We start from the raw sequence: 72,089 nt of genomic DNA on the forward strand, positions 1-72,089 counted from the left end.
GTACACTACTAAACGGTACTCGAGCCCAAGAAACTCGAGTACTAAGTGGTAATTTCAAATACCCAAATGCCATGTCAGCCGTGCCATGGTGGAATAGAAAATAGGGAACTTGAATTTAGTGAACTCGAATATTATAAAAAGTGATAGATCCCCATTTAGTTCTGAAACAGTATTTTTTTGCTAAATGCCTTTGTTTAGCTCCTTACTATGGCCCAGCGAAAGTAATAATTTTTTTATTTTATTTATTTTTTTTTTTTTGTAGGGCTTTACCCAATTGGGAGCCTTCCAGAAATTCTCAAAGGCCTAGGTCAAGAGGGGGTTTGGAAATAGTTTTCAACCAGCAATAGACGCGCCTTGGTTAGAACCTCACTAGCTGCGTCATTGCCCCAAGCGCAAAGATAAAAAGTAATAAAATATAAGAATAGAAAATAAGGAAGTAAACGTCAACTTGCCAGAGATTCCTCAAAGGCCTGGGTGGGGTTTGGAAATAGTTTTCAACCAGCAATAGACGCGCCTCGGTTAGAACCTCACTAGCTGCGTCATTGCCCCAAGCGCAAAGATAAAAAGTAATAAAATATGAGAATAGAAAATAAGGAAGTAAACGTCAACTTGCCAGAGATTCCGGAGGACAGCTCGTTCAAGTATTTTTTATACAGAATAAGTTAATCAATTATTGTTATTCATAAAATAAAATCTCTATGCATCTTCCTAGACCTTATAGGTTGCTTCTCAATAAAACTGTGGCAAATACATGCCGATCTGGACGTTTTTATAGTAAAAAATAAAGGAAAATGCTAATGAATGCCTTTAGGGCACTCATTAATAATTTATTTAAAAAAAATTTTTACAGGAAAAAAAAAATTAATATTTTGACAGCTTTTTTCATTTCTCATAAAAGTGGTATTAAAACTTTCTTAAAATAGATTATTAACAAGTGTCCTAAGGGCACTCATTAACATGACCCAAAAATGAATATGACATTAAATAAATAAAAAACTTTTCTATAAAAATATCACTTAGATAGAGTGGTCGGTGCCAACCTTTCACATTAAATATGAAGAGAATTAGTTGGCAAATCTCCACCAATGAAATAAAAAAAGCCAAGGATCACCTTATCCAATTTTCAAATAGATACACTACACTTTAAGCCAAGAAAAAAAGATACACCACTCAAGCCACCAACTCTAAACAAAAAGTATAATAATGTAATATCATGATTATTATTGACTTTTCAATCCATTATTTCTTAAGATTCAATCTTACCAATTTGCAGCCAAATTTATAGAGTTTAAGGAAATGTTTTATTTTCACTTGAAATTACATCAACTTCATTTTGGGACCTCTTACAAAAAAGGAACTATCTCATTTGGTTACTGTGGGGAAATTTAGATTCTAGTTGATAGAATTAATAAGTTTTAAACCCAAATTGTTAATTAGATATATTATGAATAAAACTTGCTAAAACAAACAAACATTAATATCATATCAAAATCATGCAACAGAAAAATAAATAAGAAAAGATATGATGACTTAAGAAAACCAACGAAACAAACTAGTTTTACAGCCAAAAAAAAAAAACCTAGGGGGAAACCTTCCCGAAAAACAATCCACTATAGTAAATCTAGTACAAAACCTTTATCCTTAGACTCTACAATCCCCGTAGATGAACTTACAGCAGAAAGCTTCTACCGCTTCAGAACCTCTAAACTCTTCAATATATGAACGCCATCCTTTTTGCACGGATCCCAGTACGTGACTAACCAATGATGCACAGCTCCCAGTACGTGACTAATACACCAACTTGAAGAAGATGTTGGCTACAAAGTTTTTCACTTCATCAACAATGAAGATCAAGAAGCACTTGGTTACAAAACCCTAAGGCACAAAGACGCAATAGCTTCTTTCAGAGAGAATAAGGCATCGGTCAGCTTTTGCATATGTTCTCCTTGTATTCTCTTATATGACGGTCTCTAAAATAAGCCTTATATATGTCTAAGGTTATGAGAAAAGAAACTGATACGCCCGACCAAAATGGTAATCGTCCACAGAAGGCAAGAAAGGGACGATCTTGATAAAATCGTCCCAAGAGAGAAGGTCGTCGCTCAAACATCCGGACACTCGTTCCTACCCTTCGCGGAGCGGTTACAAGACATTAATCAACCTTCAGACCGTTGGGAATGGCAGCTCATCATTAACACCCAGCAAAGACGTTACCAGGCTAGATTAAAGCCTCCATCAAGACTCCACCAACGGCTAGAAGAAAGGACCTACAAACACACATATAAAAGAGCTAAACCCCGAGAGGGGCAGGGTAAGACAACACTCTAGAAAATTACTCCCATTGTTCTCCTTTGTCAATCTTACTGACTTTGGCATCGGAGACCTTTTTGCAGGCACAACGCCGGCAAACTACCTTCTTTCGTTCGTTCACGGGTTGCAGAAGATTGGTCTGGCGAAGAACAGTTTCATCTGGACGATCATAAATCAACTGACGATCAAATCATCATCAGTTTGGCGCCGTCTGTGGGGACGACGATAAACGCAATCTGTCCCCAGTCCAAATGGAATCCAGTACAAACCCAGACCCTGCTGCGCTGGCCCTACAAGTTCAGTCGCTGTCAGCAACCGTGGAAGAACTCACAAGACAGAACCAAGAAATGAAACAACGACTACTACAAGAAAGCAATCGTGCGGATAGGGGAGACGATGAAGACAGCAACAGAAGGCGGACAAGTACTCCAGAAGAAGCAAGTTCGGACCTATTGAGAGAAATGAGGAAAGAGATGGACGAGCTAAGAAACGCCATAAAAGGAAAGACAGACCAAAGTTTGGAGAGAATCGTCCGGAAGACGGATTCGCCCTTTACCATAGCTGTCCAAGAGTGCCCTGTACCCTCCAAATTCCGTCTACCACAACTAGAACCTTTCGACGGACTGAAAGACCCCTTGGATCACCTGAATACCTTCAGGACGACCTTAGGCCTCCAACAGCCACCTGACGAGATCTTCTGTCGCTCATTCCCTACGACCCTCAAAGGAGCAGCCAGGGAATGGTTCAACAAGTTGCCAACATCGTCCATCGACAATTTCGAACAGTTGAGCAACTCCTTTGTCCGTCACTTCGTGGGGGGGCAGCGACCAAAGAGAACTGCCGACCACTTACTTACCATCAAACAAGGAGAGAAGGAACCACTGAGGTCCTACGTGACACGCTTCACCCGAGGAATGTTGGAAATAGATGAGACGGATGACAAGGTACATCTCACAACCTTCAAAGCAGGATTGAAGTCCAGGGATTTTGTAGCATCCTTGGCAAAAAATCCCCCTAAGACGATGGCTGAGACACTGTTAAAGGCTCAGAAGTACATGAACGCGGAGGAAGCTCTGGCAGCTATTGATGGAGCAGATAAGAGCAGGGAAAAGAAGAAGGAAAAGGAGGACGATCGAAGAGGGCTAAAACGAGAACGTCATGACAGGAGAAATGACGACCGAAGAAGGGACGATAAAAACCCTCGTCCGTCAAAATTCACCCCGCTGGCGATGTCCGTAGATCAAATTCTAACAGAAATAAGGGACGAACCATCCCTAAAGTGGCCAAAACCACTCCAGTCAGCACCTGGATTACGCGATAAAAGGAAATACTGCCGTTTCCATAAAGATCACGGGCACTACACGGAGGACTGCAGGGACCTGAAAGAGCAGATTGAAGAGCTCATCCGTAATGGGAAGCTACAACAGTACGTAAAGAGGGGGGATTTCAGCAGGTACGGACAGAAGAGCCAGCCAGTGAATGCACGAAGAGACGAAGATCGCCACCAACCTCGTCCACAGAATGCGCTAGGGGAAATAAAAACCATCGCCGGGGGACCAACCGCCGGAGGATCATTCAAGTCTCTCAGGAAGTCATACCAAAGACAGGTAAACAGCGTCCACAGTGTACCACCGTCAAAGCAAAGACGCACCAGTGAAGACTTGCATTTTTCTGAGGAGGAGGCCAGAAGTGTGAAGCAGCCCCATGATGATCCACTCGTCATTATGATCATGATCGAGGGGTTCAACACGCGAAGAGTCCTGGTCGACAGCGGAAGTTCTGCAGATATAATCTATCTTCCTGCTTTCCAACAACTAAAGCTGGACTCAAAAAGACTTCGTCCTTTTGAGTCTCCCCTAGTCAGCTTCAGCGGAGACAAAGTGTACCCCAGAGGAATCACGACGTTAACAGTTACAGCCGGGTCATATCCCCTTCAGGTAACCAACCAGCACAATTTTCTAATAGTAGACTCACCCTCGTCCTACAATGTGATCATTGGCAGACCAATGCTTAATCGTTGGAAAGCTGCTATCTCCACATACTGCCTAAAGGTGAAGTTCCCAACAGAGCATGGAATCGGGGAAATTAAGGGTGATCAAGTGCTGGCCAGGGAATGCTACCATGCCGTCCTGGCCTCAAAGGAAAACCATACGTGGACGATTGAGGAGAAGACGCCAGAGATTATGGAGAAACTTGAAACGATATCACTGGCTGAAGGGAACCCTCCAAGGACGACCCAAATAGGGACGAGCATGAGCCGAAAGACGAAAGACGAAATCGTCAGCTTTCTGAAGAGCAACCTGGACATTTTTCGCCTGGAGTCACAAGGATATGCCAGGAATCCCAGCAAGCCTCATCCAGCACCATCTGAATGTTGATCCCGAAAAGAAACCTGTCCAGCAGAAAAGGAGAGTATTTGCTCCCGAGCGAAATAAGGCAGTAATGGACGAGGTAAATAAGTTGCTTGCAGCAAAATTTATCCGAGAAGTTCGCTATCCAGAATGGTTGGCCAACGTAGTCATGGTCAAAAAGTCAAATGGGAAGTGGAGGATGTGTGTCGACTTTACAGACCTGAACCAAGCATGCCCAAAAGATAGCTTCCCGCTGCCCAGAATCGACCAGCTAGTAGACTCCACAGCAGGACACAAACTTCTCACATTTATGGACGCGTTTTCAGGGTATAACCAGATACAGATGGCCGAAGAAGACCAAGAGAAGACCGCTTTTATCACCAGCCAGGGACTCTACTGCTATCGAGTCATGCCTTTTGGGCTCAAAAATGCAGGGGCCACCTACCAAAGATTGGTGAATCAGATGTTCGAGAAGCAAATCGGGAGAAATGTGGAGGTTTACGTTGATGATATGCTCGTCAAGAGCAAGGAAGAAGAAAACCATCTGGACGACCTCAGAGAGACGTTCAACACTCTCAGACGATATAGCATGAAACTAAACCCGTCCAAATGTGCCTTTGGGGTTTCCTCGGGAAAGTTTCTCGGGTTTGTAGTATCGCAGAGAGGGATTGAAGCAAATCCCGAGAAGGTCAGGGCCATCCTGGAAATGTCCTCACCCAGGGCGGTCAAAGAAGTGCAGTCCCTGACAGGGAGAATTGCGGCCCTCAACCGGTTCGTCTCGAAGGCGACGGACAAATGCCTTCCGTTCTTCAAAACTTTGAAGAAAGCGTTTTCATGGACGGAGGAATGCGAAGCGGCCTTCCAAGAGCTAAAAAGTTATCTTAGCAACCCGCCCCTCCTGAGCCCGTCCAAAGAAGGTGAAGAGCTATTCCTGTACTTAGCCGTCTCAGCCACAGCTGTCAGCGCGGCGTTGATTAGAGAAGATGGTGGTTTACAACTTCCTGTGTATTACGTTAGCCAGGCCTTCCAGGGCGCCGAGGCACGGTACCCGCGTATGGAGAAGATCACCTTCGCCCTGATTATGGCCTCAAGGAAACTCCGTCCGTATTTCCAAGCCAATCCCATCGTCGTGATGACGGATCAGCCCATTAAAAAGGCAATGAACAAACCAGAAGCAGCAGGAAGAATGGTGCAGTGGGCAGTCGAGCTCAGCCAGTTCGACATAAAGTATCGTCCAAGGGTGGCAATAAAAGCACAGGCACTAGCAGATTTTATAGCAGAGTTCACCGTCCCTGAAAACGTAGAGAATATCTGGACGGTTAATACTGATGGATCGTCCACCCAACACGGAGGGGGAGCTGGCATCGTCCTCACTTCTCCCGAGAAGAATGTTATCAAGTATGGAGTCCAACTTAAGTTCCCGGTGACCAATAATGAAGCAGAATATGAGGCACTGCTGGCAGGGTTAAGAGTGGCTCGAGCACTAGGAGCTGAGAATGTTGTGCTCAGGAGCGATTCTCAACTCGTCATTGGACAAGTAAGAGGAGAGTACGAGGCAAAGGAAACAAGGATGCAGAAATACCTCAAGCTGACAAACCAATTGATCAGTGCCTTCAAATACGCAGAGTTCGTCCAAATCCCCAGAGAACAGAACACAGAAGCTGATGAGGTGGCCCGAAGTGCCTCAATGGACAGTGGAGGTAAGAAGTCCGATTGGAGGATGGAAGAACAGAACCATCCCAGCATACTGGAATTTCAGATCTCCACCGTCCACACAGACAGTGGATGGAAGAATCCGATAATCACCTTCCTTCAAGAAGGACGACTACCGGATGATCCAGAGGAAGCTAAAAAGATCAGAAAACGAGCAGCCAGATTCACGATACTTAATGACGAACTTTACAAAAGAGGCTACTCTCAGCCGTATTTGAGATGTGTGGAAAAGGAGGAAGCCAGGTACATCCTTGAAGAAGTGCATGGTGGGATCTGCGGAGATCACGCGGGGGCAAAGTCTCTCGCCAGAAACATCATGAGAGCTGGCTACTTTTGGCCAACAATGCAACAAGACGCAGCCGACTTTGTGAGGACGTGTGACAGTTGCCAGAGGTATGGGAATGTTCAAAGGCTCCCTGGAGAGAAGATGACCACAATATCATCGCCCTAGCCATTTGCGCAATGGGGGATCGACATCATGGGTCCCTTACCTCAGGCAAAGAGACAGGTGAAGTTCCTGCTCGTAGCCATCGACTACTTCACAAAATGGGTGGAGGCAGAAGCTCTGGCGACGATCACCGAAGCAAAGGTACAAAATTTTGTTTGGAAAAATATTGTTTGCAGGTTTGGAATACCAAGGACGATCATATCAGACAACGGCCGTCAGTTCGACAGCCAAAGCTTCAGGTCATTTTGCTCGAGCTTAGGTATCAAAAATAAGTATTCATCGCCAGGGCATCCCCAGGCCAATGGACAGACGGAAGTAACCAACCGGACCCTGCTGAAGATCATCAAGTCCCGATTGGTGGGGGCAAAAGGAATGTGGCCTGAGGAACTGCCAGGCGCCCTATGGGCATACAGGACGACAGCACGGACACCAACTGGAGAAACACCATTCAGTCTAACATATGGCACAGAAGCAGTCATACCAGTAGAGGTTGGTCTCACAAGCTTGAGGAGGGAATTTTTTGACGAACAAACCAATGAAGACCAATTGAAGGAAAACTTAGACAGCCTGGACGAGATCAGAGGTCAGGCAGCTGAGAAAATGGCGAAGTACCAGCAGAAGATAGCAGAATATTATAATTAAAGAGTGAAGCTAAGAAGATTCAACATTGGTGACCTCGTCCTTAGAAAAGTCACCCCTGCCACAAAGGACCCAGCACATGGTAAGTTGGGACCGTCCTGGGAAGGACCCTACAGAGTCGTCCATTATTCGCGTCAGGGCAGCTATCACCTGGAGGATTCAGAAGGGAAAAGACTACCTCGTCCATGGAACGTTGAGCATCTAAAGAGGTATTACGAAAAGGAACCATAAACTTCATTGTAAAACCAATTTGATACTTCTATCTTATGTAAGCAATTGTTCGAGTTATGAGTATTATCCAGCATCCTTTGAATATTATCGAGCAAGTCATTCATCACTGTTTCCAAAAATAAGCGCACGAGATCGTCCCTAAAAAAGCTTAATGACGATAAGATTCCTTAAATGGATGTACATCGTCCCTAAAAAGCTTAATGACGATAAAATTCCTTAAATGGATGTACATCGTCCCTAAAAAGCTTAATGACGATAAAATTCCTTAAATGGATGTATATCGTCCCTAAAAAGCTTAATGACGATAAAATTCCTTAAATGGATGTACATCGTCATTAAAAAGCTTAATGGCGATAAAATTCCTTAAATGGATGTACATCGTCCCTAAAAAGCTTAATGACGATAAAATTCCTTAAATGGATGTACATCGTCATTAAAAAGCTTAATGGCGATAAAATTCCTTAAATGGATGTACATCGTCCCTAAAAAGCTTAATGACGATAAGATTCCTTAAATGGATGTACATCGTCCCTAAAAAGCTTAGTGGCGATAAAATTCCTTGAATGGATGTACATCGTCCCTAAAAAGCTTAATGACGATAAAATTCCTTAAATGGATGTACATCGTTCCTAAAAAAGCTTAATGGCGACAAAATTCCTTAAATGATTGTACATCGTCCCTAAAAAAGCTTAATGACCATGAAACTCCTGAGATGGACGTACATGGCTTAGTAACGATAAATGTAAAGAATAATGACGGCAAAATTCTTTGGACGAAGTACATCGACGCACCACGACGACAAAAGTTCCTTAAAGAAATGGACGTCACCTCTAAGGCTAAATTCCCTCGATGTCCATGTACATCACACAACATGGTCTCATCTGTACAAGAGGGACAAACCCTTCAAAGTGATCAACACGATTTTATCCATACAGGACGACCAGAAAGTCAGGTAATGGGAAACATTTCCAAAAATCAAATGAGCAAGCACAAACATTTATAAATTCAAATATAAAGTTAAATTGTTCAAAAAAGGGCCCCAAAAACAGGAGGGGCATCCAAACAACTACTGTTCTTCACTTGGTGCATAAAAAAAAAAAAAAAAAAAAAAAAATGGGAATTTCCTTAAGGCAAACTAGGCTGAAGGGGGAATTTCATCGTCCTGAGTAGCCTGAGGTGGTTCAACGCCGGTGGACACTCCTGTTTGAGCCGCCTCGTCCTCCTCAATCTCCTTGTCAACAGCTTCAAAGTCCAGATCGTCAAGACTCACGACAGGACCATGCTTGACGAGATACCTTCGCAGCAGCTCGAACCCTTTAAAGTACCACTGGAAGAGAAGGGTGTTGTATTCTTCAGAGGATTGGAAGGCAGTGACGGCTTTGGCTACCGCAACCTTCATCTTCTGAGCAGCCGTCGCTAGAAGTTCGTCCTTTTGCTTCACGGTTTGTCTCTCAGAATCCAGCTGCTCCGTCAGCACGCGGACTTGCTCCTTAGAAGCGTTGAGAGAGTCCATAGTTGTGATCAAGTCCTTGCGCAAACCAGAAGCTTCAGCCTCCAAAGCGTCTACCTTCGAGTTGGCCACGACGGCCTTCTCCTCATTTGCCAGGTACTGAGTGGTGATGTGCATGGTCTCCCCCAACACCTATGGACGAATACAAAGTTAATAAAAGTTAGCTCAATACAAAAAAAAAAAAAAAAAAAAAAAAAAAAAAAAAAAAAATGTATGACGATTCACCTGCACGAGTTTGTGGACGTGGCGGCTCACCATCTCGTGTGAAGGAATGCTCGTAACTTCCCTCATCTCAGCAGGGGTAAAGAGCTCGGTAGCACGGTCCATGGCCGTCCCTGCATCTGACCAGACGCTGGCATCAGCTTTCCCTTTTCCCTTGCTAGCAGCTTTCTGCTTCTTCGAGGGACGAGCAACCTCCTCGATTGAAACTCCAGGAGATGCAAGCAGACCTTCGTCCAGATCAAGGGTAGGTGTGGACGACCCTCTCTCCACTACCTCTTTCTCCTTCTCCCTGTCCGTGATCCTCAGCCGCTTCTGGCCTATGCTGGAAAGGGGCTCATTCTTTTTGCCCTTGATTTTAGCATACATCTCCTTGTTGAATTTTGACGTCATTTCTACCAAGGACGAATAAAAAAAAAAAAAAAAAAAAAAGAGGCGTAAGGACGAGTAAAAAGAATGCCAGCAAACACAAAGAAAAAGCGTGAAGTGCAACTTACATTTTCTCTCTTCACGGTCAAGAGTACTGAGGACGTAAAGTGAAGGTTCTGGCCCCAGGCAGTGACGAGCCAAGGTTCGCGGATCAATCAGCTCTCCAAAATCTTCTATCGTCCTGGCGTATTCAAGAGCAGCCTGCACTCGCTTGGCAAACCTGGCCTCTAGCTCCGGACGGTCTTTCACTGCAAAAGGACGACGTCAAACAAAAAAAAAAAAAAAAAAAAAAAAAAAAAAAAAAAAAAAAAAAAAGAGTGCCCAACAACATTGGGAGACACGCACCAATCAACGGGGTCTCCCATCGTCGCAGCAACCTAGGAACATTCCCCCACAGATCGTCGGGCAGCGTCTCCCAACCGTCCCCAGATACAAAGAAGTATCTTGACTTCCAGTAGCGAAAGGACGACGGAAGGTCAGCTACCAGACGGGCCTTCCTAGACCAAGGGACGAACTCGTAGTACCCAAACTCCCTGGACTCTTTCAGACGATACAAGTAGACAAACTCATTAACTGAGATCATATCCCCGTCAGCAATGGTCGTCCAGATCACCATGCAGCTAATCACTATTCTCCAAGAGTTAGGCATAATTTGCCCCGGTGCAAGGTTAAAATGGTAAAGAAGCTCCATTATGAATGGATGGACGGGGAATCGGAGGCCACACGAAAAAGCTGCCTCGTAAAAGCAAACCTCTCCGTGGGCAAAGGCACAAGCTTTTTCGCCCTTCCTGGGTAGACGAGCCTTAGTTCCCTCTGGAAATTGAAATCTGTCCTTAAACTTACTAAAAACCTCAACTTTTAAGGAGCAATTTTCCTTCAAGGCATGAAATCGACGGGCCGTCGCCGGAACAGGGGAATGGGAGGACGAAGGAACACGGGAAGGAGTGGTGGTTATAGCGACGATCCCGGTCTCTTCCTCAACCACATTTGAGGACGAGCCCCCCTCTAGATCACCTAACCCTTCCTCTAAACCCATATTTTCCCCTCTTAGTTGCCCTCTGATAGACCGAAACCAAGCCTGAGACTCCAACAGAAGGGGGTATAAAACACCCAACGCCGAACCTAACCCAGAACCCCTATTAACAAATTCCTCCACCACAGGATACGAACCGGCGAGGGAAGGCGCACCCAATAGGTCACCAGACAGCTCTACCAAGGAACCTAGGCGGGCAAGGAGAAAGGCTACGGAAGGGAAGCTACGCCTAACTTCGAAGGTGTCCACCATTAAAGGAGAGAAAAAGAAAAAGAACTAACCCCACCACTCAGTGAGAGGAGAAACCAGTACAGAAAAGGAAAAAGAATTCAAGCGACACAAATACAAGGGAAAACTGAAAAGGAAAGAAAAGCGTAAAATGGGGTGGGCGTACCTGGAAGTTAGGAAGAAAACTGAGGAGTTGAGGAGCAAAATACGCGTAGGAGAGAACAACTGCACAGACAATGGAGAAATGGAAAAAGGAAAAACCAAAAGAGATCAAACGTTTCTGCCTTGGAAAGTGCGGGAAAACTGAAAAGACACTCACCGGAAACGAGGCACTCCTACCAGTAGAAACCAAACACGTGGCGCTAAGAGGATTCATAGCCGCCACTACGCAATCAATGCGGAGCAGAATTCCAAGCGCCATTACTGAAAAATAAATGAATAAAAAATGAATGGTCATAGCAAACTCTTCATATTCCTATAATCGTCCAAAGAATGGACGACCATGGAATAGGGGGCAACTGATACGCCCGACCAAAATGGTAATCGTCCACAGAAGGCAAGAAAGGGACGATCTTGATAAAATCGTCCCAAGAGAGAAGGTCGTCGCTCAAACATCCGGACACTCGTTCCTACCCTTCGCGGAGCGGTTACAAGACATTAATCAACCTTCAGACCGTTGGGAATGGCAGCTCATCATTAACACCCAGCAAAGACGTTACCAGGCTAGATTAAAGCCTCCATCAAGACTCCACCAACGGCTAGAAGAAAGGACCTACAAACACACATATAAAAGAGCTAAACCCCGAGAGGGGCAGGGTAAGACAACACTCTAGAAAATTACTCCCATTGTTCTCCTTTGTCAATCTTACTGACTTTGGCATCGGAGACCTTTTTGCAGGCACAACGCCGGCAAACTACCTTCTTTCGTTCGTTCACGGGTTGCAGAAGATTGGTCTGGCGAAGAACAGTTTCATCTGGACGATCATAAATCAACTGACGATCAAATCATCATCAGAAACCCTACACAAATACATAAGCATGGGCCAAAAATTAGATCTGAAAATATGAATTCCCGTAACCTCGATAGATACCTTGATAGATAGTATTTGTCGAGCCTCATTAAACCTCGATAGATAGCTATTTGTCGAGTAGCTGTCGAGCTATCTGTCCAACTTTAGTAAACAGTTTTTCTTCACTTGTTTCTTGGTCCAATTTTTGTGAAATTTTAAAATACTCGCAAGTGTACGAACCGTACCGAAGTATAGTTGGACAAGAACGAGGTCGAACCCACAGGGACTTGTATGAACGTAGGAAAATTAATTAAACCTTAGCCAAATTAATCCTAATCTAGTTTAAATAAAAATTGGTTGGTTACAATAAAATAAACTAAGCAAATAATAAAATTAAGCAAATAGTTAAACTAAGCAAAATATATAAAGCAATAAAAAGATGTAAACAATCAAGAGAAAGGAATTAAGGTTTTGGAATCCGCCTTATAAGTCATATCAGCATATATTTATGATCATTAATTTTTCCCAACTTACTACATGATAATCTAGAAATCAATCTTGCTATCATGGAAAATATCATCATTTAAACCCTTATTTTAAAAATCAAAAGCATGTTCTTCTTCGCTTCTTAAGTATAAAATCAAATCATCAATTGTATCCATAGCCAAACAAATCACAAGATATATCCAATTCTAAAAATCAAATCATAAATTGTATCCATTGACAGACAAATCACAAGCGATATCCAATTTTATAATCAAGAATTAATAAACCAAGCATTCAATTAATTTAGACAAATCCTAAATCATGAGAAAAACATGATTGAAATCATATCTAGAATCTCATCTTAGTCAATTGATATAAAGCAAGAACAATTTAAATCATTAAAGAATAATTATTGTGGGAAAAATCAAATCACATAAATATTACTAATAATCCTTAACAGGGTTTCATCCTCAACCTTAATTATAAATTTAGCTACTCATAGTAATTGAAAGAAAACATAAAAATAAAATACTAACCATTAAACTAAACAAATAAAATAGAGAAAGAAATAGTCACAGTGCTAGAGAAAATCCATAGACAAAAAGAACACGTTCTGCTCCTACGCACCAATCCTAGCCGTAGCCTCTATATGTTCAGTCCCCTCAGCCCTAGCACTCCTGAATTTTGCCCTAAAGAGCCCTTAAATAGGTCAAGGAATTCTATTACAAGTTGAATTCTCGTTTGGAGAAAATCCCAGATTTTTAGGCTTCACTTAACCGACTATTTTGGCCCATTTGTCGTCAGAATTTGGACTTTTGGTAAACTACAAAGTTGTATCCCTTTAAGTTATCGTTCCAGCCCAACTTGAATCATCTCGATTAGACATCTGAGCCAAAAGTTATGCCAAAAATACAAACTGATGTGCAGTCTGGAATCCTAATCCGAATTAGACTTGGATTTGGTGCAAATTTCCTTTGATTCCTTGCTCCAATTGGACTTTAATTTAATTGGATTGGCCTTTTCTTGAATTCATTCCTGGCTGGATGTAAGTTGGCTTGATTCAATTGGCCTAGCCCCACTTTGCATGTAAAGCCCTTGTTACCTACAACACAAAGATATTATATAATTAGTCACAAAATAACATAAAAGTAAGGCTAAATATGTAGATATGTGAGTACTTTATTGTATATATTTCATGCACATCACCAATCTTCATGACTTTAATACTAGACTTGAACAACATGTTTCTTGAAGTATTAAACACATCCTAAATCTACCCAAATACAAGTAAAGTGCGTTTTGTCAAAAGATTAGCCAATTACATAAAATAGTGACATATGTTCCTAACAAATGAATCACATATGTCTTAATAGTTACTTTACCTTTTTTTTTTCCTTACAACAAGTGGGGGTGAAGAGATCTAAAGATTATGAACCCAAATTCTTCCAAATTTTGCCGAACTTTACATAGAGAATAAAACACTAATAAACTATATTATGATCAATATTAAGCTAGAATGGTTGAGTTTCAATTCATTTGATTGTAACTAATAAACTATCTATTATTCCAAAAATTTAAGCTGCTAGAAAATAATAAATTTGATTATTTAACTAATATTATACCACTTCTCCTTCACATCTGAGCTCAAACTCACACTTAATAAGTGAGGGCCATATCATTACATGAATGCATTTGGATTAGGTTTTTGCTTAATGCTTATTTGCTTATTTTCTGGTAATTGATAAAAATACATTATACATGTGAAAAAAAAAAATGAGGCTTTTAAAAGTAATTCATATACAAATAAGCTAAAATGTTACCAAAAAAAAAGGAAAAAGAAGAAGATAATCCAAGCTCAAACAGTGGTGCATGTGTTATATTAGTGTCAAAATCGATATAAGAAAATGGATATAATTTCAACAATCCCATATTGTACAAGCCATACTAATGTACAGATTAATTGCTTTAGGTTTTGATTGATTTGCATAATCTTAGATTTTGTTGGAATGTTATATTCTTAGAATTTTTTATCCATTAGTCACTTCTCTAATATATAGGAGCTAGGTGACCATTTCAACTCGGCACTAGAAACCCACGCTCACCGTTAGAAGGGCTCAATAGAGGGTTTCATGACTCCGGTGAACAGCACAAGGGTCTAAAAATTTGGGACAAATGGAGTATTATTTAAAGAAAATACATTGAGTCAAGATTCTAATTGGGAGTTCAAATATGTAATTGAATTTAAATAAAAATATCTTAAAATATTAACGTATAAATTTGTAGGACCTCAAAATCTAACATGACAATGTATCATAAGATCAACCAAAAGTTAGATGCCTTCGATTTTATATAAATTATTATTATATTTATGTGTACTAAACATGGTAAGTAAGAAATGCTAATATTTCACATCTTTGACTGAAATAAAACTTAACTGCAGGTTTTCCCACCTAATTCAAGAATTTTTCCTTTAGTGACCCAAAATTGCGAGAAACTATGTTATATATATATATATATATGGCCATGTTATATATATATATATATATATATATATATATATATATATATATATTATAAATAACATTTATTGTTTTATTATTCTCTCAATATAAAATATATATATATATATATAAGTTTTATTATTCTCTCAATATAAAATATATATATATATATATATATATATATATATATATATATATCTCACCACATTTCACAGCCACACTATAAGTAAGGGCAAGTTAACCCTACTTTGCACCCTACCAGTTATACTTTACAGACAAACAATATCAGTGTTTCCAATAAAAAAGTATCACTATTAAAAAAGTAACACCCTTACCTTGATCTGTTTATTAATATATTTATTTTGAATTGACAATATAAATTCTTCAAATTTAAAGGTTTAAACTTCTGAGAGTTTAAAATAACCATTCAAATCCTCTCAAGTGGTTCCTCTCTTTTCTTAAGAACACCTCTAATCTAATGTATATATATGTTTAAATCACTAAATTAATAATTGAACTTTCGCTATTCTATGCAAATATTAAATGGTAATTGAACTTTCGCTATTCTATGAGCAGCCGACCAGGACAATTTGCACCTACCTTTCATTGTCTGCCATGTTCCACGGTCAGTACTAGCAAGATCAAGAATAGATAAACCATACAATTCAGTATTCACCAGAGAGAGAAAGAGGATCTAGCTTAGAATTGACAGTCTCAGTTAATCTAGTTTTGAGTGTTTTGACAGTACAGTCTCAATTTATCTATAAAGGCAGAATCATACAAATTAAGTTTGATACTCAAAACACAAAGCAATGGAGAGGCAGGTGGCTATAATTGGAGCAGGTATCAGTGGCCTTTTGGCTTGCAAGTACACTTTGTCAAAGGGTTTTCATCCAATCGTTTTTGAAGCCAAAAGCAGCATCGGAGGAGTGTGGACCAAAACCGTAGAGACCACTAAGCTCCAAACTCCAAAACCAGTATATCAGTTCTCAGATTTTCCATGGCCTTCTACAGTGGAAGAAGACTTTCCTAACCAACACCAAGTCTTTGATTATATTCAATCCTATGCTAACCATTTTGACTTGCTTAGGCACATCAAATTTAATTCCAAAGTTCTGAGCATCGAGTATGAAGGCCCATCTGAGGAAGAGATGCAATCTTGGAGTATGTGGGGTGGTATTGGTGACCCTTTTGGCTCTAAAGGGAAATGGAAGGTTATGGTAGAGGATGCTCAAAGCTTTTCAACTGAGGTATGTATGTTGTATAATATGCAAACACACATAACCTATTCGAATTGTTCTTTTTCTTGTCATGATTTTTTGTGCACTTGATATATAAGAAGTTTATTTGCTTTGGGTTAGGACCTAGGAAGCACCGACGCGGCTAGGAGGGTGCCGCACAGGAGTCTGACGTGGCCTGACGCGGGGGTGCAACCACCAACGCAACTACCCGTGCATCGGTGCCCCGTGTGTTGTTTTTTTTTTTTTTTTTTTTTTTTTTTTTTTTTTTTTTTATGGATTCGCGCTGACTCAGCTTCAATTTTCTCTGATTCGAGCCTAACAAGGCAAATTCAACCAAAATTGGGTCGTATTGGCTGGTGGCCAAAACTGACTGAAACGACCGAAACAGGCCGAAATTGAACTTGAATCATGCCGGAACAGCCAAAATCAGCTTTGAATGAGGCCCAAACATCCTAAATCTATCCTTCCTCAATTTTATTCTGAATATTTGTTGCTTCTTTTGTGCTTTCTTTTTTGTTTTGTGTTTCTTGCCTTTGAAAATATATTTGAAATGAAAAGGATAACATATAGAAAATATATAGAAAATGATGTTGTTTGCATGCTTTCCCAGCAGTGAAATATATTTGTGATCATTTGTTGTTTGCATTTGTTTTGCATGCTTTCAAAGGATGTTGTTTGCATGCTTTCCCAGAATAAAAATATATTTTTGCCTTCAAAATATATAGAAAATATAAATAAAAATATTTTTAATTGCCGCACCCGTACCTTATTTTTTCAAAAATTGTCAAGTCCCGCACCCGCATCCACACCCACACCCAAATCTGGAAACGCATCCGTATTTCATAGGTTAGGACTAGGTGGAATGGGGGATTGTGCCAATTCTTAAATTTTATCTGATTTTTAGCTAATTAAGTTTGGATTGCTTAACTAACTATATCAGATCAGTTAAAGAATTTATCTTTTACATTAGGATTTTCACGAAATCACTGTAAGGGAATCCTTGTACTGTAGAATAGTAGTGAAAATAATATTTTTTTAGAATCTTGATCTTATTCCTTCTTATGTGAATGGAAATGCAGGTACACTTAGTGGACTTTGTGATCCTCTGCATTGGGCGATTCAGTGACTTTCCAAATATTCCTGAATTCCCTCCAAACCAAGGCCCAGAAGTATTTCATGGAAAGGTGATGCACTCCATGGATTACGCTGCCATGGACTACAAAAATGCTGCTGACTTTGTTAAAGGGAAGCAAGTCACTGTTGTAGGATTCCAAAAATATGCCTTGGACATTGCTATGGAATGCTCAGTGGCCAATGGTAAGAAACACAAATTTCACTTACATTTTATATTTATATAAATAATATCTTGTAGACCAAAGTACACTTTTAACTTTTGATGTTTGAAATTGTTTTCATTTTGACATTTTACTTTTCAAAATTTTCACTTTGACTCTTCATGTATGATTCTTTTTTCATATTGGAGAAAACGAAAACTTAATCAAATATGAAAGACTAAAATGAAAATTTTAAAACATAAATGACCAAAATGAAAATGACTCCAAACTTTTAGGTCCAGAAGTGTATTTTAGTCAATAGAGTAGTTTTTGTAAATGATAAAATGCTCCTGAACAGAATTTATTTACTATGTATCCCTATGCTTAGATTTATTGTATTTGATAGGTTTTTTACCCATAAATTTGCAGGCACTGAACATCCATGTACTGTATTATACAAGATGGAACATTGGAACGTTCCTGATTACCTTCCATGGGGCGTGCCTCTTACTTATTTATACTTTAGTCGCTTCTCCGAGCTACTGGTTCACAAACCTGGTGAAGGCTTCCTACTAAGTCTCCTAGCAACACTTCTTTTCCCCGTGGTAAAATTTCTCCCTTTTTTTGAGTTTTTCTTTTTGGTGGCAGTCCTTAAGGTATGGGGTCACTATCAAACAAACTAGAAGGACATCAAACCCTTCAATTTGATTTGATTTTGGTCATTATGGTATGGATCATCATCAAACAAAGTACTTATGGTAAAACATCAAACCCTTCAATTTGATTTGATTTTGGTCATCATTTAGATTTCCTGTAATCTCTATTTGTTGGACCCTTTGCAGTTGGATTTAAAACAACACAAGTTGACCCTTAAGTAGATTTCCATCACTTTTATTTAACAGAAAATGATCATATTGATATCATGTGAAGCATAATGCATGCAAATATAATTGATTCCTATATAACACATTGCTTACTTGATCATTATCTGTCCAATAAAAATAAATTGTAGCACAGCGTTAGACAATGACTCATGAGGGGGTCTCTTTGCATTAACCCCCTCCCTCCACTATTTTCTTTTTCCTTTTTTTATTTTTTCTGTTTGGAATCCGCTTATTTTGTTGAAACTGAAAACTTTTTGCTGAAAATACTATAGATAAAAATAAATGTTAGTTAAAATAGTACAGTAAGACTCATGAATAGTACTAAAAAGTACAATAGAACTCATAAATAATAGCAAAAATAAACTGAATAGTAAAATAAGTTGGCAAAAATAATTTTTGCCGAACACACACTTAATCATAAGGTTGAAGCTTACAAAGTTTTGATCATGTAACAGAGATGGGCATTTTCTAAATTTGTTGAAAGCCATATAGAAAATAAGCTGAGGCTGGCAAAGTTTGGAATGGTACCAAAACATAGTTTCCATAAAGAAATCAATTCTTGTTTGATTGCCACGGTACCAGAAAAATTCTATGACAAAGTTGAAGAGGGAAGCATCAATTTGAAAAAGAGTAAGAGCTTCAGCTTTTGTAAAGAAGGTGTTTTGGTTAATGGTGAGGCACAACCCCTAAAGACAGATTTGGTCATATTGGCTACTGGGTTCCAGGGTGACAAAAAACTCAAAGGCATTTTTGTCTCCCCCACCTTCAAAGACTACATTGCTGGTTCGCTTGATGCGACAGTTCCCCTCTACAGGTTAGATTTTTTTTTTTTTTTGGGTTATAATTTTCTTTGAGAGGAGAAAATTAAGGAAAATTGTCCTTTTCATTAAAAAGGGAGAAAGGAGAATCATAACATTAGATTTTTTTTTTTTAAGAACATAACATTAGATTTAACAACTAGAAATGTATGAATTAACATATTATATGATAAGCAATATAAAGATAAAATTTAATTTTCTCCAACCCATTAAGCAACAATTCATAAGTCATCTACCTGAATTAAATTACATGACTCATTAAATTATTCAAACAACTCACATTACTCATGTGATTCAAATAAATAAATAGAAAGTCAAATGACTAAGATTATATGTGAATATTTATACCAATAGTTATGTAATTTGTTAAAGAAATTTTTTTTTCTAAACCAGATTAGAGGTAAATTTTGTCAAATAAGAAAGATGGAATTTTTATTTATCATTTCATCTAGGTTGACAAACAACTTCGGTTTATTTTTGGGGAATAAGTGTTAGGATAATAACTAAATTATTAAATTTATCATTCCATAATAACTTAAACTTTTAGAATGTGGACTAGTACTAGCTAGGACTAGTTTATTATAGTGCCAAGGCATGTGCACTCAAACCATGTTTGCACTTAACCTCTTATTTAAATTCACCATTTTAGAAAATATGATTAATTTATTAATAATATTACTTTGAATGACAAAATTAGATTTTGACTTCAACAGGGAATGTATTCATCCTAGAATTCCACAACTAGCAGTAATTGGATTTTCAGAAAGTATTTCAAACTTGTACACCTCAGAGATGAGATGCAGATGGCTAGCAGAGCTTCTGGACAGCACATTCAAATTGCCTAGCATCAAAGAGATGGAAAAAGATGTGGCAAAATGGGATGAGTACATGAAGAGATACTCAGGGCAATACTACAGGAGATCATGCATTGGGGCTCTTCATATATGGTACAATGATCAACTGTGCAAAGACATGGGGTGGAACCCCAAAAGAAAGAAGGGATACATTGCTGAATTGTTTGAACCTTATGGACCATTAGATTATGCTTCCCAATAAAAGAGGATATTGACAAAGTAAAAGTTGTCGCATATGACAACCAGTTGTGACTTACATGATTCATATTTAGAACCTTTGTGCATGAATGAATGACTACAGTTGTCATTCATGACCACATTTGTGTGACCTTATTATGTAAGAATAATGAACACGGAAATAATAAAAAAGCTGCTACAATATTTGCTAAATATGGAGCATCTTTGTTTTTTCTTCAAAGAATATGGAGCATACTTGTTCATGGCATACATTGCTGAATTGTCTGAACCTTATGGACCATTAGATTATGCTTCCCAATAAAAGAGGATATTGACAAAGTAAAAGTTGTCGCATATGACAACCAGTTGTGAAAGTTCAAATATGTGTATAAAACACCATTGAACGTTTAGACCCCCAATTACAAAACAACTAATTCAAGCTTTATAACAAACAACAAGTGTGCGGAAAATGAACACAAGTTATAAACAAAATTGATAAACAATCTAAGCCAATTAAAATCACATTCACAGCAGAAAATAAAATGCAAAGATTAAGGGAAGAGAGACGCAAACACAAGGACAACACACGATGTGTTATCGAAGAGGAAACCGAAGCTCTCGGCGTAAAACCTCTCCGCCACGCTCCAAGCGGTCAATAATCTACAAGAAAATGTAGTTGGGATACATGAACAGCAATAGACCCTCCAATCCTAATCTACCCGATGTACCTAAATCCTCCAAGCTTCTTGCTCCAACGAGGTTGCGCCGAACCTTTTTCTTTTCTAGCTTACCAGATTCCGCTATAATCCATAGCATCCGCCATCCTTGGCATCTTCCAATACTTCCCAAAACTCCAAAAACACTCAACACTCTAAATAGGTGTGGGTAGTGTTTGGATAGAAATATCCTCTCAATAGGTATAACAATGAAAGAGGGAATGAGAAGAGACTACAAAGATTTCTTTCTAAGAATGAGTAGCTCTCTCTAATTGGGTGGGTGTTTTGAAGAAACCCCTCTTAGGGTTTTTCTTTCTGAATGGCCACACATATTTTGTGGGAATGAGGGGTATTTATACTGGTGTGATAATGGAATGCGAAGAGTCAGTTTTTCCCAAAACAGGGTTGGCTAGCGACTTATCCTCGCGACTTGACTAAGTCGCGAGTTCAAGCCGCGAGCTAACTTAATGGTCAGTCTGGATTTTTGTCCTGTAGTGCTCCAGGTGGCATAAGTGTTCAGCTCCCCTGCATGCTCTGCGCGTGTGCAACTTTTGGCGGCTTGCAAGCCGTGAGCCTCCCGCGAGATCCAGCCGCGAGTCCCTGCTTCACTGCACAATCTTGAGCATTTCTTCACACTCTCTCACACACTACCCTTACATGATTCCCACCTAAATATAGGGTTTCTAAGTGCTATATTACAAGCAAATTTGTCACGGAATAAAGTCAACACATGGTTGATTAAATTCAACCTTACAAGTTGTGACTTACATGATTCATATTCAGAACCTTTGTGCATGAATGAATGACTACAGTTGTCATTCATGACCACATTTGTGTGACCTTATTATGTAAGAATAATGAACACGGAAATAATAAAAAAGCTGCTACAATATTTGCTAAATATGGAGCATCTTTGTTTTTTCTTCAAAGAATATGGAGCATACTTGTTCATGGCATACATTGCTGAATTGTTTGAGCCTTATGGACCATTAGATTATGCTTCCCAATAAAAGAGGATATTGACAAAGTAAAAGTTGTCGCATATGACAACCAGTTGTGACTTACATGATTCATATTCAGAACCTTTGTGCATGAATGAATGACTACAGTTGTCATTCATGACCACATTTGTGTGACCTTATTATGTAAGAATAATGAACACGGAAATAATAAAAAAGCTGCTACTATATTTGCTAAATATGGAGCATCTTTGTTTTTCTTCAAATAATATGGAGCATACTTGTTCATGGCATCGTTTGCCAAACGGCACGTAATTCCATGACATTATCTTTTTAAGGAGAATTAGCATTCGAATTCTCCCTCCTCTAGCCGACAAATTATCGAAAAATGAAATAAAATAAATCTTCCCTTCAATTATTACGTGTTTATTTTTTTTTTAATGGTGTTGGAGTCCAACTTTATCTTTATCAAAAAACAGAAAAGATATCTCTTGTATGACGTTTTGAATGTATATTCTTTCTAAGTCTTATAAAGTCATAGAACCTAAACATTATGAGAATGAGGTTGATACATAAGATAATTATTACTAAGAACAAGAATTTCCCGTACTGACTATTTAGTGGTGAAATTTGTTTCTTTCTTGATGTTTGCTGGTTATTCTTACAAATGAGACAAATAAGTTTAGCACTGTACCAATTTTCACAACTTTGCCACAACTTTATCACTTGTGGTGGAATCATAGACCCACCATTTTATTTCTACCACTTACGATTCGCTACGTGACAAAGTTGTGTAAATTGGTGTGGTGCCATGCTAAACTTACTCGAGACAAATCTTTTAACCTTTAGTCCCAAGCACTGTACAAGGGTAGTAACTAACCTCCCCAAGTCTTATGGAAAATGTTATTTAAATATCTTATCCTATCGACATCAAACTTAAGGAGCCTCAAGAGATAATAATTGAGTAGCGAAAGGAACCACGAGGGAGAATTATTGAATAAAATAAAGGGGAGAATTTTTTTTTTTTTTTTTTTTTTTTTTTTGAAAACAAATAAAGGGGAGATATTTTGATGATTTTGAATGCCTTTCAATCTGGCTTGCAGCTTTTCATGAACAAAGTTAAACTCCCACCTCACTCATTCTAGGTAATCATACGAGAATTTAAAAAGCCAAATTCCAATTTATATAAATATATATATATATATATATATATATATATATATTGTGTCAAATGAGATCTAATTAGATTAGATTTTATAATTGAATTTCAATTTTGTGTCATATGTCTTAAATTATTTATTTTTAAATAGTTTTATTTCTTAATTTTGGAGTCAAATGTAAAACCACATCATAAATATTCATTCAAGTGAGTTATTGAGTAATTTCTCAAAAAAAAAGTGAGTTATTGAATACAAAAATCAATGAGTCTAGAATTAATGAACTGTAAAAAAAAAAAAATATATATATATATATATATATATATATACATAATTAAGAATTAATAAAAAAATTAAAAATATATATAGAAAATTTACATTTTCTACCTAATAATATTCTTACAAGATTATTTTGAGTTAACAAAATATAATAATGACTATATATTAGTAGTATTTAAATTATATATGTAGAAATTATATTATGTCTTAATGTATATCTTTTAAGTATATTCATGCATATGCATAAGGTTACAAACTAATTGAAATAAATAAATGAGCTTCAATTCAAATCTTGGATTTCAAATTTAGAGAGGTGAGAGATCAAGAATTCTCAGCATTTCAATTCAATTCAATTCAGTTCAGTGGGATCATTTTTTTTTTTTTTTAATTTATCCAGAACATGTTATAGAACTCTTGGACTCCTGAATTTTGAGTAAATGGCCCAAGGTGCTGCCAAGCTAGGAGACTTGAACCCAAAGCCTCATGTGATATATGAGGCCTAGAAACAACCAGACCATACCCTTGGGTTGGTCTAATCTTCCTTCTTCCCTTTTCTTTTTTTTTTTTTTTTTTTTTTTTTTTTTTTTTTTTTCCTTTTCTTTGATAACTAATCTTCCTTCTTTTTTTCTTTTTTTTTTCTTTTTTTCTTTTTTCTTTTTAATTTATTTTTTTATCAACTGATAACAAGGAAGATTAGTGATAACTAATCTTCCTTGTTATATAGAGGTTGTTGTTTATTTTGATAAACTAGAGGTTGTTGTTATTTCATTAGCAAGATAGCTCCTTCATTTTTCGGACTTATAGTTAATATATCATATATATATATATATGTACTTTCATTGTGGTCAAATAAAACATCTCTTGCCAAGAGCCATGTAAATCAATGAATGATCTACTCATTTTCATAAGGAAAATCATGGTTCAAACCCCCTTCTCCCACTTTCCAATTATCAAAAAAATAATAATAAAGCATCTCTTTGTCTATTTTCTTTCTTGTTTTTTATTCAGAAGTAATTAAATGGAAGGCGTATAAACAAGAACTTCCTAGAAGAATAACCATCATAGTACCTACTCTCACCGAGGTTGTCCCAATTTAACACTTATTACGGACCACTATTGCTCTCCCGGGAAAGAAAAACCTAGACTTTGCCAGAGAATAACATCCATGATAACTAAAAAGTTGAATGATGATCTAACAAGCACAAACGACAATTTAGCAAGAACCATTTACAATAACAAAAATAACTGATTCATTAACAAAATTTCTAATTGATAACACATTGCTTTAATTTGTTTACTTTATACCAGATTATGCCAATTGAAAACCAAAAACTTTCTATCAACTTGAAAAGAACGTGTAACCAAAAGCCGCAAGTTACAACTGAAACACCTTTAAGAGTATTCGCATCCCATATCTTCAAACTATTCTATTTTACTTTCTCAAAAAGTCAATTAATCAATTATACAATACCATTTTACAATACACTCAGTATCCCAACTTTTATTTTACCATACTACATATTAAAATAATATAAAAATATTTCTCACTTCTCTCTCTGATCTCTATTTCTCTTACTCTCACCACCACCACCACCACCACCACCACCACCACCGTCCAGTTTCTTAGTCACACCACCCACCTCCGCTGAGCAAAATCCATAGCAAAATCAAAATCCAAATCCAAAATCAAAAATCAAAACCAGATTCCCACCACTGCTAGAAACCCACGCCGTCGCTGCCGCCATTGCACCACTTGACCCACGCCCACATCAGTCACAAACCCACTTGCCAATCCCACCTGACCCACGCCCACTTGCCAATCTCCACCACCAGAAACCACAAAAAATACGTTAAAGACTATCACGCCAATCTCGCGCCAAAATCCACCTAAATCACGCTGATCTTGCCACCAAAAAAAGAAACCCAAAAAACAATAAATTGAGAATGCCGATCACACCGATCTACCTAAAGATTATCACAGACCATGCTTTGGCCAACAGTGAGTCAGAGAGTGAGAGAGGGTAGATGAGAAAACGATGAAGAAAGAGAGAGTTGAGAAAGATAGAGAGTATCTTAGTCCAGAGAAAGAGAAGACAAAGGAGAGAGAGAATAAAATTGATTAAAAAAGAAATACAATAGTGCTACAATGCTGTCCTACATTTAGGATGATACTGTAGCAACATTGTAAATTTTTTTACAATTGGCATCATTTAGCAATCTGAATGAAGCATCATTTTAAGGGGTGTATGGTAAATCAAACCTACATTTCCCATTTCGCAGTCCCAATGGGAATGCCCTAAAAGAATGTATGTCATGTCTTTTAAACACCTCTAAAAGAAGACATGACTCTGAGAAGTCCGTTGATAGCAGGAGCTTGGAGGGCTCAAGTACATTGGGCAGACTAGGCTTGGAGGGTCTTTTGTTATTCGTGTACTCCAACTTTATTCTCTAGTAAATCGATTTCGACTTGGAGGATCGTAAAGAGATTTTTCGCCAAGTTCTTTGATTTCCTCTTCGATAACACGTCTTAGTGTTATCTTGTGGTTGCATCTCTCTTTCCTTTCTCTTGTGCTTTACTTTTATTGTTTGTTGTTCATGTTTATGCACAAGAGTAGTTATCAGTTCTTTGCGCACATTTACTCTTGTTCCGCACTTTGATTGAGTAAGAGTAAAAGCAATCTAGCCGTAATTTTAATTTGGAGGTCTATACAAGCTTTTTTGTTTTAGCACAAATCCAAGCCCCTTCAATTGGTATCAAAGCTGGTACACTTGTATCAAAGTGTGATCCTTGACCCTTTATGTATATTGTCATGGATAATGCTTTGTATGCTTCTATGGATGTTGTTGATTGTAACATGCAATGTGTTTGTGAAAATGTCACTATGAGTGTTTATCCTCATGATTGTAATGACATGTTTCATGAATCTATAGGTGTTGTTAATATTCCAAATGTCAAACTCTTGAAGAAAAAGGCTAGGAAGTTTCATGAGAATTTCAACAAGTTCATTTGTGAAAAGGATGATTTGACTGTTAAGCTCAACGAATCCAATAAATTGGTTAAAAAGTATAAGAAAATCGCTGAACATTCTCTTGAAAAACTAAAGGAGCTTGAATGTTTGAATACGGACTTGGATGCTAAACTTGTTTTGTCTAACAAACTTGTTGATGATCTTAAATGTGAAAATGAATATCTTAAAATGCATATCAAGTGTTTGATTGCTATACTTATTGCTAAAAAGGAAGTAAATCTTTGTTGCAATCATGTTGTGGTGCCTAATTTTGTGCCTACTCTGAGTTCTACCTCTAAAGACAAATCGGTGTACATTCCTCCACACAAAAGAAACCAAAAAGTGGAAAGAAAGGCTCTTAAGCCTAAGCCTTCATTTAGGTCTCATCCTAGGGATTTGAATGGATCTAAATTTGTTCCCACTTGTCACCATTGTGGTGTAATCAGTCACATAAGACGTCAATGCTCCATGTTGAAGAGAAAACAAAACCATGTTGCTAGAACCCTCCTTAAAAAGCCTAGTGGACCAAAATACATTGTTTGTCACTATTGTGGTGCTTTTGGTCATCTAAGACCTCATTGCTTTAAGTTTCAAGCTCTTAAAAGAATTAAAAGAAAATAGAAATTTGAGATTTTTGGAAGTTGCGCTTTGCAAGCTAAACCAGATTTGATTGAAAGTGGTAAGTTGTTGAAGCATGTGGTTAATGCTCTTACCTCCTTGTCTATGTGCACATCTGGTTTTCATTCTTCCAACCCTTATCTCACTTCTTATGAGATACTCATTCCAAAAAATCGTTCCATTTGGATGAGGAAGGGTTGCTATGATTGAGTTTATGCTCTTTTGATCCTTGATCTAATTCTTTCAATCTTTGTAGGATTCTTCATGCATTAAATGCTTCATACTCATGCATTTGTGCAACATGCAAATCTTTATATGCATTGTTTTGTTTTTGTTTTTTATCTTACTTTTATGTCTTTATTTTGTGTGTGAAAAATCCAAAACCACATAAAAAGTGAAAAATTCAAAAAGTTTGATCGTATATATTTAAGCACATTTCACATGTGAGTTTGGCCTAGTACCCCTGTACTAATGACATAGTACATTTACAAACTTAGCTTGTTATGTATTCACATTTTCTAAGTGCGAGCAACATCTATAAATCTATGTTTTGATTGTTGTAAATAGATTTTCAAGCTTGTCATGAATGATTGGTCAATAGATTTATTTGATCTTGATATATGCGTAGACTTGTGTCTATATATCTCCTCACTTTTTTTTTCTTTTTCAAAGAGCTCTATAAATTTGAAAGCTCGAATATGTGTTAAAAACACAAGAGCTATTTAGACCCCCAAATTAAATATTACGGCTCGATTGATTTTACTCTAACTTATACTAAGTGCGGAATAAAGCAAATGCAAGCAAATAAACAATATAACTACTCTAAACCATATTCAATAAAATACAGCAGTAATATGAAAGTTAAAAGAGTAGGGAAGAAGAATGCAAATACAAGATAACACGCCGATGTGTTATCGAAGAGAAAACCGAAGTACTCAGCGTAAAACCTCTCTGCCCCCCTTCAAGCGGTAAATCGATTTACTAGACAATCAGTTAGGATACATAAGTGGCAAGAGACCCTCCAAGCCTAATCTACCCAATGCACCTAAGTCCCCCAAGCTCCTACTCCAACAAGGCTTCTTGGAACCGTATATTGTCTAACTCTCCGAATCCCGTAATACGCCCGATTGCATCCGCCAAAGTTTGGCTTCTTCTAATGCTTCCCAGCAGCACCAAAACCTCACTTGAAACTCAAAATAGGTGTGGTAAGTGTTTGGGCTATCAACCTCTCAAGGATATATAAATGGAAATGTAGAAGTTGAGGAAAAACCATAATGGATTGTATAGAGAAATGTGGGTATAACAATCTCTAACTCTTAAGGATAGTGTCTAGGGTTTTCTCTCAGAAGCACTCCTCAACATTTGTGGGTAATGAGGGTATATATAGTGTGGGTACAGATAATGTGTATCAGATATGACAGTTCAGTAAAACAGAATGTTTTGCGGGTACCTCGCAAAAGGCCTTACCCGCAAGACATTCACGAAAACCAGTTGTCTCCATCCTGTCCTGACTCTTCGCATTTCAATTATGTGTAAGGCATATGCTTCACTTCATGGGAAGCGTACTCGTGAGCTACCCGCGAAAACTGTTTTAGTCTTCAATTGCCTTGAGTCTTCACAAATACTCTCTCTCTGACACACAACTTTTACAAATAAATCCCACATAAAATGCAGGGTACATAAGATTGAACAAAATACAATCAAATTTGGCATGAAATTAAAGCCAACATAAACTAGTTGTAAATTACAACTTTACAATCTCCCCCATTGACAATTCCGTGACAAAACCCCTAAAACAGACTCTAGACTTAAACGTGAGTTTGGAAACAGTGACAACACTCACTCACACCTAATCTAGAAGCTGTGAAGCACTTACATGTATATACTTGTAACCTGAAACACTTGCACACAAACAAAACTTTCATTAAACTTATGATAAGTTGAATACACGGTACGTATATAAACAAGTGAAATTTGATTAAGTTTGTAAACACTATATAAATAGTTAAGCATATCTTGATCATACAAGAACAGTCATTAAAGAATGACTACAATGATCATTTAACTAGTAAGTGATCATTCGAACATGCAATGCAATTAAGAACAATACGAGGGTCAATTGCATGTCCAACACACAATCAATGCAAAATACACGAAGTATTTGCATCATATGTTCATGCATTATTTAACTTACATGTGTAGTGTATGCACTCTAAGTATTTGATAAAAAGCTCAAATGGCATTTTCTCGCTATTTTGGGCTCCGATGAGTACTAATTTTTGGGTATTAATATGATTATGCATGTTTATCATGTATTGATTATTGGTTGTGTGTTTTACACACTTTGCCCCATGAGTGCTTGCTCATGCATTAGTCATGCATCTCACATGCACACTAGATACACCTTTGCTATACACACTCTAACACTTGACATGTTTTGCATTCACTCATGCTAAGTTTTTTTTATACCTTTTAGCACATATAACATGTTCTTGTGTCCTTGTCATGCTTTGGTCTACACTTTGTTCCATCATCCTTGGCATTTCATGTATACTTTATGCTTTATAGCATTGTGTCTTTAAGATGTTTTACCTTTCGTTTGAGCTTCATTTTCTCATTCATCTTACACCCCTCATGCATCATTACCCTTGTTCATATCTTCTTTTCTTTCTCTTCTTCCTCTTAATTCATTTGTCTATTTGTAACAAAAAGGGGGAGAGTATACTAGATAGTATACCGGAGTGTTTCGTTGTATCTATATGACTCATGTACACATTCTCAGAAGGAGAAATTCTATCTCGTGCACATTCATAGGGGGAGAAAGCCATAAGGGATATGCATATACAAAGAGGGAGAAGACATTTCTTTTATGAGAAAACTTTGTTTTGTCTTGTTTTACCTTATGCTTGTTTTCTCGTTACTTTTTGGTACTTTGAGTTACATTTAGGCTGTGTTTGGTTCGCGTAAAAGTATTTTCGGAAAATATTCCATTTTCCAGAAATGCTATTTTCCAGAAAGGAAAACGTTTTCATGTGTTTGGCTATCACAAAATTCGTTTTACGGAAAATTAATTCCGGTATTTGGTTCATTCAAACATTTTTACAGAAAATGCATCAAATCAGGCAAAAGAAACCAAAACCCAACAAAAGAAAATGAATCAACGACGAGCGACGAGCGGTGCGATCGTCGATCGACGAGCGGTGCAACGAGCGATGAGCGACGAGCGGTGCAACGAGCGGTGCAATGAGCGACGAGAGGTGCGATCGTCGATCGACGAGCGCGCTTGTCAAACGCACACCGCTCGTCAATCGCGCCACTCGTTGCACGAGCGCACCGCGCGATCGATGAGATCGCAATCGTCGATCGCGCCGCTCGTTGGCGCGGTGCGATCGTCCAACGAGCAGCGCGATTGACGATTGGGGCTCTCCGATCTGGGCTCTCTCTTCTCTCACTCTCTCTCTGATCTGGGCTCTCTCTTCTCTCTCTCTCTCTCTCTCTCTCTCTCTCTCTCTCTCTCTCTCTCTCCGAAAATGAATTGAAGTGAAAATGAGGGTGGAAAATCATTTCCGGGTCAAAGGTGAAAATTTCGGTCAACAGGAAGCTATTTTCCGGAAAATGAAATTTACCGTCGCTGCCAAACGCCTGGGTTTGGGGGAAAATGATTTCCTGAAATCATTTTCCCCCAAAACAAACACACCCTTAGTATCTATGCTTTGTTATTCTCATCGCAACGTGTTTATGTGTTGGACATGCATATATCCTTATATTGTTATGCTTTATTGGTTGTAAGTTTGAATGATCATTTGTTTTGTTATACAATCATTGTAGTCATTTCCATATGACTATCATGTGTTTGATCAAGTTGCTCATATGTTTCACATCTTGTTTACTTGATCGATCTTTAGTTGTTACATTATACTTGTCCTTTTATTACTTGCTTTACCTTGAGGGTCTAATGTGTTTTGTGCAAGTGTTTCAGGTTACAAGTATATATGTTCTAAATTTATCACAAGTTTTAGATTTAGGTTTGAGTGAGTTTTACCACTGTTCCCAAACTCAGGTTTAAGTCTAGAGTCTGTAATAGGGTGTTTTGTCACGGAATAGCCAAAAAGGGAGATTGTAAAGTTGTGATTTACAACTATGTTTTATGTTGGCTTTATTCCTTAACAAAAAGTGTTGTAATTGCATTAATTTATTTCCTTGTATTTTGTGGGATTTTATTGTATTGGGTTTAGTATTAAGTTAGTGAAGATTCGAGAATGAAATAAAGAATCTGTGCAATTTCGTGACTACCTCGCGAGAAGTTCACGAGAAGAGCAACCCGCAAAAAAGGCATGTGAGAAGCACATGACTGAAAGCTAAAAAGTCATGCCAGATTGTCAGTTTCGTGAGTGTCTCGCGGGTAAGGCCTTCTCGCTAAGTACTTACAAAACATTCTACCTAGAGGATTTTAAGTGTGACTTTCTTACCCTTCCCCTATACTATATATACCCTCATTACCCACAAAAGTATAAGAGGCCAATTCAAAGAGAAAACCCCTAAATAGGTTTTCTACAACACACACATCCATCTTTTAGAGAAAGAGCTACTCATCCTTAGAGAGAAATCATTATAGCCTCTTCTCCTTAGAGAGAAATCATTATAGCCTCTTCTCCTTCACATATCTTTGAAGCTTGGGAAGCTTTGGGGATTTGCCCAAAGAAGCCAATAAGACTTGATGGATGCAATCGGGCATATTGCGGGATCCAAAAAGCTAGAGGAGACATGACTCCGAAAAGTCCGCCGGTAGCAGGAGCATGAAGGGCTCAAGTACATTGGGTAAACTAAACTTGGAGGGTCTTTTATTATTCATGTACTCCAAATTTATTCTCTAGTAGATCAATTTCGACTTGAAGGGTCGCAGAGAGGTTTTTTGCAGAGTTCTTCGTTTTCCTCTTCAATAACACGTCTTGGTGTTATTTTGTGTTTGCATCTTTCTTCCGTTTCTCTTGTGCTTTACTTTTATGGTTTGTTGTTCATGTTTATGCACTAGAGTAGTTATCGATTCTTTGCGCACATTTACTCTTGTTCCGTACTATGATTAAGTAAGAGTAAAATCAATCTAGCCATAATTTTAATTTAGGGCCTAAACAACCTCTTGTGTTTTAGCACAAATCCAAGCCCTTTCACCAATTTATCAAGGAATGCATTCATCCATGAATTTCACAATTAGCAGCAATTGGTTTCTCAGAGAGTGTTTCAAACTTGTACACCTTTGAGATGTGAATGTTCAAATAGTTTGTAAAACCCCCAAATTATAAATTACCAATTCAAGCTTATTATCAAACAATGTATGTGCGGAATATGAAAATAAGCTAAAACAGAATTAATAAAACAATCTAAACCAAATAAAATCACAACCATTGTAGAAATTAAATGGCAAAGATTAAGGGAAGAGAGATGCAAATATAAAGACAACATAGTGATGTGTTATCGAAGAGGAAATCAAAGTCCTCAGTGTAAAACCTCTCTGACGCCCTCCAAGCGGTCAATAATTCACTAGAGAATAAAGTTGGGATACATGAATAGCAAAAGACCCTCTAAGCCTAATCTACCAAATGTACCTAAGCCCTCCAAGCTTCTTGCTCAAACGAGATTACTTCGAACCTTTGTCTTTTCTAGCTTACCGAATCCCGCTATAGCCCATAGCATCAACCAATATCAATTGGTCCCTTCCTAACTATTTCCCATGCACCAAATAGCCTCCTCACAGATATGGGTATGGTGAGAAAAGGTTTTGGCTAATGTACCTTTCAAAAATGTATCAATGGAGAGTGTGAGAGTAAAGAAATTTAGAAAATCAAAGGATGAAGATTGTGAATGAGTCAATCTTGTTTTTCTCTAAGGTTTCTCTCTCAAAATTCTTTCTGAAAGCTCTCTACAATACGTAAGTATAAGGGGTATTTATACTGGGGTGTGTTTGGAATGCGAAAGATCCGTTTTTCGCAAACAGAGTGGTCCAGAGACTTGACCTCGCAACTTAACTAAGTCGTGAGTTTGAGTCGCGAGCTAATTGTTTGGCCAGACTAGAAGTTTTGTCCTGTAGTGCTCCAGCTGGCGTGACCCTTCAGCTCCTCTCCATGTTTCACACGTGTGCCAGCTTTGGCAACTTGCAAGTCGCGAGCTAATCGCGAGATCCAGTCGTGAGGCCCTACTGAGTGCACATTCTTGAACTTTTCTTCACACTCTCTCACACACTACCCTTACATGATTCCCACTTAAATACAGGGTTTCTAAATACTGAATTACAAGCAAATTTGACACGAAATAAAGCCAACAAAATGGTTGATTAAATTCAACCTTACAAGATGAGATGCCGATGGCTGGCAGAGCTTCTTGACAGCACATTCAAATTGTCCAGCATTAAAGATGAAAGTTCAAAAACGTGTACAAAACACCTTTGAACGTTTAGACCCCTAAATTACAACTTAACCAATACAAGCAATATGTCAAACAACTAGCGTGCGGAAACTTAACACATGCTATAATACGAAATTGGTTAAAGACTATCTAAGCCATAACAAAATAAAACCACAGCAGATAATAAAAAGGTAAAGATAGAGAGGAAGGAAGATGCAAACACAAAGACAACACGCAATGTGTTATCGAAGAGGAAACCGAAGTCCTCGGCGAAAAACCTCTCCGCCGCCCTCCAAGCGGTAAACAATCCACTAGAAAATACAGTCGGGATACAAGGACAGCAATAGACCCTCCAAGCCTAATCTACCCAGTGCACCTAAGCCCTCCAAGTTTCTTGCTCCAACGAGGTTGCGCCGAACCTTTTTCTTTTCTAGCTTCCCAGATTCCGCTACTAGACCGTAGCATCAACCAATGAAGATTGGTTTCTTCCTAACTGCTTCCCAGAAATCCAAACAACTGTCTCACAGTGATGATGATGGTGAGAACCAGGTTTGGTATAATGCCTCTCAAGGATTTGACAATGGAGAGGAAGAGAGTAGAGGAATTTGAAGAGACTCTAAGGTATAGATTGTAGGTGAAACAATCTTGTTTTTCTTTAGGGTTTCTCTCTCAAAATTCTCTCTGGAAGCTCTCTTTCAATCGTGGGTAAAAGGGGTATTTATACTGGAGTGAGAGAGGAATGTGAAACGTCAGGTTTTACAAAACAGGGGTGGCTCGCGGCTTGACCTCGCGGCTTGACTAAGTCGCGAGATCCAGTCGCGAGTTAACCGTATGGCCAGTTGTCCTGTTTTGTCCTGTAGTGCTCCAGCTAGCATGACTGTTCATCTTCCAGCATGCTTGGCACGTGTGCTGCTTCTGGCGGCTTGCAGCCACGAGTCACCCGCGAGTCCCAGCCGCGAGTCTCTGTTTTCTTGCACACTCTTGAGCAATCTTCACTCTATCTCACTCACTACCCTTACAACAAACCCACCTAAATACAGGGTTACTAAATGCTGAATTACAAGCAAATTTGACACGGAATAAAGCCAATTAGATGGTTGAATAAATTCAACCTTACAAAAGACATGGAAAAAAATGTGGAAATATGGGATGAATACATGAAGACATACTCTAGGCAACACTACAGGAGATCCTGCGTTAGTGCTATTCAAATATGGTACAGTGAGCAACTGTGCAAAGACAAGGGATGGAACCCCAAAAGAAAGAAGGGATTCATTGCTGAATTGCTTGAGCCTTATGGACCATTAGATTATGTTTCCTTATAAAGTGGTCACATTACATCTTCTAGTTCTGATTCATGGCCTTGTGGATGCATCAACTACGCTTTGTATCACTCCCATTTCACACTATCATGTCCAAACTTTCCATAGAATGTCCACAATTTGTGTGCAGTGTGTACAACTGGTGTAAAGTGAGGAATGCGAAACAATAATTTTCCTTGTTTTTATGTGCTATGAATCCTTATGTAGGAATAATGAATCCATCGAAGGATAAGAGAAGAAGGTGGCATATGAAGTACTATACTCGTGCATAGCATCAGGTCATCAACTAACATCTAGCAACACAATATTTAAGACAAGCAATGATGGTTTTGAGCTTAGCTCTCTAGCGAAATTTGTTTTTATCTACGTTAAGTAATTTGCAATATTTGTCCAAATTAAAGCTGATTTTATTAAGTAAAAAATAAAATAAATTTTCTTTTTGATTGAAGCTGATTTTATGTGCCATGATATTTCTGGTACAATCCATTTCCAGATACTTTTGGCTGTGCTAGGATTTTTATTGAAGCCAACGGACAAGAGACCAGAAAAAGGCCGATAGCCATATCTAAAAGTTGCTGCCTTAGTTTGGACCAATATGGGCCAGTGGTACGTAATGGTCCTGGATTTCTCTAGACTTGGACCACCCTCTAGATACCCCTAGTTCTCTTCAAAGGAAAGAAAAAGATAAGTATTGAAAAGATGCTTTAGACCCCTTGGGATGATTTTACTTAGAATTAAACAACTTTGCAAATTAACTAATTAAAACTATTAATTGATTTTCACTTAATTAACCACAAAGTACAAGTCAACAATTATAATCAAAGTGTTGTAAAATAAATAACTTAGTCAATTGGTGATGAAGTGAAAAACCTATGAACGCATTCATAGAAAAAAACCCTAGGGGGGTTAAAATCCTAACCCCACAAAAAGAATTCAGTATTCAGAATTAAAATTTACAACTGACATATACTCATATCCCTAGTCTTTACACGAGCTGATCATAATTACAGATAGGTTAGTGAAAGAGATTCATATATGAAAAGTTCAAAATTTTGGAACTAGTGTAAGATCTCATTAATAAGTTAAACAACCGAATAGTGTTAATGGTCAAGCTTTTGAACTAGATTGTAAAACTTCTTTTCTTATAGTGAATTGCATTACTTAGGATAGAGGTGCCCCTTAATGGTTTTTCCTTTAGAATGTTCTCCATCAATTTTTACTTCATCACCAATATTGTGTTTTTTTTGTGTTTTTATTTATTTAAATTTATAGTTTGATTTATACAATGGGAAAAAAGGGGACTAGAACCTTAAACATCTCTATTAGAAACTCTTTTTTTTTTTTTTTTTTTTGAGTAAACTATTAGAAACTCTAAGATCTGCCAATTGAGCTATAAGGCATTTGGCTCGTGTTTCTTATGTTTGGTTCTTTGATTTTCAAATGTGGTATTTATTAAGGCTTGATTAATTATTCAAAGTTGTAATCACCCAATGGGCTTAGGTTAATTAATTGTCAATTAATCCATATAATTAACCAGGGGTCTAAAAGAAGTTTTCAGAAATGTTAAATTACATGCTTAAAACTTCCCAAACCATGTGGAAAATCTCTAGAAACCATCTTCAAGATGCCAAAATGGCAAGATTGAAGTACAGAGAAATTTCAAATAAAAATGTGTACAACTCAGAATTATTTTCCTTTTGTCCTTACCTAATTATGGCCAAGCCAAAGCAATAAAATACTCCCTCCGTCCCACTTTGTTTGTCCTCTATTCTATTTTGGTATGTCCCAAAATATTGTCCTGTTTCTAAAAATAAAAGTCATTAATCTACTGATATTCCTATTATACCCCTATTAATTTACTAATTCAATTTTTTGATAAATTTATTTAAGGGTAGTTTTGGAAACTTATACATTTTTAAGAGGTAGACAAGACAATAAATGATGTTTCCTTAAAAAGTTTGACTTTTCAAATAGGACAAACAAAATGGGACGGAGGGAGTATATGAATAGAAAATTATGATGTCAACGTGCCACAGAGGTTCAGGAGGACAGGTCATTTAAGGTTTTTTTTTTTTTTTTTTTTTTTTTGAAGTACAGAATGAGTTAATTAATGTTAATCATAAAAAAAAAAAAAATATATATATATATATATATATATATTAATTAATGTTTCAACTCCATCAACCATCATTGATGGAAAATAGTAGCATCTTCTAATCCCAATCTCAATAAATTTATGGCAAACACATTCCGATGATCTGCATGTTTATATAGACATAAAAGAATATGGCATTAATAAATAAAAGTTTTTTAAAAGAAAAAAAAAATTGTACTAAAATATCACAGGATTTAGCGCCTTAGCGGTTGGTTTCAACCTTTCACATTAAATATGAAGAGAATTAGTTGGCATATCTCTAGCAATGAAATAGAAAATGCCAAGGATCACCTTATCCAATTTTCAAATAGATACACTACACTGCAGGCCAAAAAAAAAAAAAAGGGACACACCACACAAGCAGCCAACTCTAAAAAAAGTCTAACATATTGATGTAATATCATGATTACTTTACACAATTATTATTGACTTTTCAGTCCATTATTTCTTAGGATTCAAACTTACCAATTTGCAGCCAAATTAATAGAGTTTAAGGAAGTGTTTTATTTTCACTTGAATATTGAAATTACATCAGTTTTAATTGTTCCCTTGTCCAAATTACATGCTCCAATTTTGGGACCTCATACAAAAACGGAACTATCTCATTTGGTTACTTTACCTTCTTTTTTTCTTTTTTTTTGGTTATAACAAGTGGGAGTGAAGAGATCTAAAGATTATGAACCCAAATAATGCCCAAACTCTCACTTACTAAGTGAGGGCCATATCATTACGTGAATACGAAGCTTTTTACTTAATGCTTATTTGCTTATTTTATGGTAATTAACAAAAATACATTATACATGTGGAAAAAAAATGAGTCTTTTTACAGGTATACATATGCAAATAAGCTAAAATGTTATAATAAATAAATAAATAAGAGAGGAAGAGAAGATAATCCAGGCTCAAACAGTGGGGTATTATATTAGTGTCAAAATCGATATAAGAAAATGGATATAATTTCAACAATACCATATTTTACAAGCCATATTGGAATGTTATATTCTTAGAATTTTTTTTATCCATTAGTCATCTCTAATATAGGAGCTAGGTAACCATTTCAACTCCGCACTAGAGACCCACGTTCACCGTTAGAAGGGCTCAATAGAGGGTTTCATGACTCCGGTGAACTCTGGTAACAGCACAAGAACCAAGAGCAGCCTAGACAACCATAGATCCCACTTGCAGAGAAAGAGATAGAAAAAGAGAAATGTTATTTTAGGTTCCATTTAGTTTGAGGGGTGCAAAAGTGAGAGATTAGAAAATAGGAAATAAATAGAAAAGTAGGAAAACAAAAAAGATTTAGGACCCATTTGGTTTCCCCATCACTCAATTTTCCTAACTCAGTTTCCAAACTCATAACTAAAACTCAAAACTCATCACTCAGTTCTCAAATCTCAATTTCACTGAAAAATCCCAAAACTCCTATTTGGTTTAAAAACCCAATCACATAACTCATCTTTTTAAGTCAACTTTTTGCTAAAGTTGTGGACCCCACCCACTGACACTACACAGTGGTGACACTGACACTTCACAGTGGTGAAACCGTTTCCTACCCCCGCGTCCAGGTTCTTTTCTTCTTTTCTTTTTTTCCTCTCCTTCATTTCATCCCATCAGAAAACCACTTCTTTTTTTTTTTCCCTCGCCTCCCACATCAACACAAAAGCACAACATAACAAGTCCTCTTTCGGTTTCCAATCTTCCTTCATTTTTCAATTTCAGTTTCCTACCCACGAGACCCACTTAACACACCTCTTTCTAGCACTGAAATTGTACGCCTCACCCTTCACTGAACCAAGATTATGGACAGGGGCAGTGAGCACGTGATGGTGACGATCTAGTCTTGCTCTCTCTCTAATGCCACACAAAAAAGTCCAAAAGAATGCATAGCAAACCCAAACCACAAACATAGCAAACCCAAACTCAGAATCCTTAGATTAGATACCCAAATCACGAAATTAGACACATAGATGAACTGATCTAGACTGAGCTTGAACTGATCATACAATGGCTCATGGTGGTTGCTCCTGATGGTGACGGTGGTTACTCGTGGTGGTTTCTTTGTTTCTCCCCTCTTCAATCTATATTTGGTTTTTTTTTTCCTCTCTTCTCTGTTTCTTTCTCAACTATTTTTGGTTGGTTTGAATCTGTGGTTATTGGGTTTAAAGTGGTGGGTTGTTTTAGTGGTTGCTAGCTTCAGATTGGTGATGGTGGGTTTCGGTGGTGGTCATTTGGGTGTTGGCTGGGTTTCACGGTGGAGATCTAGTTTAAGTCACGGTGGAGATCGGGTTATGGATCACGGTGGAGAATGGGTTTGAGATTGGGTTTTTGGGTTTTAGTTGTTTCTCGGTCTCAGTTCTTGTGGTAGAGGCATGGCTTGAATCGATTAGGGCTAGGTTAAATCGGTTAAGGCTAGTTTTGTGTTTCGGTGGTGTGGATTGACAGTTGGTTTTTTGGGTTGATTTTGTTGTTTTGGCAATGGCTGAGTTTCAATTTCACGGTGGTTGTTGGCAGCACTGGGTTTGTTATGGTGGTGCTTGCAACTATAATGTCAAACAAACCCTAAACGGACATAACAACACACAAGCTACAAGCCCCACAGAGTTCGAAAATTTACATTGGTGTCATTGAGTTATGTATCTTAGTTTTTGAAAACACCCATTTCTTGTTTTCTATTTCCATCACTCTAACTCAAATTTTTGAGTTTTGAGTGATGGAAACACAATGTGAAAATCAAGCCAAAAAAAAATTGTGTGGGTCCCACATGTTTTGAGAACTCAATTATGAGTTTTGAGTGATATGATCCAAAACTACTCTAAACCAATCAGACCCTTAGTTTTTTTTTGTATATGTTTGATTGGGAGGATAGAAAAGTAGAGATATGAAAAACTCATTTGTTTGGTTGTGATGAAAAATGAAAGGGTAGAAAATAAAAAAATGTATAAATTTATTTATATGTCCCTATTATATAATATAACAAATAGTTTTTTTTAATCATTAAATAAAAAAATATTTTCCACTATATCATATTATTTTATTTTATATATATTAGTGGTGAAAGCCACCAGTTAATTCAAAAAATAAAAAATAAAAAACCCACTTTTTTTATTTGAACAACACGTTGACAGAAACAAATCAAAAAATAAAATATTTTAAAAAAAAAGTTTCTGTTTGATTCAACGAACAAACAAAAGAAGAAGAAAAAAAACAATAGTAGCAAAAACAAACAAACCGAAACAAATGACCATATGACAAAAAGTGAAATATCAAATGAAAAAAAAAAAAAAAAAGAATCACCGTTTATGCATGTAGGTGCTCACGAGGACTTTTTGATCCTTATCTTTTTATCCGGTTTTCACTTTAGTATTTTCTTCTATTTGGAGAAAAAACATTTTGGTAGGTTTGGGAAAAAAACACCCAATTCTCACCAGTTTTCTACCCATATATATATATATATATATGGGTTCAAGTTACACTTGATATAATTTTAAAGAGTTACAACTTTTTTAAACCATTGGATTTAATAAGTAGATTCAATGATTAAAAAAAAACACTTATTGATACTGATATTTTGATTAGGGTTTCATTTATTATCCCTTACTTATGACATTCTATACTTATCTCTATACCCAAAATAAGTTTCTCTCTCTTTCTATATAGAATAGCACTATTTTTTTTTTTTTTGAAGTGCGAATAGGACTAAATTGATGGATACCAAAATGATCGTCCCGAGAGTGGATAGTCATGGTAATCATGTGAATGAGTTTTTATTTTACTATGTTGACAAAAAAGAAAAAACAAGATAGGAAAATTCATTGTAGTCCAACAATGCTTGGGATTTATGTATATATATGTTCCATATATACAAGTTTTATGTCAAAAGTCAAAACAAAAAAATTATGTTCTATATTTAAATAATTCAAAATAAACAATAATTTCTTCTTGTAATTCAATCAAAGTAGTAATTTAATTTTATTGAAATCTAGGTAATAGAGTTTCACTTAAATAAAATGTCATAAATAAGATTTTAATCAGAATATCAACATTAATGAGTGTCTTTTTTTTTAACCGTTAAATCTACTTAAATCTAATAATTTATAAAAATGTATAATTCTTTCAAGTTACACTAGGTATAACTCATTTCTCAACTACTCTACAAGGGCAAGTTAACCCTACTTTGCACCCAACCAGTTATACTTTACAGACAAACAATATGAGTGTTTTCAATAAAAAAAAGTATCACTATTGTTTTTGCTTGATCTGTTTATAATTACTACTACTTTCTCTATGAATGCAGAAGCAGCAAAAATTGATATCTATAATTACGTGGGTAGTGGCTTGAATTTTATAGCCCGTTGTCAACCTGAGGATATGCTTGGTCTTCTCGTCCAGATAATTCCCTTTAAATTTGGCTTTTTCGAGGTCATAGATGAGTCTGTAGTCTCCTGCACTTTTGAATGGTTCAAGGAACGCCACTCGTTCGATATTTACATTCCTGATAGGGATAACGCCTGAATTGTGTTTGGGCTCTTGGACCTGGAGGTCCATGTTTGCAACTTTATACTGGTCAAAAGTGTTATCCTTGGAAGGATTAAACTTCTTCTTTTCCATCAATGGTGTGTACGTAATAAAGAACACTCCTAATCTCCTATAGTCCTTATAACTTCCTATTAGTGTTCTCTCTCTCATATATATATATATATATACATATATTTGGGATGTTATGAATGTATCGTTTTGTCAAACAACAATTTTAACCAAATCTCTATAAATAAATGTATGAATTATTGAATAGATTTTACTAATATATGCTTTAAGCATACTATTTTTGAAAAAAATTTATTAAAAAATAAAAAAATTTGACAATTTTTTTAATTTTCAATAAAAACTTTTCAAAAACAAATTTGTTAAATTATGAACTATGACCCATTATTGAATTATAAACTTTTAGCTCTAAGGACGAACACAATCGGTTGAGGATCACCCCTCATAAAATAATTGTCAGACTTGCGTAATATATTTAATGCATTTCAGTTGTTGTCAGGAGTCTTATCTCCCTTATTCAACCACCGCTAAACATTGTGTTTTTTTTTTTTTTTTTTGAACCGCTAATCATGGTTCAAATGCATACTCTTCCCCACTTGTTGTAATTATTATATAAAAAAATAAATAATAAAAAAAAAAACTCTTCTTCTTTATTTACATACCGTGTATGTATTATTTAAATCCTATAAGTTCAAATGCTTGTGTGTACTTGTTAGTTTTTTTTTTTTTTTTTTTTTAATATGGGAATTTGGAGGAAGAAAAGAAAAAAGAGATCGGTTGTCATTTCTTTTGTTAAGACATTTAAAATAAATAATAGAAGTAGAGAGAAGAATAAATTTTTTTTACCTTGGATTAAAAAAAATAAAACCCTTACCTTGTCTCGTTGAAAGATGAAAACAGAGAAAATGTTAAAGTATTATTTTGAATTGACAATATAAATAGATATATAAGTTTTATTTATTTTTTAGAAAAATATATATAAATAAATAAGTTAAAAGGGTATTTTAGATAGTGTCCAAATTGTAACAGATTAATAAGCCTGAAGGAAAAATACATAAAAGGAAAAATGGGACAAAATTAGAAGCTTACACCCTCTCCCATTAAATTCTTCAAATTTAAAGGTTTAAACTTCTGAGAGTTTAAAACAACCTTTCAAATCCTCTCAAATGGTTCCTCTCTTTTCTTAAGAACACCTATAATAATCTTCTTCTTCTTTTTTTTTTTTTTTTTGAGAATGAACACCTATAATAATCTAATGTATATAATATAAATATATATATATATATGTTTAAATCACTAAATTAATAATTGAACCTTCTCTATTCTATGCAAATATTAAATGGTAATTACCTAATATATATATATATATAATGGTAATTGTCATAATTGCAAAAGTGTTAATGATATATATTTGTTTTTTTTTTGGAGCGACAGACAAGACAACGTTCTTAAATTACAAAACCACGCAACTGTATCCAACGCGTCCAATGGCCAGTAAAAGCTGAGTCCCTTGCAATTAACGAGATGAAACTTTTTTCTATGGGCAGCCGACAAGGACAATTTGCACCTACCTTTCATTGTCTGCCATATTCCACTGTTAGTACTAGCAAGATCAAGAATAGATAAACTCTTCTTCTTTATTGACATACCGTGTATGTATTATTTAAATCCTATAAGTTCAAATGTTTGTGTGTACTTGTTAGTTTTTTTTTTTTTAATATGGGAATTTGGAGGAAGAAAAGAAAAAAGAGATCGGTTGTCATTTCTTTTGTTAAGACATTTAAAATAAATAATAGAAGTAGAGAGAAGAATAAAATTTTTTTACCTTGGACTAAAAAAAAAAAAAAAAAACCCTTACCTTGTCTAGTTGAAAGATGAAAACAGAGAAAATGTTAAAGTATTATTTTGAATTGACAATATAAATAGATATATAAGTTTTATTTATTTTTTAGAAAAATATATAAATAGATAAGTGTAGGGACACGATTTTGATTAACCCAGTCCTGGATGGTCAGGCCTTGGCCCAAAAGGTCCCACACAGTGAATTTTGTAGAGTGTGGACTGAAGAACTTGGTTCCAGTTGGCTTAAACGGTTCGTTGTATGGGCTCAGGAGATATAGAAACAAGAATGAAGAAAGTGGATGTGCAGGGGGGAATTTTATTCATGGGCATGCATAGGTACAATGAACCCTTGCTCCTCTGTTCCTTCTCTCTTTTTTTTTTTTTCTCCGTCCCCTCTCTTGAGGCTCTTACATATTATATAGGCCCTCTTTTATCATCTGGGTCTTACACTTGTTGATTATCCAAACCCCTACTTAAGCACCTGTCCCATCAGACACCCTTACCAGTTCTTTGTGAGTTGCAATGACCAAGGTAGCACTGTTCAGGAGTCTTCTCTTCATTAATGCGGCCAAGAGAGTAGCTGTGGTGCATTTAATGTAGTGGTGACAACCTTTGCTGTGATATTTTGGGTCTCCTTTCTTTTTACGTGCTTGGAGTGAGGACTACAGTAGCTGGGATGCATCTTTGACCTGGACTTTGGAACGTCCGAGGAGGAATTACTCCTCGGACGTGTCCTCTTTGCTCCAGTGGGTCTGAGTAAGGATTCTGGGCCGCGACGTCTCCTCGGACAGAATGGTCCTCAGACGGGCCCAGGGCCCAGCCAACCTATTATTCTGGGCCGGTCCCCACAATAAGTTAAAAGGGTATTTTAGATAGTGTTCAAATTGTAACAGATTAATAAGCCTGAAGGAAAAATACATAAAAGGAAAAAGGGGACAAAATTAGAAGCTTACACCCTCTCCCATTAAATTCTTCCAATTTAAAGGTCTAAACTTTGAGAGTTTAAAACAACCTTTCAAATCCTCTCAAATAGTTCCTCTCTTTTCTTAAGAACACCTATAATAATCTTGTTCTTCTTTTTTTTTTTTTCGAGAATGAACACCTATAATAATCTAATGTATATAATATAAATATATAAATATATATATGTTTAAATCACTAAATTAATAATTGAACCTTCTCTATTCTATGCAAATATTAAATGGTAATTGTCATAATTGCAAAGGTGTTAATGATATATATTTGTTTTTTTTGGAGCGACAGCAAGACAACGTTCATAAATTACACAACCACGCAACTGTATCTTGCAATTAACGAGATGAAACTTTTTTCTATGGGCAGCCGACAAGGACAATTTGCACCTACCTTTCATTGTCTGCCATATTCCACAGTTAGTACTAGCAACGTCAAGAATTGATAAACTATACAATTAATTCAGTATTCACCAGAGAGAGAGAGGATCCAGCTTAGAATTGACAGTCTCAGTTTATCTAGTTTTGAGTGTTTGACACTTTCCCACTTCACACATGTAGAGGCCTCTATAAAGGCAGAATCACACAAAGTTTGATACTCAAAACACAAAGCAATGGAGAGGCAGGTGGCCATAATTGGAGCTGGTATCAGTGGCCTTTTGGCTTGCAAGTACACTTTGTCAAAGGGTATTCATCCAATCGTTTTTGAAGCCAAAAGCAGCATCGGAGGAGTGTGGACCAAAACCGTAGAGACCACTAAGCTCCAAACTCCAAAACCAGCATATCAGTTCTCAGATTTTCCATGGCCTTCTACAATGGAAGAAGACTTTCCTAACCAACACCAAGTCTTTGATTATATTCAATCCTATGCTAACCATTTTGACTTGCTTAGGCACATCAAATTTAATACCAAAGTTTTGAGCATCGAGTATGAAGGCCCATCTGAGGAAGAGATGCAATCTTGGAGTATGTGGGGTGGTATTGGTGACCCTTTTGGCTCTAAAGGGAAATGGAAGGTTATAGTAGAGGATGCTCAAAGCTTTTCAACTGAGGTGTGTATATTTTATAGTATGTAAACACACATATAACCTATTCGAATTTTTCTTTTTCTTGTCATGATTTTTTTGCACTTGCTATGTATGAAGTTTTTTTGCTTTGGGTTAGGACTAGGTGGAATGGTGTATTGTGCTAATTCCCAAATTTTATCTGATTTTTAGATAATTAAGTTTGCATTGCTTAACTAACTATATCAGATCAGTTAAAGAATTTATCTTTTTCATTAGGATTTTCACGAAATCGCTGTAAGGGAATCCTTGTACTGTAGAATAGTAGTGAAAATAATAACTTTTTATAATCTTGATATTATTCCTTCTTATGTGAATGGAAATGCAGGTACACTTAGTGGACTTTGTGATCCTCTGCATTGGGCGATTCAGTGACATTCCAAATATTCCTGAATTCCCTCCAAACCAAGGCCCAGAAGTATTTCATGGAAAGGTGATGCACTCCATGGATTACGCTGCAATGGACGATAGAAGTGCTGCTGACTTTGTTAAAGGGAAGCAAATCACTGTTGTGGGATTCCAAAAATCTGCCTTGGACATTGCTATGGAATGCTCACTGGCCAATGGTAAGGAACACAAATTTTACTTACATTTTATATCTATATAAATATCTCATTGACTAAAGTGCACTTTGGACTTTTAAAGTTTGAGATTGTTTTTATTTTGATATTTTATGATCAAAATTTTCACTTTGACTCTTCATATTCGATTCTATTTTCCAATTGGAAAAAATGAAAACTAAATCAAATATGAAAGACTAAAATGAATATTTTAAAACGAAAATGGTTAAAATGAAAACAACTCCAAAATTTTAGGACCAAAAGTGTATTTTGGTCAATCTCATAGTTTTTGTAAATGATAAAATGCTTATGAGCTGAATTTATTAATTATGTACCCCTATGCTTAGATTAATTGTATTTGATAGGTTTTTTACATTGTTTTAACCATAAATTTGCAGGCACTGAACATGCATGTACTGTATTATACAAGAAGGAACATTGGAACCTTCCTGATTACCTTCCATGGGGCGTGCCTCTTACTTATTTATACCTTAATCGCTTCTCCGAGCTACTGGTTCACAAACCTGGTGAAGGCTTCCTACTAAGTCTCCTTGCAACACTTCTTTCCCCTGTGGTAAAATTTCTCCCTTTTTAAAACATCATCAAACCCTTCAATTTGATTTGATTTTAGTCATCATTTAGATTTCCTGTAATTTCTATTTGTTGGACTCTTGGCAGTTGGATTTAAAACAACACAAATTGAACCTTAAGTAGATTTCCATCACTTTTATTTAACAGAAAATGATCATATTGACATCATGTGAAGCATAACACATGCACATATAATTGATTCCTATATAACACGTGTTCACTTGATCCTTATGTCCAATAAAAATATATTTAGCACAGTGTTTGACAATGACTCATGAGGGGGTCTCTTTGCATTAACCCCCACCCCCCCCCCCCCCTCTTTTTCATTTTCTTTTTTTCAAATATTTTTAAATTGACATGACAATTAATCATAAGGTTGAAGCTTACAAAGTTTTGATCATGTAACAGAGATGGGCATTTTCTAAATTTGTTGAAAGCCATATAAAAAATAAGCTGAGGCTAGCAAAGTTTGGAATGGTACCAAAACATAGTTTCCATACAGAAATCAATTCTTGTTTGATCCCCACGGTACCAGAAAAATTCTATGACAAAGTTGAAGAGGGAAGCATCAATTTGAAAAAGAGTAAGAGCTTTAGCTTTTGTAAAGAAGGTGTCTTGGTTAACGGTGAGGCACAACCCCTAAAGACAGATTTGGTCATATTGGCTACTGGGTTCCAGGGAGACAAAAAACTCAAAGACATTTTTGTCTCCCCCACCTTCAAAGACTACATTGATGGTTCGCTTGATGCAAGAGTTCCCCTCTACAGGTTAGATTTTTTTTTTTTTGGTTATAATTTTCTTTGAGAGGAGAAAATTAAGGAAAATTTCCCTTTTCATTAAAAAGGGAGAAAGGAAAATCATAACATTAGATTTTTTTTTTTTTTTTTTTGGATGAACATAACATTAGATTTAATAACTAGCAATGTATGAATTAACATATTATATAATAAGCAATATAAAGAAAAATTTTAATTTAATTTTCTCCAACCCATTAAGCGAAGATTCATAAAATAATCTACATGAATTAAATTACATGATTCATTAAATTATTCAAACAACTCGCATTTCTCATGTGATTTAAATAAATAAATAAAAAGTCAAATGACTAAGATTATATGTGAATGTTTATACCAATAGTTATGTAATGGATTAAAGAAATTTTTTTCTAAACCAGTTTAGAGGTAAATTCGGTCAAATAAGAAAGATGGAATTTTTATTTATCATTTCATCTAGGTTTACAAACAACTTCGGTTTATTTTTGGGGAATAAGTGTTAGAATAATAACTATATTATTAAATTTATCAATATTCCATAATAGCTTAAACTTTTTGAATGTGAACTAGTTCTAGCTAGGACTAGTTTATTTTAGTGTCAAGGCATGTGATTCTAAACTTGAACCATGTTTGCACTTAAAACTCTTATTCACCATTTTAGAAAATGTGATTGATTTATTAATAATATTACTTTGAATGACAAAATTAGATTTTGACTTCAACAGGGAATGTATTCACCCTAGAATTCCACAACTAGCAGTAATTGGATATTCAGAAAGTGTTTCAAATTTGTACACCTCAGAGATGAGATGCAGATGGCTAGCAGAGCTTCTAGACAGCACATTCAAATTGCCTAGCATCAAAGAGATGGAAAAAGATGTGGCAAAATGGGATGAGTACATGAAGAGATATTCAGGGCAATACTACAGGAGATCATGCATTGGTGCTCTTCATATATGGTACAATGATCAACTGTGCAAAGACATGGGGTGGAACCCCAAAAGAAAGAAGGGATTCTTTGCTGAATTGTTTGAGCCTTATGGACCATTAGATTATGTTTCCCAATAAAAGAGGATATTGACAAAGTAAAAGTTGTCGCATATGACAACCAGTTGTGACTTATACGATTCATTTTCAGAACCTTTGTGCATGAATGAATGACTACACTTGTCATTCATGACCACATATGTGTCACCTTTTTATGTAAGAATAATGAACACGGAACTAATAAAAAAAAAAAGCTACTGCAATCTTTTCCAAATATGGAGCATCTTTGTTTTTTTTTCAAAGAATATGGAGCATACTTGTTCACGGCATCGTTTGCCAAACGACACGTAATTCCATGATATCCTAGGAAAATTAGGATTAGAATTCTCCACGGTCAAATTATTAAAAAAATAAAATAAATCATCCTTTTGATTGTCACGTGTTCTTTTTTTATTAATGGTGTTAGAGCCAAACTTCATCCCTATCAAAAACAAAAAACAAAAACAAAAATATCTCATATATGACATTTTAAACGTATAATCTTTCTAGGTCTTATGAAGTCTTGAGTCAAAACATCATGAGAAAGAGGTTGATACATAAAATAATTATTATTGAGAAGGAAAATTTATGTTATTGACAACTAAGTGGTGAAATTTGTTTCTTTCTTGATATTTGTAATTAATGAGACAACTAGGAAAAGGATCAGGAGCCCAGACAAATCTTTTAGCCTTTAGTCCCAAGCATTCTTCAAGGGTAGTAATTCACCAACCCAAGTCTTATGGAAAATGTTATTTAAATATCTTATCCTATCTACCTCAAACTTAAGGAGCCTCAAGAGATAATAATTGAGTGGTGAACGGAACTACGAGGGAGAATTAATGAATTATTGAGTAAAAGAAAAGGGGAGAAATTTTGAATGCCTTTCAATCTGGCTTGCAGCTTTTCCTGAACAGTATACTCTTCTAACTTTTTCTCACATTACAACAGCCCTAACATTAGAACCAGATCCAAGTCCTCTTTTTACATCATAAGATTCTTAGAAAGTCTTGACTAATCTCATGAACAAATGTAATCTCCCACCTCACTCATTCTAGGTAATCATACGAGAATTTAAAAAGCCAAATTTCAATTGAAATGAATATATCAATGTAATTTAAGAGAACTCAATGAAAGAACATCAATTCAAATCCTGGATTCAAATTTAGAGGTGAGAGATCAAGAATTCTCACAATTTCTTAGATACATGGATCCAATTCAATTCAGTGGAATTTTTCATTCACATAGAACATTTTAATTTTATAGAACTATAGGAGACTTAAACCCAAAGCCTCATGTGATACATGAGGCCTAGAAACCACCAGACCATACCCTTGGGTTGGCCCAATCTTCCTTTTTTTTTCCTTTGATAACTGATCTTGTTATATGGAGGTTGTTGCTATTTCATTAGCAAGATAGCTCTTTCATTTTTCGGACTTATAGTTAATATATGTACTTTCATTATGGTCAAATAAACATCTCTTGCCTAGAGCCATGTAAGTCAATGAATGATCTACTAGTTTTTATAAGGAAAATCATGGTTCAAATCCCCCCTCCCATTGTCCAATTATCAAAAAAATAATAACAAAGCATCTCTTCAACTATTTTCTTTTTTCTTTTTTATTCAGAAGTAACTGAAAGGAAGGCATATAAACAAGAACTTCCTAGAAGAATACCCATCACAGTACCTACTCTCAGCGAGGTTGCCTCAATTAAACACTTATTTTGGAGCACCATTGCTCTCCCGGAAAAGAAAAACCTAGACTTTGCCAGAGAATAACATACATAATAACTAAAAAGTTGAATGATGATCTAACAAGCACAAACGACAATTTAGCAAGTACCATTTACAATAACAAAAATAACAAATTCATTAACAAAATTTCTAATGGATAACACATTGCTTTAACTTGTTTACTTTATACAAGATTATGCCAATTGAAAGCCAAAACTTTCTATCAGCTTAAAAAGAATGTGTAACCAAAAGCCGCAAGTTACAACTGAAACACCTCTAAAAGAATGTATGTCATATCATACTTGAGCATCGTATATGTCCTGCAATCTTTCCAGATGGTTCCCATCTCAAGTGGCCAGCTGAAAAAGAAGGTGGTTAAATAATTCTAAGTCAAGAACCAAACTCTAAAGTCGGAAAAAGGCATAATAATGCAGATTGGACCAATAAGCACTTACCGGTAAATTTTTACAAGCAAATCTACTGGATAGAAGCAGTTTTTCATTTCAATTGAGAAATGAGAAGTACATACAATATCAACTAAATTAGAGAGCCATTTAAGGTATTTAGAAAGAAGGGATGTAATTTGCATCATTAGTTTGTGCAAGTATGAAAACATCATCTCAATGTGCATATTAATTCAAAAAAGAAACGTTGACAATATGCCATTTGTTTCCAACACAAATTACTACAATTGAGATGTAGACTTATACTAAAAGAATGAACAGTTATGTACCACCAAGTTTCCACTATATACTGTTGCTTGTTCTTGCTGTAGGGTACAAGTGGTGGTCAAAATTGAGTCATCAACTCAAATGCAATAAGGATAATAACCTGCACTACATTTGCAGACCTTACCTAAAGAACTTTTCCTGAGGAAGTAAAACTTGGTTTTCATCACAAATAAAAAAAGGTAATCATTTTCTTTTTTCTTTTTTGGTTATTATATATGGAAAAATAATTTTCTACTAAAAATTCTTTGTTCTATTAAACTATTGTTTTCTTCTATTAAAAAAATATTCATGCAAAAAGCAAGTGAAGTTCAGATAATGTAGGTGAGAGTCACCAACAAACATAGAGAATAGAGAAACTTTTGAGAGGAAGGGGGAAATAAGTACAAAACAAATATGAATTACAGATAACTTTTCAGTCATAGTTTAATGGGGTGAAGTAACTGCGTTTGAGTGACGTTCAAAAGAAACCCTCCTTAGGGACTCATTCACCAAATGTCATGCATAAATTTAAAGGTAAATTGAACAGCAAATGAACTGACATTCATATGAAACCTTACCAACAGAATCAGGAAGACTCACTCACCCACTATCATGCATAAATTTGTAGGTACAAAGACAAGAACTTTTCATTAAATGAAGACAAGAAAACAACCAAAAATTTCCAGGAATACATGACGTTAATACATATCAGAAAATTAGAACACTAAACCATAATCAGAGTCATGAATATACACTAACCTCAGTTCTCTGGAAGTCCCTGTGCAAGAACCACCATGGACCATTTTTTGATAGTAATCTGAAAAAAAAAAGATTATAAATAAATACATCTACTAGCACAAGCAAGAAATGGCAACCATCAAATCTACATAAACAGATTGACACTGATAAGCATCCTAAAGTCCTCATGGACATTGACATGACAACAATTTATTTTTTTTAAATGCAAATTCTGACAATACCCAACTTCTAAAAAATATGGTTATGAATGAAAATTGCAAACATCAGTAATATATGGTACTAGACCAGAGATTAGTAGAACCAAATATGACTTCACATCATTATGTATTATCAAAATGCCAACACCAGGCATGTCAATTGTCAAGTGGACACATACTAGATAAAAATTTTCATCAACAATTGCATATCAGCCCTCACCTGCTACTAGGATAAACAGTCAAAAAGAGAATATAATTCATAATTCACAATATAGAACCACTGTATGAAAGTAATAGTTCAAAATTCACCATACTCTCATAATATTGTAAAGTTTACCTCGCAAATCCTGCCACCGTCCGTAAGCCCATAAAGAGAGTTAAGCCCAACCAAACCCCAGGAAGGCCTAAAATTGAAGGAGCATAGAGCAAAAAGGTTGAACATATTGCCCCCGACATCATCTATAAATCCATCAAAAAATGTCAAAAACAAGCAATAAGCACAACCAAGTAAGGACATCTCAAAGAAATTTTTACTTTGCAATGGTAAGGTTTACCATAGAGTAAGCTGCATATGGGAAGTCTGAAACACCATAATGGAGGCCATCAAAAATAAAAGCCAGGGCATTCAAAGGTTGACTAGCACTGACAAACTGCGAAAAAATTTTGAATTCATAAGAAATATGCAAGGGCACCGACATTTGCGTAAACTTGTAAAGCTATACAAAAATCAAACAAATCATCCATTGTAAGTGTGCTACATACCAGTACCCCAGTTCTAACAATTCCCAACACTTCAGCATCCTTTGTAAACACAGTGGCCAATGAACCAAAAGATACACCCAGAATTGCAGACAAGAAAACTCCAGTGAACAATCCTATCTGGAAAAAATATGCACATCAATTTCAAACAGATCAACTCAACTAAAGATGTGCATTAGACACATAGAACACAATGGAGAAGCATAAACGATAAGCTTACCTTTAAAACATAATCTGTAACGTCTTTCACAGATTGATAATCACCTTTAGAGAAAGAACTTGCAATCAGGGCCTACAAATAGATGACAATTTGGAAGTCAACAAAAACCCAAACTTTTATGTAGGTTAGTCCTGATAACAAAATGTGGGGGAGCTCTGTGGTAAGCAAACTATATCTTCTCATATAGTTTCTTGGAGGAATTTAAACTCTAAAGGTTAAATGCAGAAATACACTTTTCCTTTTTATAAGAGACGTCTTTCCAAAATGTCATTATTACATATTTTTCATTCTCCAATTAGTTGTTAGACTTTACACCTTGTTTATGTATATTCTACAGCAATCTGTATTTGTTGATTTTAATCACTTCCAATCCATGAAGCTCACACCAAAATTAATTATTCCAATCATAATAAAAATAATTATTCCAACCATAATAAAAATAAATACATCTACTAGCACAAGCAAATAAATTATAAATAACTAAAATAAATTATTAAATACCTGACCAGATGCAGCGAGTGCATCTGTAAGGAGGGATACAGCCAACCATACTTGAATACATATCTGATGTGCAGCCATAGCAACTGGACCTTGACGAGCAGCCATTGATGTCCCCAATGTCATGGTAATAAGAACAGCAAGAGTTCTTCCAAGAAGAAAACCACCTACAGCAGCCCGTCATTGATAAGCATTAAAATACATCTGAATTAGAGGAAATGATCTGGCATCTACATCAATCATTATCAAAATAAAAAATAGTCATACATTTAGAAGCAGCATCAAAATAAAATATAGCCAACAAGCTATAACTCAAATGAAAGGATGAGGTAATGGGTTCAAGACCCATTGCATGTGTTGGTAACTAACAAGCTAAAAATAAAACCAATGTAGCCAACAAGCTATAACTCAAATGAAAGGATGAGGTTCACCCATTCGTTGTGTTGGTAATTAACAAGCTAAAAATAAAAACCAATGTACTGCTCCATCAGCAAAAGCAATAACAAACAAGATTGTCAGATCAGTAAGAAAAGTGGGGAAAACAAAAATAAATATAAAAATCAAGAGAGTTGGCACCGACAAAGTGACAAAATTTAAGAGCTTACCAGATTTTAAATATCCACCAAACTGAAGTGATCCCAGCTTTGGAGGCAGTAATACAGCTCTCTTGTTTAGATGCCAGATCAGTAAAAAGGTAACAATATACCTGAAGCGTTAATATTTTATGGCATGAATTATGGTTAAATAAAGCCAAAGAGAAAGGTATAGAGGAAGAAAGTCATCCAAAAAGCACATACTGAGACAAGACAGTGGATATGGCTGCTCCAGTTGCACCCAATTTAAAATAATACATAAGAATGGGAAACAAAAATACTGCTGATAGATTTCCAATGCCTGCATATGGGACAATACATTAGTTTGCAGGAATCAGTGTACAAAATATGGAGAAAAACAGAACCACAGGATGTTGATAAAGTGTAAACTAATAAGTAGGAAGCAACATAGGACAACATCAGACAAAGATGAAATACAAATTTTTTTTTTTTTTTAAATATCTCATAGTTACTATAAAATAAGTTTAGAAAAGATCAGTTTCTTCCTTATTCACTACTACAAGTATTGCACTAAAATATGCTTCTGCATTTTTCCCCACGGAAAAAATTACAATTAGGATGAAGGGCATTGATGCAGATGCACACACTCCCAATAATGGGAACGTATAAAATAATGAAAAATACCATAAATGGCAGCAACATAGAAAAATTTACACAATGATTTCTATATTTTTTAACAAATTTTTCATTAGTTTTTACATTGAATAATTTCTTCATATAGATCAGTCGGAACATCTACAAACCTTTCTACACAACCTTCAGATTTTTAATTTGATGAGATGTATCCAAATAAGCATATCCCTTGTATCCTATAAATGATGACCAATATCTTTTGGAAATGCATTGGAAAATATATGGGCTCAAAACTGAGAACTCATAGCCTCCCCCCCACCCCCCCATTTGACGATCAAATGAGCAAGCATTTCAAGATGGTATCAACCACCATGACATGTAATTTATTCCTTCTATTCTTGATACAAAACACATTAGAACCAATTGAAAGAGAAAAAATAAAGTAAATTACAAGGCACAAAAGGAATTGGGTTAAAAAAAATTCTCAAGTATTATGACATATGATATCTATATCTGTTTTCTAAGGAAATATTAGTGTCAATAAGTATTACTAAAATAAAGCACTTACCTAGACATAAAACAGGAGTTTTTGTGTCCCTAAAACCACGGAAAACACCTTGGAGAGCCAAAGATACCACAACTGCAGGAGCACCAAAGGCTCTAAGTGAAAGAAATCGTTGTGCTGGAATACGCATGGATGAACCCTAGAAAGCAAATGATACCCAGAAAAAAAAATTTATAAAAAAAAAATTCCTTGTCAATAGGAAGCCATGTACCTGAGAGAATAAAAACATATACATGCACATATGCATATAGAGTGAGGGAAAGGAGGGAGCGGGGGTTGATAAATAAATATATAACGTAAACCTGAGTACGTGTAATAACTTACTGATGATATGCCCATTAAATCTAGAAACTTTCCTGATCCCAAATACAAGGCCAAAGCCTCAATAATGCCAATCCCAACTGCTAATAGTAAAGCTGTAGATACTGAAGATAGCTGCTTTCTTTCAGCTGGTTTACCATTAGTACTGTCTTCTAGAGAACCCCCACATGTACAACAATCAGACCAAATTAGCAATGAAAGTGAAAATACCGAGCCAGTTATATACTCATAGTCATACCATCAAACCAGAATCAAATACGTTCAACAAAAACACTCGAGGCATCAACCGTTAATTTTACTTCACCTGAAGCAGAGTCTTTGACTGAATTCTTCGAAATGTCTTCAGCAACAAAAGAAGTGGCAACACTAAGGAGAGGAATATTAAATAGCTTTGATATGCAGTTAAAGATGTTTGTGGAAATACCAGCCGAACCCAACTCCACAGGACCTATAAATAATAAAACAAAGGGGGTGAGTTAAAGCTCCAAAGCGAAAAAATAATAATAATGATTGGTAATCCAGTGTGTATTTTAGCTTTTATACCCAGAAATCAGAACCAATGCAAAAGAAAATAACATTTAGGTTGATTAAATTTAAGTTTTCCTAAATCATGAGATGCGTCCATGGTTTTCTATTGCCTTAAATGCCACACTAACTAAATCAGCTGAAAGCACAAACATTCTCACAACTTTAGTTCTAGGACTATGAAACCAACCCAACACTAGCTAAATATTGATTATCAAAGATGCATCAATGGTTTTCTATTGACTCCACACTAACTAAAGCAAGTGAAAGCACCTGCTTCACACAACTTTAGTTTTAGAAGAACAAAACCAGCCAATGACCACTAAACACACATCATGATCATGATTTCCTATACCATAAAGAGGACATTATTATTTTATAATAAAAATTAAACCAATAAAAGGGGCTCAATATATTACCAAGAAAAAGCTGTTAAAATAAAAAAATTAACAGAAGGAAGGAATTATATATCAGTAACAGATGGTACCTAATCTACCAATATAGGCAGTCTCCATCAGCTGTGCTAATGGTTCAAGAGCCTGTCCACCAATTGCAGGCAAAGAAAGCATTAAAAGTTCATGCTTTACATCCCGAGACTTTGATTGACTGGCAGGAGTTCCTGTCAATTTACTGTTAACAAATTAAGAAAATTCATAGTTGTACAGAAGTTTCATGATCTGAAACCCAACCAAAAAATAGGAAACTTTAAAAAAAATAGAAAATAATAACATCTTACACAATAAGTAGCAAATCAATTATTTAAAGACATACATACTATCATTACATACAATTGTGTCACTGATAAACATCTTATGAGAAAGTGTTGCCCACATATGCACACACACACATTGAGAAAGCAGAGAGTCCTACCATCTATTTCCTACAAGTTATCATGTCAAACAACTTAAGAATCATATCAAATAACAATACTTGGGTCTATAGCTCACAAGATGCTATATACCCTATGTATGGAAAAACTGATATGTACACCGAGTGTACTACACCTCCTTTGCACATAGTAGTGGACCCTATGTGCAGAAACCACAAGTAGGGCCCACCATTATGTGAGAGGAGGGTGTAGTACACGGGGTGCACCGAATAATCTCACCTAAGCATGAAGGACACAATTACCATGCCAAACAACTTATAATTTGTTAAATAACCATAAACAGATTTATAGCTCTCAAGAGGCATACTTAAAAGCTCCAGGCAGTGCCCCACCAAGACCAATATGTATATCCCTATCTACCTTAAAAGTCTGCTGCATGAGACCTGAGCTACTTTCTTATAATGCAGACTGATTAGGCTTCCTATAGCATATTGTTACACAGAGTCCAAATAGAAGTAAATAGAAACTCTTCCCATTACAAGCTTCATGTATTCTTTTTTTTGCTGCATACAAGCTTCACATATTCACTTCTGGATCAGGAATTGGAAATAAGTGTCATCTTAGCATTAAGAAGGGAAGAGAGAGAGAGAGAGATCACAGAATAAGAGCAATGATCATTGTCTAATGGTTTCAATGAAAATCAGAGCTAAAGAAGAATAATAGCAAAATAAAGGAAGTAAAATGCGGGAGACACAACTTAGTACAATGTTATCAGGACAGAATCAAATATTACATACTTTCAGACCACAAACCAGTATATTTTGAAAAGGCATACTGCATTATTATTTCTATGTCCATATGAAGTAAAGAAATACGGATATTTTACACCTATAATTTGAAATTGAGCATCCAAGTTTTATAATAACATTCCACAATCCAAAAAATGCACACATAAATCCATCATAGAACTTCAAACCAAAAATGCAAAAGAAAATAGTAATACCTCTATAAAACAGATAAACATGTAAACAGTTGATCCTCAAATTAGCATGTACAAACAATACAGTTCAAGGCTTAAGATCTTACAGAGTGTCCTCCCCTGCACTGCTCAGAGTCTCCTCTTCCACATCAGAGGAACTTACATCACAATCAGAGCTCAACTGACCATCACAAACACAAATATCGTGTTTTCTTTTCCGGGTCACCAGTGGAGACAAAAATGCTCTATTCCTCAAAGACAAATGGCAGCTCTCCACAATCTCTGCATTGCTTAACCCTTTCCTATCAATTGGCACAAAGGAATTGCAAACTTCGCTTGACCGTGACAAAGATAACGGCCTCGTTGGTTTCGTTATAATACCCTTACTACCTCGAGTGGCCAACATGGTAATCAATTCTTGTTAAAATCCTTCAACAATCAAAACCCCAACAAAGAAATCACCACCAATATGCAAGCCAGAGGTTAGAATTAGATAAAAACAAGTACATTCTAATATTCAAACTTGTTTTAATTATAATGCTAATCAATCTAATTCGAGTAGCCAACATGGTAATCAATTCTTATTAATCCTTCAACAATTAAAACCCCAAAAAAGAAATGACTATAAATATGCAAACTAGACATTAGAATTCAATCAAAAAATTAAATTATAACATTCAGAATTGTTGTAATTAGAATGTTAATCAATCTAAAACTGTTCTAACAGAGTAACCAAATTAGAAATATAATTTCCAAACAAAGCAAAATGTGAGAATTTAAATTTTTTTTAACTAAATTCTAAATTTCTAACACCCATTTGTGTGCTAATTACACGTTCAAATACGAAGCCAACAAAGCACTTCCAATTTTTACAAAAACGTATAGCAAAGAAACAAAATTGAAAAAGTTACAAACTATTATACAACAAATAAAGAATTTGCAAAATCAAATATACGAAAACACACCCACCCATCCAAACACACACACAAAAAAATGAAAAGCACAAAGCTTTACATTCAAAATTCAATTTTGTTCGGTCTCCAAAAAAAAAAACCAAAATTGAAAACAGAGCGTGAAACAGAAAGGGCAGTCAATAACCTCAAATGCAGCGAAGTATTAAGAGAAAAAACAACGTAAGGAACCACAAATGGTTCGGTGTTTTGAGCGCGGGAAAATGGTTTCGCAGAGGAGGGTGTTTGGTTCTCAAGAAAACAAAACAAAACAAAACAAATAGAGAGATAATAGAAAAGAGAGAACTTTAATAAGAGCTATAGTACCTTATTGGTTTTCTTCTTTTGAAAGTTGGGGGTTTTAGAAAAAATTTGAGAAATGGATAACACTAGTTGTTGTTGTTGTTGTTCTTCTTCTTCTTCTTCTTCTTCTTGTTGAAAAGACAACAGCAACAACAGAACTCTTTGTTGGACTTGTGTTTTGTTGTGCTGTGCTGTGTACTTGTGTTTGTGTTTAGGGTCCGAGTACTTTCACTAGAAGAGTGTCAAAGGTTGTGTCACGTGTTACGCCACTTGGAATTTTTTTTTGTTCCTTGAAGAAGTGTAAGGATCAAGGAAGTTATTTTTTTTATAGAAACTAGAAATTCTACACATATTTAATCTAAGCCTACATATGTGTGAAATTTTCTCTTTCCTTGAAAAAGTGTAAGGATCAAAGAAGTTATTTTTTTTATACAAACTAGAAATTCTATACTAATCTAATCTAAGCCTATATGTGTATGAAACTTTCTCTTAGATACTTGAATCCCGACCTTTGCCCCCATACCCCCACAAATATTTATACTTGTAGAATAACCACTGCACCAAGAATTTGCAGTGGTAGGACCAAGGAAGTTTATTAAAAGAAAAAAAATAGTAAAGAAATAGAGATAAAATCTGGCCATTTATTGTTCTTTAATTTTTCTTTTTTTCTTTTTGGAGGAGAAGGAAGAGTTACCCTATAATTATCAAGAAATGAAAAAAAAAATATATATATATATATATATGTGGGTTGGGTTCAAGTTATACTTAGTGTAATTCTAAACAATGTTGCACCACCCATTAACTTATTATTGAATTCATATTTTTAAAAACCAACCATTAAATTATATGTTCTATATGTTTTCAACATGTATGTCAATTTCTATGCCAAATGGATATAATTTACCATTTGATCAATAAACTCATCTTTTATGCATTATTTTAAACTACAAAAATTTAAAGTTAAATAATTGATTGATGACATGACTATTGATCTTTGATCATCTTGAAATTTTGTAAGTATAGAAAATATATAAAGATAATGTAATTTAGCGGTGAATTTATCAAAATTCACGTCCAATTAAAAAATATTGGATGGTGTGACATTACTTAAAATTGCATCAGGTATGGCCATTTGATATATATATATATGGCCTTTATGGCTGTATTTGTTAAATTATATGTTACATCATGAATGTAATATTTCTTTTAAACATGTGGTAAAGATACTTAGCTTAATTTCATTAGGTTGAATGAGTTATATATTGATGGTGTCATGGTGCTTTATTATTTAGAACAAGTAGTCGGGGGCTGGTCTTTTTCTTAGTCTCGGCTGAATTGCCGTTGATATGTTAAGATTTTATAAATGTTTGAAATATTAACAAGTATTTTTGAGTGATAAAAACAATTTGAAGATATTTTTTGCAATCCTTCTAGTTACCTCGAGGTGTGGCTCTTTCTATAGAGTAAATCCATACCCCAAATTGTATGGATTTAGTTGGATTGAATTGTATGACTACATGTTGTGCAAGGTGTGTGTTGAGCTTCACATTGCTTGTTTATTAGGTGAATCTTAGGTATTCGGATTTATGAGTCCTATGGTAATTACTTGACTAGTCTTTTTAGTAAATAAACGCAAGTGTACACACGAAGTGGATCTTAACAAGGACATATTCTATAATTTTTTTTTGTTATTTTTTTCCTTATTGAATATCCTCAAATATATTATAAGATAGCCACGTGATGGGTTCGAAACTTTTATTTTAATAACTTTTCTAAAGAAGGGAGGAACTGGAAATTGAATGTAGAAGGGGCATCTCTCTCTCTCTCTCTCTCTCTCTCTCTCTCTCTACATATTTGTGTGTTTATATATGTATAAACTTTTAATATATTTATGTTTCTATTTATGTTTATATTTTCCACACAACTGTAATATGATTTATGTCTATATTTTTCAAGGCCACTTGTGATTTTTATATTAATTGATAATTACTCAACAAATACAATTTCTTGTGGGGTGGGGCGGGGTGGGGTAGAGGCAAAAGTCGGTCTATAGTTTACTAAAAAGATAATAATGTTTATATTATTTGATTATCAATTGATAATCACTCCACAAGTAAAAATTTTATATAATAAAGTTTATGTTTACAAATTTTTTAATTTTTTATATTTTAATATCATTTTCAATTTTAGACCAAACAAATAAGAATTGTTTTTGTTGCAATCGCATGTGAACATTTTATTATAGTATATTAACCATATTCGATTACAATCCAATAAACTTTATCTTATATGAAAATTTTATATTTATATTGCAATAAATTCTTTTCATATGCTTGAGATTATTTACCTCTCATAGTAATACTAAAAAAAATGTCATCATAAGAAAGGATCAACAAAAGGGGCGAATAACAACAAAATATATATATATATATATATATATATATATGAATAAAAATATCTAAGGGTAGATGTTGCCTGAAATCATAGATAGCATGTGATATGGGTGTCTTATTTATTAGTAAGAATGAAACATAATAGAATTGCTTCTCCCAAAGTGTTATAATAACTTGATAATTTGATAAAATTGTTCTTTGCATAATTAGATAATCATATTTTGAAGGGCTTTAGGAAACACAGAGTGTTCATCATTTTTGGTAAAACTAGAACTTTATCAACTAATTAGAAGAAGAGGTTGTTTAACAGCAATGCCTCTTATAGTAACCACCTATGACCTAACATCATACATCACTCGGTTGAAGTTTGCAAGGTTGCCATGAAATGTGCTAATGCTTATGCTAGGAAGGGTCTAGAGCTTGACCAGGATCTTTCTATTTTTGATAGTCCTCCTGTGGTCATTTTTATGCTTTTAAGATTATTTATTAGCAATAGCATGGTAAGATTGTTTTTATTATTTGCATTTCTTTAAACTTTGGTGAAAACTGAAAAGTTGATAGTAGTAACTAATCACATATAAATATTTTTTATTTATATTTTTTAATGTTTTTAATACAATTTTAACACCTCAAAACGAACAACAAAATTTATATTTATGTTTATGTTTTCCATACACATATAATGTTTATATCTATGTTTTCCAAGTCCATCTTTACTCATATCAATAAAATTCATGATTTAACTTATAGTTATTTTCTTAGTGTTTAATTTTTAAAATTTTCACATAATGATGGATACATTTAGTCCAGAAATTACGAACAATTGATGCATATATATTTTAATGACATTTTAAATATTGGACCAAACATATAGATATAATAATTATTTGTCAGAGCATATCATACTTTTACACTTTGATCTTTCACACATATCACATGAACACCTTGAACTATCGAAATGTAAGATTGATCACCCTAAAATTATAAAAAATTTCAATGTCCCCTTGCCATCTGTTTTTGTGTTAAGTGTGTAGATTTTATCATTGAAAAACTAATATGCCCCCTTCTCTAAACGAAACAACAAAGGGGTAGTAAGTTGGTCTTTCAATGCTAAATTTTGTCAGTCTTAACAGCAAAACAAATAATAATGGTTAAATGTAACTGGGGCAATAATTTTGAGTGGAAAAGAGTTATTTGCCCTAAAAAAATAATGTACCAAAATTCTAATGGAGGGTTATAAATACACACACACATTAGTCCATAACTAAGTGTAAAATGCATGAGAAAGTTTAACATAATATGTTTTTTTTTTTTTTAATTTCTCTTTTATTTATTTATTTGGTCAAAATATGATATTTTATAATTATGGTAGTTAACATTAGACATTTATTATGATTATGTTTGTATTTGGAATTACTACATTTTTTTAGTATTTAAAGAAAATTAAATATACATAAGATGTATGCAAATGTCTATATGCAATTGTGAAGGCTCAAAATATTAGAACGTTATGTGAAGATATGGTTTAAAGAAGACATTTTGCCAAGTTCTGACTGCCACTCAATCAAAGCTTGATTAATCACAAGGCTGAAGCTTGATCGATCAAAGGGCAGATCTCAATAACTATTCGATCTCGACTTAGTCAATCGAAAGTCACAAACTCAAATGGCGAGTTTTGATTTCGAAGTCAACTGCCTTGGAGTTTGTACCCTATTTGCATCACATATATAAGGCATGTTATAACTCGACTTCCCAAGGCTATTGGAGAGTACCAACCCATAACAAAATCATAACAATGTTGATGTCCTTTGGCATGATCAAAGCATGAAACCATAGAGCTATGAATCCCAGTATGTCACTACAATAATCAAACCTTCAAGGAGGGTCCTCGGAGTCAAATTAAAGGTCCTGGTCATGAACATGGACTGTCCATGTATGAATATTTCAAATGTTCTAAAACTAATATAGTAACCTTTTTGTTAAAAAAGGTTACCAAAAAAAAACAATATTAAGTGCATCTACTAGTTGTAACGTCTAGACTCTAAAGTCAAGTGCCTTGAACTAGCTAGATTATCATAATTTACAACAAAAATAAAAATAAAAATATAGAGATTAAAAGATTTATTTTTTTAGGAAATAAGAATATACTATGATGTGATTATACGGAGAATGATGACTGGTAAAAGTAAATGATCGGTTCACGTGGTAGCTAAACCACGCGGTCTTGCATGAAGACAACAAATAAAAAAATATATATCATAATTTTAAAAAAAAAATCTTCTAAAAAAATGCTTAGGTTTTTTTTTTTTTTTTTTCTTACTTGTTTATTGTTTAATGTTTTATTTACAAATTCGGTACTTCTTGTAGTTGTGTTTAAATTATCATAATTGTAACTACATAATTGGATAATTAGAACTTAACTGTTTAATTCTCTTCGTATTTAACTAAGGAATCTCTCACAATAAGATTATTCTCATACACCAAATTAATCAAACGATGATACTTCTATACATCTCAATTGTGTGCCCCCGTCCTCAATGGTGGATAAAAACCATAGAAATACACACTCTTTCTCACTGAGAAAGATGAAAACGAAGGAAGATCAACTGAATAGAGAAGATATGGATTCCATCTCAAACCTTGCAAACAATCTTCGAGGCATCAGAAGTTGGTATCCCAAATGGTGGGGCAACTGGTGAGCCACCTATGAAAAACAGAGTCTTTACTTAAAGCATCAAGATTTTTATAAATGTTTGAAGCATTAACAAGTACATTTGTGAGCAATAAAAATTGCTTGAAGATGATTTCTTGCAATCCTGCTAGTTGCCCCGAGTTGTGGTTTTTTCTACAGAGTAAATCCATACCCCAAATTGTATGAATTTAGTTGGATTGGATTGGATTGTATTAGTACATGTTGTGTAGGGTGTGTTGAGTCTCACATTACCTGTTCATTAGGTGAATCTAGGTATAATGATTTATGAATCCTATTGTAATTATTAATTACTTGACTAATCCTTTAAGTGAATAAGCGTAGATATGCCTAACACTTTCCTCGAAACATTATAGATGGTATCATAATTATTGTACACATACAAAGTGGATCATGACAAGAATGTAATTAGCATATATATTTTTGGGGCCTGGTAATTTATGGGGCAGACCCGCTTGCTCATGGGAAGTCCACAAGCCCAAGCCGAAAAAGATTATGGCCCAAGCTCGAAAATGTAAGGCTGAAGGCGGCCCAAAGATGCAGCCGAGGACAGTTTAGTCCTCGGCAGACCCAAAGTCTCATTGATGAAAGTGGTATACGAGCAAACTTTAAAGATCAGAAAATATCTCAGGGAAGTTATCCTTAATACCCTTCACTGATAAGACTCTATACCTAACAGAACCGGATTCTTAGGCTTTATCTACCATCCCCACCAATTCTGGGATTAGACTGACGAGACAAATGTCAGTCCTGGAAAAGTTAACCCTACACGTGGACGAAGGACAGCAAATGCAGGATAATATAAAAGGAAACATAAGGTAACGAAGGGGAGATCTCCATCTCACTTCCTGGGAAAAACTCCAGAGATGAGAATGCCCGGACAATATATGTACATCACCACGGAAAACCCACCGCCGGGTAACCGGAGAAAGACATTAGTGCTCCTCGGACATGATCCGAGGAGTCCAATCCCTCAAGTTATAAAGATGAAGGGCTTGGATATCCAGGCTGAAGCCTTTTCTTATCTGAGTTTCCCTAAAGTCCGGTTTGGACCAACGCCCCGTGACCAAACGCTAGCCTTTCAAGCCCACTCTCTACAAATCTTATTGTGAGGGATCCTTCACGTGCGAGCCCAACGTCATCGCTGGGCCGTTTGAGAATCGTGTCCTTACAATTGGCGCCGTTTGTGGGAGGCTTGCGCGTTGGTACGGGTGGCGCATGAGTCAACTCTCTAGCAAGCAGAGATTCGCGAGTTTTTCCCATCTCCGGCGACGTGCAGTTGTTACTCTGACATAAGCTTATGCTAGGGGCTACGCCTTGCACTGCTAACGGCGCGGGCAGCTCTAGGGGCTTCCGGCCTCAAGCCAACTCTCCCCTCCCTGGCCTAGGGGTTAACCTTCGAAAAATAAATAAGTATAGAGAAAAAGTTAATTAAAAAGATATCTTACAAGTTTTGGACAGAACCAAGGCCTTGCATGGTCCTCGGACCCAAACCTATGGGGAAACCAAGTACAAAAAAGATATCTTACAAGTTTTGGACAGAACCAAGGCCTTGCATGGTCCTCGGACCCAAGCCTATGGGGAAACCAAGTACAAAAAAGGTATCTTACAAGTTTTGGACAGAACCAAGGCCTTGCATGGTCCTCGGACCCAAGCCTATGGGGAAACCAAGTACAAAAAAGGTATCTTACAAGTTTTGGACAGAACCAAGGCCTTGCATGGTCCTCGGACCCAAGCCTATGGGGAAACCAAGTACAAAAAAGATATCTTACAAGTTTTGGACAGAACCAAGGCCTTGCATGGTCCTCGGACCCAAGCCTATGGGGAAACCAAGAACAAAAAAGGTATCTTACAAGTTTTGGACAGAACCAAGGCCTTGCATGGTCCTCGGATCCAAGCCTATGGGGAAACCAAGTACAAAAAAGATATCTTACAAGTTTTGGACAGAACCAAGGCCTTACATGGTCCTCGGACCCAAGCCTATGGGGAAACCAAGTACAAAAAAGATATCTTACAAGTTTTGGACAGAACCAAGGCCTTGTATGGTCCTCGGACCCAAGCCTATGGGGAAACCAAGTACAAAAAAGGTATCTTACAAGTTTTGGACAGAACCAAGGCCTTGTATGGTCCTCGGACCCAAGCCTATGGGGAAACCAAGTACACAAAAGAAAAACCACAAGTTTTGGACAGAACCAAGGCCTTGCATGGTCCTCGGACCCAAGCCTATGGGGAAACCAAGTATACAAAAGAAAAACCACAAGTTTTGCACAGAACCAAGGCCTTGCATGGTCCTCGGACCCAAGCCTATGGGGAAACCAATTACACAAAAGAAAAACCACAAGTTTTGGACAGAACCAAGGCCTTGCATGGTCCTCGGACTCAAGCTTATGGGGAAACCAAGTACACAAAAGAAAAACCATAAGTTTTGGACGGAACCAAGGCCTCGCATGGTCCTCGGACTCAAGCCTATGGGGAAACCAAGTACACAGAAGCACAATCGGAGTTCTCTGCTTCCCAGTCGACTGCTCGGATGGATTATTTAGAGATTATCAGTCTTGGACGGTATTCACGCGCTTATCACAGAATATTCAACTGTTACCCCGGTTAGTTTCCGAAGTTTGATTTATTATGAATTATCGATATAATGCCTAGTAGTACTAGTAAATTAGAATTAGTTAGATTATGTTTCAAGGTATCTTGCTCTAAATATTCTTGAAGCAACACACACATGGAGCACACCCATTCACAAAGTAATGTTGCCCAAAGGATCAGTACTCAAAACATGTAAATAAATTTCTATTTTTACTAAAACAAAGAAGTAGTACAGCGTACAATGAAAAGCTGGAATCAGCTTATGTCAGAGCTCACTACATAATTGAGTAGGAAGATGCAGAGAATAAGAGAAAGCCGATGAGGTGGGTCAGAGGAGAGGTTGGCTACTGCTCCAAGACCTTGTTCTTCCTCAATGCTTTTACATGCCCATGACTCAGGCAGCAAAAGAAACCCAATTTGAGCCTGACACCGCTGAAGGAAAGGTGCAGGGAGTTGGAAGTTGAGGGGCTTTCTCTAAATATTTGCCCGCCACAAGGCAGAGGCGCTGACGGGGGAGAATCTTTCTTCTGACACACCAAAACTCTGGCATGAACAGAACCTGCTTCGGATTTTGACTAAAAGAGGGAGAGACACCCTCTCCCCTCGGTCGAAATGGAGTATTCTCTTGAACTTATGCTTCCTGTGCCCGTACCTCGCTATTTTTAGTCTCAGGAGGACACGACGATTCCGTGGCGGAGAGAGTTCCTTCTCCCCAATCCTCGCCTCAAACATGTTATGCTAAGGGAGGACAGCACTGAGTATAGGAGCTGTGATTTGGGAGAAAGCTGAAGGGGTTGTGTGTAGGGAAAGCAACTATCTCTCCCATTTATTTAAGGGAATAAGGTGGTGACAGTTAATTCACGCAACATCCCAAGGGACGCTACAGACAAAATAGTTCTGGCTCAACTTCCAACGTCAACTGCAACCACAAGATTAAAGAAGTCTCGTAAAGGCGCACCTCGATCATTGGGACATCAGAGAGTACCGCGTGGGCAAAGGCTGCAGAGATACCTCTTAATTCGTGGGCCTAGTGAATTCGCGGCCCAGGCCCGTTCTGCATGAGGACCTAGGAACTATGGCCCACGCCAAGAAATAGCCATTGCCGAGAACAACCCCTACTCGGCGCCTCGTGAAATACCTGAGGAAGGGGAGAATCTGAACTCAAAAAAGTTTTGGACAGAACCTAGGACTTGCATGGTCCTCGGACTCAAGCCTATGGGGAAACCAAGTACGCAAAAGAAAAGAAAAACATAAGTTTTGGACAGAACCTAGGACTTGCATGGTCCTCGGACTCAAGCCTATGGGGAAACCAAGTACGCAAAAGAAAAAACACAAGTTTTAGACAGAACCCAGGCGTTGCGAAAGTCCTCGGACTCAAGCCTATTGGGAAACCAAGTACGCAAAAGAAAAGAAAAACATAAGTTTTGGACAGAACCTAGGACTTGCATGGTCCTCGGACTCAAGCCTATGGGGAAACCAAGTACGCAAAAGAAAAAACACAAGTTTTAGACAGAACCCAGGCGTTGCGAAAGTCCTCGGACTCAAGCCTTTTGGGGAAACCAACTACTCGGATGAGGAAAGTCCTCAGCTCGAATACTGTAAATTGTTAAGGCTAATGAAAGTGTTAGTATGATGGCAAATTGACCCCCTATTCAGTAGCCTAAGGAAACTGTTCATTTTGCGGGCATTGCCATGTCGAATAATTTTATTAAAGTTATGGTGGCATCTTTTTATTAGCAAGTATTTTGGCCTTAGTTGTCATTAATTCAAATGCTATACTATTGTGCCGAGCAGTGCTCGCAAATTTATTAAAACATATAAACAGAACATGCGAAGTAGAATAACAATAACTTTTATTAATATGAAAAATTACTACAACGTACAAAGAAGGGCTTAAACAAGCCTATACAAAAATGAATTGCCAAAGCGACAATAGCATCCGCAATATAGATAAGTAAACAGTCAGATGTTTTTTAAACTCGCCTTCAAAGTCTCTCCAATCTCTGCCTCAGTACTGCTCATATCAGGAGAAGAACCTTCTTTTGAAAAAGATGAAGGAGAATGAAGAAGAATTGGAACACATGGAAGCACTTCAGCAAGCTCTTGTCATCGAGGAGCGCGAAGGAAGAAGAAGATGGAGGACATGAGTAAGAAGGAGGAGAAGAAGAGGGAAAAGGTGAGAAGGAAGAAAGAGAGGCAAAGGGTGGCGCCAGTGAACGAAGAGAGGAAGAAGCAGGGGCATTTAGTCCCTGCCCCAGTCCTGACTCCTAACACACTGGTGCCATGTTAGATATGCTCATGAGAGAGCGGATGGTGGTGATAATGGATGTTTTTGACTCAGTCACACCGAAAGTGAGATGTGACGAGTCCCTGCTTCGGATTTTGGCTAAAAGGAAGGGGAGACAAATCTTGAGTCTCCGCCATCCTTGCCCTGACCGAGTCATCTCGAGCTTTATTAAAACATGGTGTTTTTGGGAATGGAATGGTTTATTCATGGCTGACAACTGTGCTGAACGTATTATCAGATAAGGTATAACCAGAAAGAAGAAGCGGACTCTGGGAGGAATCTGAGGGACTCAGGTATGAGAAAATCAGCCTTTGTCTTCTCTCTTTATATAGGGGACGAAGAGGAGAGTACTTAATGTGTGCAGATCTCCAAGGAGATCTGCAAACATAAATACGCCCATTTCATTCCCCCACGCCATCCAAAACCGTTGAATCTGGGATGTCTCGTAAAAGGAAGAGATTAAAGGCATGCTTCGGATAACCAAACAGCATAAACGCATCGCGCGTAAATTGAGGGAACGTCTTGTAAACCGGCACATTCCCTGGGGAGATGAAGAGTCGCCCGCGTCGGTCAAGGGCTGAATTAAATGAGCCATAATAAAGGCTCGGTATTATCAAAACCCCCCTCTCCAACCATGAGGTCGGACAACAGGGTTTTGAGGGGCTATTGTGGGGCCCGGTAATTTATGGGGCAGACCCGCTTGCTCATGGGAAGTCCACAAGCCCAAGCCGAAAAAGATTATGGCCCAAGCTCGAAAATGTAAGGCTGAAGGCGGCCCAAAGATGCAGCCGAGGACAGTTTAGTCCTCGGCAGACCCAAAGTCTCATTGATGAAAGTGGTATACGAGCAAACTTTAAAGATCAGAAAATATCTCAGGGAAGTTGTCCTTAATACCCTTCACTGATAAGACTCTATACCTAACAGAACCGGATTCTTAGGCTTTATCTACCATCCCCACCAATTCTGGGATTAGACTGACGAGACAAATGTCAGTCCTGGAAAAGTTAACCCTACACGTGGACGAAGGACAGCAAATGCAGGATAATATAAAAGGAAACATAAGGTAACGAAGGGGAGATCCCCATCTCACTTCCTGGGAAAAACTCCAGGGATGAGAATGCCCGGACAATATATGTACATCACCACGGAAAACCCACCGCCAGGTAACCGGAGAAAGACATTAGTGCTCCTCGGACATGATCCGAGGAGTCCAATCCCTCAAGTTATAAAGATGAAGGGCTTGGATATCCAGGCTGAAGCCTTTTCTTATCTAAGTTTCCCTAAATTCCGGTTTGGACCAACGCCCCGTGACCAAACGCTAGCCTTTCAAGCCCACTCTCTACAAATCTTATTGTGAGGGATCCTTCACGTGCGAGCCCAACGTCATCGCTGGGCCGTTTGAGAATCGTGTCCTTACAATATTCCTTATTGAATAGTCTCAAATTTATTAAAAGATAGCCACATGATGGGTTCAAAAAAATTATTTTAATAACTTTTCTAAGGAAGGGAGGAGCTGGAATTAAACGTAAAAGGGGCATCTCTCTCTCTCTCTCTCTCTCTCTCTCTCTCTCTCTCTCTCTCTCTCTCTCTCTCTCTCTCTCTCTCTCTCTCTCTCTCTCTCTCTCTCTCAATACACATTTGTGTGTGTATATATATGTGTAAATGTGTTATGTATTTATGTTTATGTTTATATTTTCCCCACACATATACATATAACTAAAACTCAGAGAAAATCCAATTAGATTTTAATTGAATTCTCAATTTTGCGCCACCCATTTAATTTTTAATTTTGTGCCATGTAAATTATTGAGTGTGAAAATTAAAGAGTCTAAATCCAATTAGATTCTAAATTAGATTTCAATTGGAATCTAATTTTCCGCCATGTGTCCATTTATTTTTTTAATTTTTGTGGCAAGTGAATTATTGGGTGAAAAAAATCAAAGAGTCTATATTCAATTAAATCATATATATATATATATATATATATAATATGAAAAATCATTACATATTTTAGAAATATGTGAAATTTAAATATTGTGGAATTTAGAATAATTATTAGATTTCAATGAGGTAGACATAAAACGATTGGTAACTATAAGGGCAATGGCCCAAAACCATACAATGGGCCTTAGGCCCCATACGGGAAGATCAACCACATCTGAGGAGAAGATGTGGGTGCCAAAAGGGCTCCCAGCCCAGTTCTCGTGGGCATGAAGACACTTAAAGGGCAGTTCGAGGAGAAATGTCTCCTCAGACATGATGAGTATAGCTCAAACATGCACTCTGCTTACTAAAAGAACCCACCCCAACAGACGTTAGTAACAAGGACGAGTCCCACAGACCCGTGGCAAAGAAGGAAATGTAAGATGTCCAAGGAGAGGCTGCAGCTGCCACATTAAATGCGTTGCAACTACTTTTTTTGCCGCATTAATGTGGAGAAGACCTGTGAACAGTGCTGTCTTAACTACCACAACTCACAGAATGATGGAGGGAGTGTCTGATGGGACAAGCACTAAAGTAAGAGTCCAGATAATCAACAAGTGTAGGGCCATGATGGCTTCAAGGAGACTATATAAGGAAGGGAGTCCTCATTCGGAAAGAGACCGAAAAAAGGGGAGGAGAACAAAGGAACAGAAAAATAATTGGAGACTTAGAGCAAGAACTAGCAAATATCCATCTCATCTCCTCGGACTGAGAATATATGAACATTAACAGGATTTATTTGTGTCTAATTATTGTGTAGCCCAACCTTAGCCATTGTCCACTTCGCTAAGACCCAGTTCTATAGCCCACTCTCTACAAATTCATTGTTTCTGGGCCTCTTGGACCAAGACCCCATACTTGTTGGACTTGGGCCCCAAATTGAGACCCCACAATAACAATATCACTTTTGTGCACTCAAGTACATTAAAGCCATCAATGTCGCATGGGGTGTCAATGTTTATGAGAGATATTGAAGTGAGCGCTACATTATCTGACCAAAACATTGATACCGTAAAATAATTTTTCATATTAATAAAAATCATAAATTAACTTATAATCATTTTCTTAATATTTAGCTTTTTTTTAATTTTTTATATTTTAATATCGTTTTCAATTTTATACCAAAAAAAAAAAGACCAAACAAATAAGAATTGTTTTTGTTGCAATCGCATGTGAACATTTTATTACAATCTATTAACCATATTCAATTATAATCCAATAAATTCTATCTCATACGAACATTTTATATTTT

At 36.3% G+C, this 72,089-nt stretch overlaps 4 protein-coding genes and 2 pseudogenes across 9 annotated transcripts; 2 read left to right on the plus strand and 4 right to left on the minus strand.

The window, feature by feature from the left end:
* Positions 1–268: 268 nt before the first annotated feature.
* Positions 269–400, minus strand: LOC126707850 (U4 spliceosomal RNA; annotated as a pseudogene).
* Positions 401–436: 36 nt separating this feature from the next.
* On the minus strand, positions 437–561 carry LOC126707853 (U4 spliceosomal RNA; annotated as a pseudogene).
* A 2,000-nt stretch (positions 562–2,561) lies between these two features.
* Positions 2,562–4,688, plus strand: LOC126705253 (uncharacterized). The gene has a single exon (XM_050404148.1). The coding sequence runs from the start codon at positions 2,562–2,564 to the stop codon at positions 4,686–4,688; it is 2,127 nt and encodes a 708-aa protein (XP_050260105.1).
* Positions 4,689–8,827: 4,139 nt separating this feature from the next.
* On the minus strand, positions 8,828–11,547 carry LOC126705254 (uncharacterized). Its single transcript, XM_050404149.1, has 4 exons — positions 10,196–11,547; positions 9,946–10,098; positions 9,428–9,816; positions 8,828–9,334 (listed from the first exon to the last, which is right to left on the minus strand). The coding sequence occupies exons 1-4, from the start codon at positions 11,133–11,135 to the stop codon at positions 8,828–8,830; spliced, it is 1,989 nt and encodes a 662-aa protein (XP_050260106.1). The 5' UTR covers positions 11,136–11,547.
* A 3,988-nt stretch (positions 11,548–15,535) lies between these two features.
* On the plus strand, positions 15,536–48,573 carry LOC126706180 (probable flavin-containing monooxygenase 1). Of its 3 annotated transcripts, none has more exons than XM_050405497.1 (5): positions 15,536–16,358; positions 45,717–45,954; positions 46,347–46,522; positions 46,948–47,306; positions 48,038–48,573. In XM_050405497.1, exons 1-5 carry the CDS (start codon positions 15,921–15,923, stop codon positions 48,378–48,380), a joined length of 1,554 nt encoding a protein of 517 aa, XP_050261454.1. In that variant the 5' UTR covers positions 15,536–15,920; the 3' UTR covers positions 48,381–48,573. The 3 variants fall into 3 exon arrangements, with proteins under 3 accessions (XP_050261454.1, XP_050261452.1, XP_050261453.1); XM_050405495.1 differs by lacking the exons at positions 45,717–45,954; positions 46,347–46,522; positions 46,948–47,306; positions 48,038–48,573 and adding exons at positions 17,429–17,666; positions 18,053–18,228; positions 18,963–19,321; positions 20,039–20,569 and having other exon boundaries at positions 15,613–16,358; XM_050405496.1 differs by lacking the exon at positions 15,536–16,358 and adding an exon at positions 44,722–45,376.
* Positions 48,574–50,208: 1,635 nt separating this feature from the next.
* On the minus strand, positions 50,209–59,164 carry LOC126706276 (protein DETOXIFICATION 45, chloroplastic). 4 transcript variants are annotated; one of them, XM_050405671.1, is made up of 15 exons: positions 58,897–59,164; positions 57,727–58,048; positions 56,299–56,441; positions 55,591–55,734; positions 55,290–55,435; positions 54,969–55,104; positions 54,011–54,107; positions 53,819–53,919; positions 53,217–53,380; positions 52,716–52,787; positions 52,499–52,615; positions 52,291–52,386; positions 52,074–52,195; positions 51,540–51,597; positions 50,209–50,429 (listed from the first exon to the last, which is right to left on the minus strand). In XM_050405671.1, exons 2-15 carry the CDS (start codon positions 58,023–58,025, stop codon positions 50,418–50,420), a joined length of 1,707 nt encoding a protein of 568 aa, XP_050261628.1. In that variant the 5' UTR covers positions 58,026–58,048; positions 58,897–59,164; the 3' UTR covers positions 50,209–50,417. The 4 variants fall into 4 exon arrangements, with proteins under 4 accessions (XP_050261628.1, XP_050261627.1, XP_050261629.1 ...); XM_050405670.1 differs by having other exon boundaries at positions 55,290–55,438; positions 58,897–59,153; XM_050405672.1 differs by lacking the exon at positions 58,897–59,164 and having other exon boundaries at positions 55,290–55,438; positions 56,299–56,430; positions 57,727–57,873.
* Positions 59,165–72,089: the final 12,925 nt, after the last annotated feature.

This window comes from Quercus robur, chromosome 11 (genome assembly GCF_932294415.1).
Source record: "Quercus robur chromosome 11, dhQueRobu3.1, whole genome shotgun sequence".
NCBI classification, from domain to species: domain Eukaryota; kingdom Viridiplantae; phylum Streptophyta; class Magnoliopsida; order Fagales; family Fagaceae; genus Quercus; species Quercus robur.

Bases quoted from the DNA above. Each gene is read 5' to 3' on its own strand.
- LOC126706276 (XM_050405669.1), bottom strand. From the start codon at position 58,025: ATGTTGGCCACTCGAGGTAGTAAGGGTATTATAACGAAACCAACGAGG. The intron at 52,387-52,498 runs GTATGTAGCACA...ATTTTTTCGCAG, and splicing joins TTGTTAGAACTGGGGTACTG to TTTGTCAGTGCTAGTCAACC. The intron at 51,598-52,073 runs GTAAACTTTACA...TTTTTTTTTCAG, and splicing joins ACGGTGGCAGGATTTGCGAG to ATTACTATCAAAAAATGGTC.
- LOC126705253 (XM_050404148.1), top strand. From the start codon at position 2,562: ATGGAATCCAGTACAAACCCAGACCCTGCTGCGCTGGCCCTACAAGTT.
- LOC126705254 (XM_050404149.1), bottom strand. From the start codon at position 11,135: ATGGTGGACACCTTCGAAGTTAGGCGTAGCTTCCCTTCCGTAGCCTTT. The intron at 10,099-10,195 runs GTGCGTGTCTCC...GTCCTTTTGCAG, and splicing joins ATGGGAGACCCCGTTGATTG to TGAAAGACCGTCCGGAGCTA. The intron at 9,817-9,945 runs GTACTCTTGACC...CGTCCTTGGTAG, and splicing joins ACCTTCACTTTACGTCCTCA to AAATGACGTCAAAATTCAAC.
- LOC126706180 (XM_050405497.1), top strand. From the start codon at position 15,921: ATGGAGAGGCAGGTGGCTATAATTGGAGCAGGTATCAGTGGCCTTTTG. The intron at 45,955-46,346 runs GTAAGGAACACA...ATAAATTTGCAG, and splicing joins GGAATGCTCACTGGCCAATG to GCACTGAACATGCATGTACT. The intron at 46,523-46,947 runs GTAAAATTTCTC...ATCATGTAACAG, and splicing joins CAACACTTCTTTCCCCTGTG to AGATGGGCATTTTCTAAATT.